At 39.1% G+C, this 72089-nt stretch overlaps 1 protein-coding gene across 1 annotated transcript; it reads right to left on the bottom strand.

Annotated features, from left to right (window-relative positions):
• Positions 1–15055: 15055 nt before the first annotated feature.
• On the bottom strand, positions 15056–42547 carry TNFRSF11B (TNF receptor superfamily member 11b). Its single transcript, XM_039853589.1, has 5 exons — positions 42172–42547; positions 23619–23988; positions 19810–20001; positions 18029–18253; positions 15056–16305 (listed from the first exon to the last, which is right to left on the bottom strand). Exons 1-5 carry the CDS (start codon positions 42199–42201, stop codon positions 15917–15919), a joined length of 1206 nt encoding a protein of 401 aa, XP_039709523.1. The 5' UTR covers positions 42202–42547; the 3' UTR covers positions 15056–15916.
• Positions 42548–72089: the final 29542 nt, after the last annotated feature.

The following is a 72089-nucleotide window of genomic DNA, read 5'->3' as shown; positions in this document are numbered from 1 at the left end:
CAGTATCAACTCCTCGTTAGGGTTGCTGACAGGAGGAGTCTCCACTTTCTTTAAAGAGTCTTTATCCTACTCAGAGGTGTCACCTTAGTGGAATGTAAGCCTATGTCTCTATCTTCTTCCCAATCTTGCTCCAGGATTAACTTGCATTTCTTTGTGTAGAAGATAATTGAACTCGGCTCAATTCACACTCACTTTCTACTCACCTCACTCTTCTAAAAGTCTTTCTAAAATACGCTTTTTATTATTTTGCTTCCTGCTTAAAGCCATGTTGCCTCCCACCCCGACTCCTTCCCCCAACCCCCGCCCCCAGCGGCACTTTGGAGACAAAATTTTTATTAGCCTGAGAGGCTCTTTATATGTGCTGGTCCTTCTTCCTCAGACACCCTTTTCTCCTTTTTTTCTTTTGTTGTCAGAAAGGCCCAGGCAACCTTCATGATCCAGCTCAATTCTGACTTCTTCTCTGGATTCTTTCTAGAGCCTGGCTGGCACCCTATATTCCCATGCATCAGCCAGGCCTCACTCCTGCAGGCCCCATGACTCTCTGGGTATTACTGCCTCACACTGCAGCGCACAACGATTTGCTTCTAGTTCTGCCTCCCACCACGAGAGGGATCTCCACGAGAGCAGGTCATGCAGTGGCCAGTGTGAAATAAACAATGTTTACCTGCATTTTCCCTTTGCTGTTTCCACGTCTTTTTTTTTTTTTTTCCTGATCCTTCCCATAGGCCTTTGAGTTAAGTAGGGCAAGTATTACACGATCGCTGCTTTACATATGAGAAAGGACGTTCGACAGCTAGGTGACCAGTCCATAGTCACCCCCTCAGCTGAGGTAAGAGAAGAGGGAAGTAAACTCAGGCTGAGTTCTTTGGCCTTTAATTCCAATACCCCCTTTCACTACTCTGCTTCCTTTCGACAGAAACCAAACCCTGGTAGGAAAAGGGTAAAATCTCAAGGAAGACAAGACATGAGGTGAAGGAAGACTGAGAGGAGACGGTGACACACAGAGGGGGCACAGCTGCACCATCGCCAGGACGCGCAGAGGACGCCACCGGGTGTGACGAGAACCTGGGGCTTTCTGTTGACTGCCTTACACGCGAGGAAGAAGCTCGTGGACTAAAATAAGGAGGATGGGAATGGGGGTGGGGAGGAAAAAAAAAACAGATTCCACTTAAAATCTGGTCTCAAGCATCACCTTGCAAAGTGTCATTCCTGTTCAGCAGCCCTCTGGATCGCTCTAAGTGGCGATGGATAATTTCATAAAAGTCTTGAACAGCTGCTAAGAGTCCTTTTTAAAGCTGAAAGCAAAACAAACACGCCATGGAGCTTTACAGAGCTGAGAATAAGCTCCGGAGAGAGTGAGAGCCGCGGAAATAGTTCTGGGATGGAGATGGGAGATCACAATGTACCTTGTTTCAAACCCCACAAGCGTTGTCACCTCACCCACTTGCAAGTCCCGTGGGCGGTCTGAGCTTGGGAGAGCGGGGGTGTGGGCCGGGGAGATGCCAGGCTGGGAGGCCTCAGAGCTATTTCAGACTCAAGGCCAACATCCACGGAGACCGTGAGTTCCGTCATCGAAACTGTCTGGACTTTAAGGCCCTGTATGCCAAATGCGGTTTCCAGAAAAAGGATCTGTCGCCTTTTTGGAAGCCCATCAACCAGAAGTTGTCTCGTCACTTTCACGCATGAGATCTTTTCGTTCGTGAAGGGTGTATTATTTTGCTTAATTATGGGCTCTGAGGGGATGGCACAGAGTGGCGGAAAAAGCTTGAGCTCGGAGTCAGAGAGACCTGGGTCTGAATCATGGCTCTGCCCCTGCCCCCAGCTGTGAGACACTGGCCTGGTGGGCCTTTGTGACCAAGAATTACCCTACAATATTTACCTATAGTGTAGGGTAGTTGTTAGGGTTAGATTGTTCATTCACTTCACAAATCTTGCATCGTCCTTCTATGCAGATATTTAGTAATCAGTAGCTAGTATTAATTGTCTGGCTCTATTACATTAACATTTGGCAAATGAGATTTTGTTTTCACTCTAAAAGTTGGGTATGTGTACTGGTGTGTTTATATGTATATATGCCTATTAATGTATATGTCATATATTTTCCTTTTGCTTGTAAAAGCTACTGTTTATATTAAATTTCCATTTTCCAGTGGAACTTGCCATGATTTGGTATGAAAATACCTCCCTAAACTCACCTTTCTTAGGAAGTTTTCTTAAATGGGGCCTTAAGGTGCCCTACAGAGGCTGATTTTCATCACCTGGACAATTTGTTGTTTTTAAACACGTATAGTTTCTTTTGTAATCATCTATGCAGTGATTCATTCTACTTTTCTAAAGGAAGGAGTGATTCAGAAAATTGATAAGATCAGAATCCTTTTTCTCCATCACTTACTCACTCACTGAGACTTGACTCTTCATCCCAAGATTGGGGATAACGTTGGACCGATGTACCTTACAAAGTTTTTTTCCCTGGGGAAAAAAAAATCAGATAAGATCATAAGTGGGAAAGGATTTTATAAATTATAAAAGACATGTACGTGCAAGGCATGATGTGACTTTTGCTATAGATCCTTTAACAGCAGTTAGGAAAATTCTTTGTGCCATGACCACCTGCCTAACGCTGTTGACTGGCTGGTGTTTGATGCCTGGGAGTCACCTCGAGGTTGCTGAGAGCCTCTCTCCACGACCGGATGTCAGGAGGTTGGGCAGCTTCCCTGAGTAATTGTCTCCTCTGACTCATGTTCCTTGCAGTCCCCATAATGACCTGTGCGCTACCCAGGGTGAGCAAGGAATTTCCTCTTGGGGGTTGTTTAAGGAATAACCCCAAACATTCAGCTTAGTCTTTTTTTACACCCCTTCCAATAATACTACCTACCTGAGTAGCCACAGAACAAATCTGTGCTGCTGCGGATTCAAGTTTGCTGAAATGTATTTTGAGCGGACACTCTGGGAAGGGCACAATATCTCCACTTTTCTAATCAGACTGTCTTTGAGGATACTTATGTCTCCTTAAAGACCTAGTTGGGATGGAAGAACATAATATATACAGTGAGTGCCAACAGATGGTCAGGGGATACTTTTTAGCTGTATGTGACTATATCTCTGTTTCTGGCTTCTCTTTTTTCACCTTTTTTCCTCACTTTCTCTTTACTATACTCTCTTCCAATAAATAGACCTGTCATGGCATTCCCATGCATACGCTATTAACTTTATGAGAAGTATTAGTTGTAGACATGTAGTCTAGAGCTGAGATTTTCATCCCTTGCTGTTTATTGTAATTACCTGAGACCTAAAGGGTACCGATGCTTGGGCCTCAATAGAATTGATACCTGAGAGGCGTGGGCCTTGGGCCTGATGCTTTCCAAAATTTCTAAAATGATTCTGATGTGCATCCAGGGTATACTAGTTGAAGATACTTGGGAAGTGAAGATATGACAAAACCCTTCTAAAAATAAAATAAGATTTATGGCTCAAAGAGCTGCAATCATGTGGTTTGGCCACACTTGCTTGTTATCTACCCATCAAATAACATTTTTTTGAGAACCACAGAAAGGGGTTGGTGATGCCTAGGAAAAGCTTCTAGGTAAGTTTTAAAGATAAGATGAATGACCACAAAACACCATTAGAGCTAGTACTGTCTGGGAGCATATTCTGAGCCATGTGCTACACTAAACACTTTTATGTACATTATGTCACTTAGTCTTCCCAACAACTCTACAAGGCATTATTATTATTCTTAAATTACAAATGAAGAGACAGAGGCACCGAGTGATTGCTTAATAAATAGCTCAAGAACTGACTGCTAGTTAGATGTGTACCCAAGAGATTCGAATACAGGTGGTTGGACTGCAGTCTTCCTTTTAATCATCATATGATATCTCTTCTCTGCATTGACAGATAAGATGAAAAGATGGAAATTTACTGGAGCAGTGATTGTCAATCTTGTCTACTTACCAAAATTATTGGGGCATCTTTGTAAAATGTTCTTTGCTCAGATCACGCCTTAGGCCAATTTAATCTACATCTCTCAAGAACGGGACCCAGACATCAATAGTTTTTAAAGTGCTCTAGGTGACGCCAATGTACAGACAAGATTGAAGACTGCTAGGTTAGAGGAAGGAGAAAACACAGACGAGAATTATCAGGGAAAGCTTTATAGGTAATACGTTACCTGAACTTGACATGAGACAGAATAATGTCCCCTCCCTGCCAAAGATGTTTGTGTCTCAATCTTTGGGACCTCTGAGTATATGGCATTGTATGGCAAGGGGGAAATAGGTGTGCACATGGGATTAAGACTGTTAAATCAGCTGACGTTAAAATGGGGAATTAGCTTGGATGGTCCAGGTGGACCTAATGTCATCACATGGGCCCTTAATTCTGAAAGAAGGAGGCAGAAGAAAGAGAAACAGAAAGATGGCAGCATGAGTACTCAGCCCGATTTTGCTGGCTTTGAAGATGGAGAAGGGACTTAAGGAATGCAAGTGCCCCAGGGCATCCAGAAAGAACACAGCCCTTGCCAACACCTTGATTTTTAGCCCAGTGAGGCTCATTTTGGACTTCTGACCTCCAGAACTGTAAGAAAATAATGTGTTGTTTCAACCACTGTTTATTATTTTAGCAGCAATAGGAAAATTAATATTGCGCCTTAAAATGCAAGGGCTGAGAGAAATGTATGGTACAAGTGAAAAATACCTATTTAAACAGCAAATTAGATTTTCTGTGTGTGTATAGTTATCTGTGTACTGAGTACCTTACCTCTCTGCCCTCTGCGATGCCTCTACAGTGTAGGCATCTGCAGCTTGAAGTTGAGCCAGGAGTCAAACCTAAGCCTTTTGGACTCTAGAATTAGTGCTCATTCCAATTGGGATACTGTATGCTTTTCTTCAAAACTGTATGGAATTCTGGTGGTTTTTCTGTACTCTCTTGAGCAAAAGACAAGGAAGCGTGATGTCACAGGGGATCTTATGAAACAAAGAGAAAGGATTCCCATACGAGCTGCTTAGAGAAAAAAATTACTGCGAGTTACTTAGATGTTTAAAGAAGATTGATCTGATAGGTGCATGTAAGAAGGATTGGCATAAACGGGATTGGGGGCAGGCAGATCAGTCAAGAAGTTGGACCAACAACTTTGGCTCCTGAGGGTTTGAATTCCGAAGGGCAGTGGTCATGGTGGTAGTGGGAGTGGAGAGAAGAGGATGAATCTAGGAAACCTGGAGAAGAAAATCAACCCAGGGGAAAGTACCCTACTTGAGAAGGGCAAAAAAAGGCAGAGTCAAAGACTCCAGGTTTTCAGGTGTGGCAGGCTTAGAGGGTGGTTGCCGGTGCCTCTGACAGAATTGAGGATGCTAGAAGACGGGAACAAATTTGGGGAGTGGGATGGGGTAGAGTAGTGGCATGTAATCAAGAATCTGATTGGTGTGTGTTCTTGGGAGGGGAACTCTAAATCCTTGGTCTCTCCTGAGTGATAAAAAATGTCTTTTTAAAGTTCGTGTAATGACTCATGGTAGGCTCCTAGAAAATGTTAACATGGGGGCTGGTCTCAAGAGAGACCAACCATGTTAATTAAAGTGCTGGGAATTTGAGCTGTCTTGACTTCTGGGATATGGAAGAGAGCTGGAAATTGAGTTCAATCTATCATACTTACAAAATGAAACCCCAATAAAAACTCCAGACAGTGGGGGCTCCTGGGTGGTAAACAACACATAATTGATGTGCCGGGCGAGTGATGCATCTGATTCCACGTGGAAAGGGCATGGAAGCTCCATATCTGGGACCCTCCCAGATCTTAGCCCTAGGAGTATCCTGTATAATAGAGTAATCTTAAGAATAGTACTTTTTCGAGTTCTGAGAGTCATTCTATCATCAAACCTGAAGGTATTATGAGAACCCCCCTTTTTTGTAGCCAGTCTGTCAAAGTGTGGGTGGCCTAAGGACCCCTAAGACTGTAACTGGTGGCTGATCTCTGAAGAGGATAGTCTTGTGGAGGACTTTGCCCTTCACCTGAGAGGTCTGCGCTAACTCTGGCTAATTAGTGTCAAACTTGAATTTCTGTTCATCCGCTTAGGGCAGAAACAGAATAGGTGGACACTAAAAGAACACAAGTATCTATGGGCAAGACTCAGAATTGTGTGAAACCAGTTTCCCCTCAACACTAAGGCAAAAAGAAAATGCAGAGGACATGAAATACAACTTTTAAAAGCTCGCTCCTTGATCCTCAATTGATCTCTTTTTGACTTCCCCAGTGCCTTTGGGCCAGTGCGATAGAATGAAATAGGGGTTTTAAAGACAAAGTGGAGTTCAAATTCTATCTCTGTTACTTACTTGCTATGAAATGGTAAGCATGTGACTTATTCTCTTTGGGCTATAGCCTTTTATCTTTAAAATGGGAATATTAGGCCCAATTTGTAAAGCCGTTAAGAGAATGAACATTCAGAAGGTAAGATCTTGGCACATGACAGATGCTCAGTGAATGTTATTTTCTGCTGTCCTTTAAGGTTATTTCCAACTGGAATGATTCTTTCTGAGAGATTTTCTTTTATCCAGATTCATCAAAAGGAAGTCAAAGTGATTGATGTGGTTTCCCTGAACACTCAACAAACTCCATAACTCTTGGGGGATATGGTGACTCAGCATCACACATGGCAGTGGCTATTAGAGTTCTGCCTTAGAGAGGGTCTTACCATAATTGAAAATTCACAATCTCTGCTATGCTTGTAAAGGGAGAAAATCTCTACGATGCTTACAACTGCTTGGTGCCACATTTGTCACAAACTATTTGAGCTGCAGTTGCCCCGTGTCCAGACCCTACGTAGCACCATTGTCATATGCATGCCATAAACTTCAGTGACTTGCCCAGGGAGGCCCAGCAAGTCTGGAGCCCAGAATGAAAGCCGGGCCAGCAAGAACCTCCTCCTTTCTTTAATTGCCTTCTCCTGATTCTCTTCTCTTTTATTCTACGGTCAAGTGGTTACAGCTCTGAACAAAATAACCAGCATAGTTTTCTAGAGGAATGCCCTGTTATCATCTCCCTCTAAATGATCGAACGAAATGGCCAGGAACCATCCCTTGTGTAAATTTTTCTTTTGTGAAGGGTTAAGTTTAAAAAACAACACATTACCATGCCAAGTACTGTGGTAAAAGCAAAGGGTATCCAAATAAGCTTGAGGTTTTAGTCAATCGATTGTGCAGGCAGGGAGGCTGAGCCCCAAAGCAATCACGCTATTTGGGAGAAGAGACAGGACTGAAAATCAGGTGTGTCTCACTCCAAAGCCCTTAATCCTTTACTGTAAAGGTTTATTAACCCCCATGGGCCTGCTTCTGAGGAAGACAGCTACTTATTTCTAGGTGGAATCTACCCTTTTCTTTTTATTCCCAGAGCCCATCAAATTTTATATTTTTTAGAAACTTTATTATGACATTTCCTGTTCTTTAAATGTGGCTTACTCAACAGAGCCAATTTTCAAATAATTAGGAAAAGATCTATAGTGCCAGTTATACCCAAGTGTAAGTCTGCTGGCTCTAATTTTTTTTTTAATACCCAGTCCCAAGTTCATGGTTTGAGTTTAAACAGAAATTTATTCTGGAGGCTTTAGCGAAGCTTGTTTCTTTTACCATCTCCTCTTAGTAAGCATATCCTGGATGCTTTCCTTGCCACGAGTGCTTAATGGCAGAGTACATCTTGTCACCATCCAAGGCAGATCCTTTAGAGTGGCATATTCTCCTGGCTGGAGAGAAAAATCTGATCCAGACCCAACAAAAAGCAGATGGAATTTTCCATACAGAACCATTACTCTTGGATTCCTGGCTAGTGGCTTTCCGTTTTTCAGAATTGTGACTCTCTCTCTCTTGACTCTTGCTGTCATTCTATTTCAGGAGTGATGTTTGGCATCTGAAGCTTAAATCCAAAGGTGTAGTAATCGGGATAGATCACTGTAGGATGTATAAGACTTGGGATATCTGTTACTTGATCAGGCAAAAACTGCACCCAGTCTAAGCAGGAGATAATAGTAGAGATCCCCACACAAGAATGGTGGGTATCAGAAGCCAGCTGCAGGGACTGTTAGGTCCTTAGCAAAATGAGGATGATATAATGAGTTGGTCAGGGAGAGTCAGCTCACTGGGTTTTGGGGATCTAATGAGATGATGTCTATCATGGTCTTAAGTGTAGGGCTGTGCTCCCAGCAAGTTCACAGTAAAGGGCATTTTCTGTGAGTGCCAGGATCACTGTAGCAGCAATGGCAAATTTGGAGATGACTCAGTGACCTCCTGGCTTTTGGCTTCATGGAATATTCTTTCCTAAGAACCTAAATGGACCCAGAATCTGGGGCTAACAGGAAAGCATTCAATAAATGATAGTGATGATTATCACTGCTATTGTTATTACCCTTAGCATCAGCATTAAGGGAGACAGGTAAACAGGTGATAAGTACAATAATAGATACGTGCACAGGAAGATTAAATCATCCAAAGAGGGTGAGCAGGTTGTTCCTCATCTTCATTAAGAGCAGCTCAAAGTTGACACGTCTCTGAGCTCTGAGTTCCTCCATCAGTTGTGCAATTTAGTTTCTCACAGCCTCCTTTGTATCCTCAAGGATTAGATATGATATTTCCCAAAACCGCCCAATAAGAATTTTAGCACCTTAGCACCCCACTCCTGACCCATAGACTCAACGGGTCTAGGAATGTGCATTTTGTATAAACATCCCAGGCAATGCTTATGATTACGTAAGTGTGAAAAACACTGGGTTAGAAAATGTATAAAGGCCCACCTGCTCTAAAATTCCAAGTAGGAGTTTATATTAAAGAAACTATTTTTGCCCAGTCTATGTTTCACTGTGAAAGCTTTTAAGTCCTGGAATTGGGTTCCTATTGGCTGTGTGTGTGTGTGTGTGTGTGTGTGTGTGTGTGTGTGTGTGTGTGTCTGGGGTGGGGGGAGAAGGGTTGGGGAATCACTATAAACTTGCTTAAATCCAAGGTCATCACTCTTCAGGATGATTTAGGAATGGCTGGACCAAAGCAGGAGAGACGAACAGATGACCTCATGTTGTCTCTCAGAAACCTATGATTTCATGAGAATGACACAGGTTTTATGCATGATTTGCCCTGTTTACCTCTTCTTGTCTGAAGTCAGTGAGTCACGAAAAACCAAAATTGCTATAGAAATGTCAATTTGGAAGACGTCTTTGTTTTAGTAGAATTTTTGTGGAAATATGACTTAAGCTTGTGTGTCTCAAAAGATGAGGTGGATTTCCCTGGGAAAAGACTCAAGAAAACCCAAGGAAATGAGAGATTTGCTTTGTATTAAATATTTGGAAAAAGACAGGAGTCTTGATCCATTAGTCATAACTCACGCCCAGTAATGGCGCCCTTTCGCCGACGGCTCTTCTGGAAAGATTAATGGTTCTTTAGTGTGACCTTGCCTTTCCACTCTGGGCTCCCACCCCCAGTCCGAGTTGTCTGTTTACCTCATGGCTGAACTGTCAACTCTTCTTAATAGTCAGCTCTTCTGCTTTAATTATCTCTAGCCTCTTTCTGCTCCATTCCTTTCTATATGCTCCTGCCAGAATAATCTTCTTGAAATATTGCTTTGCAAACATCAATACTTTTCTAAAACCTCAATGGCTCTTATTGTGTTTATAGGTAAATACATAAAATTAAAGATTCTCAGGTGGTAGGGACCTCACAATCACCACAGTCAGCTCCTCAAGTCCAAACATCTTTGTCTGGAATTCAAGGACCTCTTATTTATTCCACATGCTAGTCAGGGCTCTTGTCTATGAATGACAGAAAGTGGCTGGAGTGGGAAGAGAAAGTCAATGCTCCACAAAACGGCATAACAGAAAGCAAAGATGTGGCTAGAACCAGGTGCTTGAACATCATCAGGATTCTTTGCCTGTCTCTTTCTAGCTCTCTTTTTCTGTGGTCTCCGGCAGCTTTAGGTACACCCTTTTATAGCTTATCCTTGGACAGGAAAAAAAAGTCCTAAGTAATTCTAAATGCACCGATCCTAAGGCAGACCTCTCAATGAATGCCTTGGGGAAGAGATGGAGAAGGATTGGGGTGAACAAAAAGAGAGGCTAGTAATAATTCCCCGTCGGAATTATGCCATTCAGTTGGAGTAAGGTGAGAGAGCAGTTTTCTAAATAAAGGAGTTGCTCGCCAGATTAAAACGAAGAGTTCTGGGTAGATAAGGCAATTCGATTTTCTATAGCAACCCCAAATGTTTTAGTAATAAATGTCTTCGAGCTTATTTTATACTGCTCTTCAAATTTTTATATAAACTATATGAGTCTAGACAGTGTTTCCTCAACACGTTATGTGCATTTTAGCTTCTATGATTTTTCCAACGCAATTCCTTATGTCTGAAATATTCCACATACTTCTCTCTGCCTAGATGTGTTTACAAGACACAGCTAAAGTTACTGTTTCTTGGCCTGCCCTGGGATTCAGAGATGACATTTGATGACTGTATCTTGTTTACACAATTCAGTTGGCACTAAGTATAAACTGTCTGGTATTAGTACTCTTTCATGTGTATATCCTGTCTCCCCAAATAGATTATAACCATCTTCAAAACAGACGTATTTAAACTCAGTTATAGAGATAATTATTGCAGCCTATTATTACTGTTAAATTCCTGTTTTATAGCTTCCTAGATTTGAGGAGAGAAATATGGAAAACAATAGCAAGAAAGTCAAAGAATTAGAATAGAGCTGTGTTCAATATCGACAGTTATAATTACACTAATTATAGCCACTGTGCCGAATTTTGATTAAGAGAAGAGAATAGTAAAAGTTTATCCTTCAGATTGAGTTTGACATCAGTTTAGGGAACATCTCCAAAGGTGCTAAGTAATTGGAAATAAGTTACTTCCAGGGTTATTGATCTCTGCATTGATAAGAAGAGTATAGGATTCTCTGTTCTTGGAGCTCTCCCTTTCTCTCACACTAATCTCTACACCTGAACGTAAATACCTTTGTGTTTGACAGGGATGGTTTCTCACACACACACACACACACACACACACACACAAAATTAAAATTAAAACAACCTAAGATTATACTGCTGAGAGAAGTAATGGTTTGCCACTGTATCTCTTGCTTAGAGCTGGGTATAAAGTGCTTTGAATTGAGTACTCTGGTTGGGTACTCAGAAGAACTTTTTTTCAATGAATTAACAAATTAGATTTTAAATATATAAATAAAATACTGAAGATAGTCTATTGAATAAGATGCTTACTAAAATAGGTGGAATATAAAAGCATGATTATATAAATAAAAACTGCATAGAATATTTTTTATGACAGTTCTAGAACAGTATTCCAAATTCTTTTTTTAGTCTGAATTCTTTAGTCCATAATACTAATTCATCAAAAAATACTTTACAACTTGTGTAGGTTTCTGGACAGACAAGAAGAGACAGTGGATCTGGACGCATAAGGATAGTTTTAACTCCCATCTATTCTTAGACATCAGGTTATTAAATAACAAAATTAACAGAGTTCTGTCTTCTTCCTGAGTAATGTATAAAGCTGGAGGATGTAAAGAGGTTTGCAACCTCGGATACTTCCCAGGTGAAATCTAAAACTGGCCCTCAAACGCGAAGACCAAGGAGAGACCAAAGAAAGAGCCGGACCACTCCATTTGGTGTATGGCAGTTTTAATAAGCAAGGGAACTTACATACAAGGCTTTTCTTGGCAGCTAAGTCGAGTTCCCTGCACCCGCCTGTCAGAATCTTAAAATTTTATGTAGAAGCTTTAATGAGGTTTAGTCACGTACACAGTCCAAATGATCTCAACAACACCTTACTCTCTCAAGGCTGCATCCTTGAAACAGTTCCCACAGTGGGAACAGTGGGCAGAACATACACTCCAAGGACAGGGGAAGGGTCCTGATTGCCTGGGTCTAGCTTGAGTGTCAACCAATATTCACATCCTCTTGATGACCTCCTCCACCACTGTTGTAGGCTCTTTCTCCATGAACCCCCTATTGAGCACTCACCAAATAGGTCAAAAAGAACCATAAGATATTGAAGGGAGGGCAGAAACCCTGTATGTAGGGAGGGCGAGATATCTCACCCAGAAGAGCAAAAGCATTAATCTGGGTGTGGGGATGTAAAACGGCTGGCTTCAGGATATTGGCGAACATTCCTTGCAGCTGAAGAAAAGGAACAGGAAGGTGAAAAGTCTATTCTCAGAATAAGGGACAGTATTTAGTGCCGAACCCACAAGTTCAGCCATGGAAAGGGCAGAACTGAGAGGGCCACACCCCCCGGGGACACAGGCATGTCCAAGAGTCTTAATCAGAACAACAGAAACTGCACCTCCTTCACCTCATGTAGCTAAGAAGCTTCAAATGAAAAGTAACAGCAAATACTGCTGGAGGAGGCATGGGAGAAGAACAAAATGTACAAAGAGAACCTTTTCGAGGCATAGCTCAAAGGGAAGACCTAAAACTTGGAATCAAATAAGCATTGATCTAATATACATCTACCACCACAGAAACAAGCTGTCTATAAGAATTTGAAACCTCTGATGCACTGAGCATTACAATAGCAAAAACAAAAACAACAACAAAACTAGTTCAGTTACTAACCGGATGAATGCAAACCCTTCCGTGATGATTCTAGCAGAAGGACAGTCATATCCGTATCCAGGTATAAAAACTATATAGCTCCATTTCTGCTGGCCTACATAATATATTCAGCTTTTAACAAAAACTTAGGAAGCAGACCAAAAAAAGCAAGAAAAAACCCAGCATGCTCCCAAGTGACAGAGTAATTATCAGAGATAATTTTAAGATTTCTTATAAAGTGACAGTAATTAAGAGTGTGTGGTATAGATGAAAGAATGAATTTATAAAGAAATGCAACAGAATAGAGATCCCAAAATATACCCACACAAATGTGACCAATTGATCTTTGACAGAGATGCAAAGGCAATTAAATGGAGAAATTCTGGTCTTTTTGGCAAATCCTACTGGAATCAGTAGATGACCATATATTAAAAATGACAGACCTCAATACATATCTCACGTCTTATATAAAAATGAGCTCAGTCATCAAGGTTAATATCAATGGTAATCGGTCATACCGATATCATTTGCCCATGATATGATGTGAGAAGAGCCATCACCTATGGGATAGTCTTCCCTCAAATCCATGCAAAAACATGAGACAAACTGAAATCGGGGTATATTTTACAAAATAGCTCCCTGTAGGTACTTTACAATATTTTTTCAATGATTTTATATATCTAAAATTATTTCAAAATTAAAAGTTAAAAAAAAAGGAAACTGACTTGAACTTGTGGCCTATCTCCCTTGGAGGAGAAGCTTGAGGTAGACTTGACCCAAAAGCACAGCCAGGGAAGCCAGTCGAATTAGCATTTGAATGATTTATACTTGATGCCATTAACTTAAGATCTTTTCTTTAAAACTAGCTGAGGTGTGTAGGCCATTTCTTTATCCGTAAATAGGAACTTCCGTGGAAGAACCAGAGCTTCTGAAGGGGAACTGCAGGCAATTAACTCCTGTCCCCCTACGGAGACACGCAACACTTATTCCCACCATTTTTTCTGCTTCAATATTGCAACACTGGGACTCTGATTCTCCAAGCCTCTTGACTTCCCTTCTGCTTTTTATTTCCCCAGATTTGTGAGTTTGTGTAATATTTTCCTGGATCTACCCTTCTGTCAAAGGGGCTATCACTGATCTAATTTCACAAAGGCAGGGTTGATTTGGGCTAACATTCCAGGGTTGTAAGTCACAGGGAAGTGAGAAAAAGAGAAATGCAGACTGGAAAAGGATGGGGTCCCGTGGATCCTGTTCATAATGACATCCCCTTCTTGGGAATTGCAACTGATAAAGACAGACCCTCGCAGGCCATGTCTTTATACCAATGTCAGAGTCTCTTTCCTGGGAATTTGAAATTTTGAACTGAAAGATGCAGAATCGTAAGACTGGAAGAAAGTATAGGAACTTCTGTCCTTGATGGGCCCAGAGCTATCTTAATTCTGCCATTTCTGAGGCTTGGATATAACCTGTATTAGCTTCCTGTGGCTGTTGTGGCAAATTACCATCATCTAGCTTAAAACAACAGATGTTAATTCTCTCATAGTTCTGGAGGCCATAAGTCCAAGATCAAGATATCAGCCAGGGGAGAATCTTTCCATTGCCTCCTCTGGCTTCTTTGGCTTATGGCTACATCACTCCGATCTCTGCCTCTGTCTTCACATCATCTTCTCCTCTGTCTGTCCCTACCGTGTCTGATAAAGGCACTTGTCATTGGATGTAGGGCCCACCTAGATAATCCAGAATGATTTTATCATCTCAAGATCCTTAATTACATATACAAAGACCCTTTTTCTAGGTCCATTCGCAGTGTCTGAGGATTATAATGTGAACCTATTTGGGGAAAGGGTACCATTCAACCTGATACACCATCCTTCCCATTAACATTTTCTTTTTTAAAATAATTAATTAATTTTTTATGGTAACCGGTTAACGAAATCTAGGGTTTCAGCTGTACACTTTAACAGTAAGGCATATATATGTTTGCACTGTGTGTTCTCCTCTCATAGTTAGATTTCTTTCTGTCACCACATATTTGACCCCCTTTACCCCGTCTACCTCCCCCCTCCCCACACCTCCTACCCTCTGGTAACCACTAGTCTATCGTGCATGACCATAAGTTTCTGTTTCCATTAACATTTTCTTAAACTAAGTAGTGCCAGTTTCTATTGCTTGCAACCAAAATAACTTACATAGTTTGGTCTCTCGATGTTAGCTAGTGTCAGCAGTTATAAGTGGTTTGCACCATTTGCATGCTAAGCTTGACTTCATAAGTTCTCCAGTTTTCATGTAATAAGAATTACTTTGGAACTTGTTTAAAATGCAGGTTTCTGCCCTTTTCCCTAGATTCTGTCAATAAATTGGCCCAGAAATCTGCATTTTTAACAATTCCCAGATGGCCCCGGTGATAAAAGAACAGAGAAAATTGTAAAAGCTCACATCCGTTAGCGTTCCATTTAAATAAAAGCAAGAGGAAAAGCGATGAAAAATAATTAGAAAACTTTAATGATGTTGTTTATATAGTAAAAACATAAAATCTTTTAAATAAGGTACATTCAATTTCTCAGCACATCTAATATTCAGATAATTTATATTTTATACAGTTTCCAACATTAAACAATTGACTAAATAATGCATTTTCTATAAAATGATATTATAGCTTATATAGGTAAAATTATATTACAAAAACATAGGAAGAATGGCAGTACCGATTAGGAAACGCTACAAACTTTGCATTAAAAATATATTTTATCTCTTTCATTTGTCATAATAATAAAACAGAATATATATATTCTTTCTAAAATTAAGTCTTACACAATTTCCCTTTAGGAGATAATATGTACAAACCTTATATCTGAAGGAATATAAATAGCAAATACTGTAATAGTGTTACAGATATATTAGTACTTTTACAGGAAAATAATGGCTTTCTAATAAAAGCCTCTAGACAGCTGAAATCTCAAAGCTATTTAAGTTAGACATTCCCATATTTAGTAAGGCACAATGGAGTCTAGTTTCTTATTTCCAGTTGAATTACTGCAAACAGTAATAAGAGAAAATATAGTCAGTAGATGTTGGACCAGATCTGTTGGTTGGATAAACTATTCGGGGTTTAACGAACTTTTTGGGGAGAAGTTAGTTCTTTCTCCATACCATAGTTTTTTTGTTTGTTTGTTTTTTGCTTTTTGTTGTTGTTGTTGTTGTTTTTTTAATGCCCTGGAGCCAAATCCAGTCTTTGGTGATGAGAAAGAAATCATTTTACCCCCTCAAGTGCCTGAGAAACAGTTTACTCATCCATTGGGTCTGGTCCATTATGAGGAAACAGCCTGATGACCATTTCCGGTTATAAGCAGCTTACTTTTACGGATTGGACCTGGTTCCCTATCATTTCTAAAAATAGCTTCTGATACAATCTGTACATCGTGAAGCTGTGAAGGAACCTGATGGTCTTCTTCAGACTCTGAGTGACAGTTTTGGGAAAGTGGTATGTTTTCAGGTGCTTCAGTGCGTGCATTAGGCCCTTCAGAGTGTCCTGGTCGCCGTTTTTCATTCTCCACAGGCTGAGCAGCTTCAGGACCTGCTCACTTGATTTGCATGTCTTCGTTGTTTTCTCGATGTCTTCTGTTGTAACTTTCTTCCCTGGCAAGCTTTCCATCAAGCTGCGGAGCTGTTCGAAGGTGAGGTTAGTGTGCCCGATGTGTCTCTGCACGCTATTTTCACAGAGGTCAATATCTGCATAGAGCAAAAACATAGACACGTTCACATCACGTACATTCTTCTAATGCCAGCACAAAACTACCCTGAGGCCAAGGTTTTCTAAGTTTCATAACATTAAGGATATCCTTTTCTTTTATTTTTTTTTAATGAGGGCTGAAGTGATGCTAGTTATTTCTAAGAACTGAGATAAATATTACTTTGTGTTATCAAAAGATAATATGCTATATATTCTAGGCATCCAACAAAGCATTGTGAGAAGCCCTAATTTTGAAAATTACCAGTAGAAAATTACAGACACATCATTCTCAGTTTTCAAAAAAAAAAAAATTTGAGAAGTAAAAACTATAACATTTCAGAAAAACAAAGTATTCAAATTAGTTATTTTGTAATATAAACTTTCACTAGTTGATATCTGATAAATGCACTGTTTGAAAAGAGTTAGTTGCTTCAAATAGTCTTTAATAAATGGCACCAGAGGATTACCACCACAGAGAAGATCTAAAAACCCAATAAATTGAGGCCAAAGAATAGGATGATATACACAGCCTAGAGAATATTTCAGTAATGAGCTAGGACATAAACATAAGAGAAAGTAACTAATGTTTCTATTAACGACATGAGTCATTTAATATCTGTGAGCCCTAAGGCAAGTCAATTCATCTTTCTGGGCTGAAATGTCCTCATTTATAAAATAGGAATTTGGTCCCTTCCTATTCTAACAGTCTCTGAACCTCTACTTCCTTTCCTTTTTGCTTCAAGGCTAATTATACTTTCAAAGAATACATTCTGTTTGCCAAAAACAGAAGAAAAGTTTACATTTTTGCACTAGTGAAAGCATTCAGCCGTCAAAGGTGTTAGTCTCCTAACATCTGTTGCCTCAACTGCAGATGGGTGAGGCTTTTACGGTAGCGTAGGACTCTTCAGTCATTTAACTGCAGTGACGAGAAGACTGGATGTCTCACTGACATTGTCTGCATTACAAAAAAGCTCCCTTATTTTTTTTCTGACATGTCCTCCTATTGCTAATCGAAGTCAGAACTCTTTCCCCTGTATAACCTAAAGCTTACGGTCCACACTATATGAAACTCACTTTTCCCTTTGGATTCTCTCCCATCATAGCACATGCACATAGTCTCTAAAGAAGAATCTTTATAAAACTCTAAAACCGGAGAGTACTTGGTTTTAACTAGCCCTTTCCTCCAAGAAGCTCAAACACTTTACAATCCCTATCTCATTAATCCTTACAACATATGCTATTAAAATGGTAATTTTAAAATAGGTTATGTTCTGAAGATTAATGAGAAGTATCTCTAAGACACTTAGAAGCTCTCTGGAGAGCATTACCAAATAAATACAGCATAGCTTCTTGGAAGAAATGCAGAGAAAGATTCAAAGTGGTTAAAGAACTTCTAGGAAGGTCAGTGAGGATGCTAATAAAACTGTTAAGGGATATAGAGGCAGATTTCCTGAGGTCTAGCCCTGCCCTTGACATGGATTGTGTCTTCTTCATACACTTTAAAAAGAAAAGGAGGTGGGATGTGGAGGAGTTGAGAATCAAACCCCGCATGGCTGATCTGGAACAGGGTCTACCCTGTCACATTGTGGAAACTCTTTCAGTCCAACAATAATTCCCAAAGGGAAACATTGCCCACATAACCAAACAGGAAGGCTGTTCCTGCTTTATGAGAAATGGGTGTCTTTGATTTCTGATCGACTTGTTCATTTCCGGTTACCATACCTTGGATAATCTTCTTGACCATATCTTGGTCTTTGTTTTGATGTTTCCATAACTTCAGCAGCTGGAAAGTTTGTTCTTGTGAGTCGTGTCGCCGTTTTATCCTCTCTACGCTCTCTGCATTTACTTTGGTGCCAGGCAGATTTTCTACCAGGACACTGAGCCAGTTAGGGGTAAACTTGGTAGGAATGGCAAATCTGAACAATGCCTCCTCACACAGGGTGACATCTAAAGGAAGATGAGAAAACCAAGAAAATTTACTCAACAATTGGATTCTTGGAAATCTATTGGACAAAAATCAAAATTAAAAAAGCAACACTATTGGATTTTCCAAGACATAATATGCCAGAATGCGAAGTTTGAATAAAATCAACCTTCTGTTGGCTGGTTTTCGTGGCACATTACCAACCTAACTGGGCTGATGTCCTTTTTAATGTTCTTTTAGGGCATTTAGGGGGAGAAAGTTTAATAAATGTTTAATAAGAATTAATATTGCTATAAAATTGCAGCAAAAAATCTGTGATTTAATGTAAATATTAACGTTCTGTTGAGGTTTACCTAGTGCCCGCAAGATACTTCAAAATCAGTATCAAAACAAAACAAATATAATCATTGCTTTCAAAGGAGTTTGAAAGTAATCTGGAATAGTGTATTATCTTCTATACATACACAAACACATAGTTTGCCTTTAGGAATAAGAATATATATAGACGTAGAAGCATATATTAAATGAGAAGAGAGTCACACAAAACAATGGTACAATGGCCTAAGTGTCCAGGTAGGGTCAGGATATTCCATGGATTAAGAATTTGTCTTTGGATTCATCAGGCCTGGGTTTGAATCCTGGCTCTGCCCACATAGCAAAGTACCGGGCATATAGGAAGTGCTCAATGAATTAAATAAAGAGAATTTTTAAGTTAGAAGTCATTCTTCTTACTATTCTTTCCCTTATTCCATTTTTTTTAAGATAAGAAAGCAGAAAGGCTAAATGACTTGTCTAAAATTTCAGTTACACAGTGAAAAAATGTTGGAACTGGATCAAAACTTAAATTTCTCTACCCACTTTCCTATGCTTCATGCACTTCCGTGTCAAATAAATAGATGTTTGGGGACAATCAAGCTAGTTCATGATGTTGTTTGGCTAAAAGCTAAAAGACAGATTATCCTTGGTGTAATGAGTCCTTGGTAGAAAGTGTGAGATTAGTCTAGAGGTAGGGATGACAGAGTAAGGACACTGACCAGATTAGTGTCATCAGCAACATGGTATGCATTCAGATAATTTGCGCTTGGAGCTAGTGACTTTCTGAATAAAGAGTTTAAGACAGTACGAGGAACTTGGAACTTCCATGTAACAAATGCAGCAATACCATAGGTAACAAAGCCGGTTTTACATTTCTAATTTGTCATCATTTTATGTCATCGTGCTTCTTAGTTGCCAATTTATACTTTGGGTAATAATACAGGTATTCTTAAAAGTGATAAAAATGCATAACAAAAAATTCTGCAATTTGGACTCTGATCATGTGGCCTCAGACATAACCTTTACACCACTCTTTTCCCCACGGGTAAGATCTGAGTCAAGTGTGAAAGGAAGAAAGTCGGGGTTTGGAGCATGATCTGTGAGACAATGAGGACTTTTTGAGTTGTGGCTTTAGCAGTGATGCACAGAGAATACCCTTAGCTGGTTACAATTCAGGAAAGGGAAAATATAAGTTTGACTAAGAAGGTGGCCAGAAGATCTTGTAATCAACTCAGAGGTGATGCAGAGGCTGATTTATAATTACCTATTCCACATTTGTGAGTCGACTCACGGTTTCCAGAACATATGTTGTCATGCGTTGCATTTCCTTTCTGACTTAGAAGGAGACCTAAGGCACTGCAGTTTGTGTGTTTTCTGCAGGGTGCTTTAGATGACGTCTCATTCGAGAAGAACCCATCTGGACATCTTTTGCAAACCGTATTTCGCTCTGGGGTTCCTACAGAAAATACCAAACAATTTAGCACATTCTTCTCAAAATACTTTCACAGCAGATACCCTTTTAATAGTTTTGGAAAGACTTTTCACTTGGTTTTTACTACCGTGTTTTACTATTAATGTTGTACAAAACTTTAGGCATTCTTATTTTTCACTTCATTAGACAGAGAGAACAAAACTTCTAGAGTTAGCCCCTTAGGCAGTCTCCCTTCCTTGTAATACGAACACGAGTCTGTTACCCACGAGACACTTGTGAAAAATGAGAGGGAAGGATAGAAGGGTAGGCTGTTCATTAGTCCTTTCTGTGCCTGTCAGTAGGTCTTGTTGTCCACCATATTCTTCACACAATTATCCTGGAAAGTCATGAAGATGACTGTTATGTAACTGCTATAATATTTCTCTTCGAAATCAGTACCCGCTGAATGCATGTCGTTAATTTCCACTCAGTGCCTGCCAAAGTTCTTTCTTTCCTGAATCCTAATTTTGAAGCACTCATAGGTATGCTAACCTTGAGAAGTAAAAATTTACAACATTATAATAAACTTTTGAAGGTGGCAGTAAAGTTGGCTGCTGGCTCAAAAGTGTAACCCTGCAGTTAAGCTGCACAGTAAATGGAAGATGATATACCGTTAACTTAAACTGTTGAGTTTTAAAAGAGTATGGTCGTTAAAGTATCAGGGAAGGGTGACTGCAAGGGCATTTTATTTCATGGTGGAAAGATACTTGACAAATCTGGAGAAATCGTTGGTAGGCAAACTTGAACCAGTCAACAACTAAAGATGTTATTAAAAATAAATACCTTCAAAGCCTTGACTCTATTATTCACGGATAAATCATACATTATAGTGTATTTGCATATGAAAATACCTCCATCTAGTGTAAGCTAGTTGAACAGATTTAGACTTCAATATTCAAATGCAGCTTTTACAGGACAATTCTGGCTAATGAAAGATAACAAATACAAAAAGAACAAATAATGAAAGCTACAAGAAGTTAATAAACTTCAATTATTAAGAATTCAAACCTCCCACTTCACTGTATCAAAACCAGAAGAAAAAAAAAGAGCAAAATGGTTTAGTTCTAGTTTTATCTCCTGCTTCTACTAAAGGGATTAGTGATACATGGACCAGTAAAAATGGTGAAGGGCTGGCAGAAAAAAAGAGGAGGTGGGAAACCACAGCATGAAACCTTTGTATATTAAATACCATGCCCGGTGTTGCAGTGACATCTTAGGAACCAACTTACAGAGAGGTCTATTTTTTAAAAAAGAACTTTCTTATTATACTCCTCTCCTTAAATGGAATCCAACTCCACTCCAGTTCTTATAATGTCATAAGTGAAGGGATTCCATGGTGCTCTTTCATTGCTAATATTCTGGAAATAAGCAGGCTTGGACATCTGGTTCCAAGTCTCCCTTTGCCAACCGCCACGTGTTCTGGAGAGCCAAGTGCACAGAGAAGAATCTTGTCATTCTTCAGATGCATATTGAAGGCTTGGGTCCTCTCATGCGTTCTGATGAGGTCATTGGTGTGAGACATTCTTTCAGGTAGTTTAGCCTTTACAATCTTTTAACAAGAAATCCAAGAATGATAGAACTAAAGTTTCTTAATAATTTGGAGGTTTTAAATAGTGACCTTCCTGAATAGGACTTGCCTCTTTTATAATCGAAAGAACTTTTTATAAAGAAAGACATTCATCTAAGTAGATGATTTTGCCTTATTAATATCAGTGAAAATATAAAAAGTATAATCTTGCAGGCAAAAGGTAAAATATCATAATGATGAGAGGAATTCTGTTTTATAGTTGAAAATTTCACCATGCTAGCCATAAGTAATTACATAGGAGTTACAGGACCAATGAATAGAGTGAAGTAAATCAAATATGGGGAAGAGACAATCCAACTTCAAAACAACAATGAAAAGGAATGGTCATTAAATAATTTTTAAAACAAACTCGCATAGTCCTTCCTTCTCTTTGGGCTAGAAACCTCTTCCATGAGGAACTTGTCTGGGTTTTTAGGGAGAAAGAAGTAAATAAACCCCACAAAATAAAATGTTTATCTTTGTCCTAAGTCCTCTGGCTGCCAGTTACTGCATTCTACAAAGACATTTCCATGCTTATGTGAGAAAAATCCTTGCTATTTCCATTATTTTTCAAAGCTTTCTAGTTTCCAAGCTGCATAGTCCTTTAATTAATTTTTCTACGTATACAACTTACTGAATTAAATTAATTTGTTTTTATTGGATGGGCTTCCCCCCTACCCCGCCCCACACACAACTTGGCTGTGCTTTTGAGTCCCAAAATATCCAATAAGAACTGGGAAGTATCACCAATTTCTCCCTCAAATACTCATGCTAGAGGCATTTTAAGGAACTCATGCAATTTGCACCTTCTGTGATTAGTTTTATAAGGTCCACAACTTAGGAAATAATATATTTCAATTTTTTAATGTTTCCTTTTATAATTTATCATCAATAATTTAGACTCTATATCATAACTTCTGAAAGTTAAAATAGTTACAAATAATCTGCACTTGCTAAACCAATGTTGTCTGCCAGGGGTGATTTTGCCATCAGGGGCAACTGATAATGTCTGGAGACATTTTTGGTTGTCACAACTGGGGGAGGGATGCTATTAGCATCTAGTGGCTAGAGACCAGGGATGCTGCTAAACGCTCCGCAGTGCACAGCACAGCCGCCTCAGAAAAAGAAATATCCAGCCCAAAATGTCAGTGGTGCAGAGGTTGAATAACACTGCTACAAACTGAGTAATCAGAATCTATACCGACTACTACTTTCTCCTCAAAAGTAAGTGAATTACTCTTAATTTTCCCAAGCTATGAGACTATGAGAGGATGCAGACTACACTGAAGCTTCATGAATGTGGCAGAAAAAAAAGTGGGTTGCAGCTCTCAAAGATTCAGTGCACAGTGGCCTTATCCTATGCTGTTCAAAATGCAAAAAGAAAAAGTGCTTGGTTGTAGACAAGTACTTACTCTTAGCTTGACAATCTGTTTTGCCTAAGATAAAGAATAAGCTCACTGATGAGATACCGCTATAGTCTTTATCCTCCCAGACACTCAACTCCCATGCCAAGGGAAGAACTAGCTTCATTTTTTATAATGAAGTGCATTTCCCCTAACCATTCTCATTTTTTGCATAATTAATTATAACTGCTCATTGTTAGCACTCCAGAGCCTCGTTAATATGAGCATAATTACTCTCTTGGTATCAATTAAGATTTCTGATGTTTGTCAAAAAGCACTGCAGTTTGAAGCTGTCCATGCTGAAGTGAAACATAGAGGTACATATCGACCATAAACAGTGCAACTCAGAGTGTGTCTCTTTGAAAAAGCAATCCATCATGTATCTCATTAGAGAGCAATTTGTTGCATTTGAGATTTGTCACTAAATTACCCTGTAGTGGCAGAGGATTCCTCTGAGAAATGGTCCTTTGGCAGCAATCCAGAAACATAGTACATACCTGGCAGGTTCCATTACCTTTGCAATTTGCTATCCTATAATGTCATCAGACAAAAGTGTTCCCTGGAACTTTCCCTACTGTGCGACTTTGTACAATGCTAATTGATTTGGCCGCGAGTTGAAAGCTGACACGTACCGGCTTGCAGCACTCCGGATCCAGGGGGACAGCTCCTGTGCTTCAGGCAGAACTCCACCTCGAGGTAGCGCCCTTCCTCACATGCGCACACGAGGTTCTGGGTGCGGTTGCACTCCCGCTTCACGTACTGCAGCTCCTTGCACACTAAGTTGCAGTACAGACACTCGTCGCTGGTGTGCCAGGTGTCCGTGTAGTACTTGTCGGGACAAGGGGCACACATGGTCTTCCGCCTTGCCGTACAGTGTTGTTTTAGGTAGGTGCCAGGAGGACATTTGTCACACATTAGCTGACGAGAGGTTTCTGGGTCATAATGTAGGTACTTTGGAGGAAATGTTTCCTGGGTGGTCCATTTAATAGAGATGTCCAAGAACTAGAAGAAAGGGAAATAGAGGCATGTTAGCATGGAAATAGGGCGGTTCTTCTGTGCAAAGGCATCATTAGAGTCTTTTACTATCTGAAGCCTCATGACCTTCCTGCCTACTGAGCTGCACCACTAAGTAAGTTCAGGGGCCGTAATTCTTGCCTCTGTTAGCTTAATCTCAAAGACCAAGATAATGATGGCGGCACACCTATCAAGTAAATTCAGCCTATAGATGACAGGGGTAAAAAGCTCATTAGAATAAAACTTACTACAGTTAGATGTACCACTAAATGATCCACGTGATCTCCCTGGACTTCATTTATCTCTAGATGATTGAATTGTGTGAACAAGTGGTTTTCAGAACAACTATATCAGATTCCTTGATAAAAATGTAGATGCCTGGTATCCACATCCCTAAACATTCTGATTTCGCAGGTATGGAATTGGGGCTGGGATTTAAGAAAAACTCTTGCAGTGATTCTGATGTATGGAGTCCATATTCAATAGTTATTCTTTTATTCACTCAACAAATAGTTATTGAGCCTTTATATGTGCCGAGCTCTGTTCTGGGCCATTGGGATAAAGCAGTGAATAAAACAGGCAAGAAACCCTTGATTCTCATAGTTTAAATCCAATTGGGGGAGTAAGAAAATAAGTAACAAACTACAGATAAATTATGTTAGAAGTGGTGTTAAAAAAAAAAAAAGAGGCAGAGAAAGAAATTGGAAACATGGAGGTGAAGGTGGAGAGAGTACAATATTTAAACGGGGAGGACACAGGAGCCATGTTTAGGACTAGATGACATCTCTCTGTTAGTTCAATCATTCTAAGATGTAATGGTTCCAAACACACAGTGAAGCAAAGAGCTGGCGATGTGTGAAGATCGTATGGTTACATCAGCAGTCACCCTGATCCTTCATTCATTTCACAGATGTGTGTTGAATGCTGACCAGGACTATACCAGGGATATGCTGGTGAGTGGGACACAATCCCTGTCCCCATGAGCTTGCAATCCGCTGGAAAGAGTCCTAGAATTTTAAGACCGATGTTTCCTCCCGAACATCAAGTGACCCAGTCTTGACTCTCATAGGTCAACGATGTCTAGAATATTAAATGACCACCTCTCTTCAGGATAACTGGGAAAAACTTCAGGGAGCAGGCAGAGTTTTTGGAGTTTCCACACACATTGCAGGAAGAATTCTATGAAGCAAAAGAAAGAGGGTTTTGCAGGCAAGGGTCCTGCTTGGGTGGGCAACTTAACCTGGGTATTCCATCTCGTATTCTAGATCTCAAAGGGTCTTCTAGGGAGCATTGAAGTAGCTTTTCACACTAATCACAGGAAAGACACACTCAGAAGAAACAGTGTTTTTTGTGTGTGTGCAGGAGGTGGTTTATTTGGTTTTTATTATTTGTTTTTGGTAAAGAGATCAACACTGACTATTTTCAGGCTTCAGAGAGGTGTCAAGCCAAACACAATAAATGTTTCCAAAGTCTGCAGAATTCAGGAAATTTCACAGAAACCCCTTGACCTGGGAAATGCATACCAAGCTAAGGAAACAGCACAGCCTTGGGAATTAGGAGTGACAAAAGTAAAGAATGGCTTTTTTTCAGAAGTACTTGGACATTTTAATCTAAGTAATTTTATTCACTTCTTATTGGAAAACAAATGTCAGGGCTAACTGGGCCTGCTATATGACCTGATGAACCAGAAGAAAATGAACCAAATATCTCACGTAGGGCCCTGGACCTTTTAACCAAGAGCAATTTTCAGAGTGCCACGATGTAAAGGAGTCCTAATCAACAAAACATAGAATACAGTGCTTTGGTGGTCTTTTCAAGACACCCCCATAACCTGAGGATTTCTGGGGGAAATATGTTCTCGTGTCTTCCTGGGGTTTCTTATTGGCTCAGTCAAAGTCGGTTGACATTAGGGGAAGGAAGTGGGCCAGGATTAGGTGAAAGTTCTGTTTTACTCAAGATTTTTCAGAAATAAGTGGAATCTATTCATTCAACATACATTTATCGAGTACCTGCTATAGACCAGGCATCACAGAAGGGACTCAGCATAGAGTGGTGCACAAACAAAGATGGTTCTTTCCTGCAAGGGGCTTACAGTCTAGTGAGGCAACAGGCAGCAGAGAAGCGAAGAAATAAATGATTACAAATAACAATTGGCGTTTTGAAGGAAACATAGCAAGACGAAGTTGCTTCTTGGTCATTTGAATGTATTATGCTACATCATTTAAAGCCCCCTGTGTGGTGGATCTAAATATTTAGAAATATTTAGATAGTTCTAAAATCCTCAATGCTAGGAAATGAAGTTTTCCTGGTGCGACTTGAAAAGACAAGGAAATCAATAAGAAATGCTCTTTTCTCTTGCTGTTCAACTTTGAAGGTTTTGATACCTTCAAGAGGCCTAGCCCAAAGGTCCAGAGGGAAGTCTTTGTCTTGCATGCTACTGCTGAGTGAGCCCCACCCTGTCCATCCCCAGCTCTGCCCGACTTCCCATCATTCCCCCTTTCCCATTTCGCTTTGGTTCAGTTAAGCCTTCTCATTCATCAGTGCTGACTCTCTTCTTCCTTACCAAGAACTGATGCTGATGGGATGGAAAACCCCACAGACGGTGTCTGTGTTCCTGACTAGAAGGAGCCACTCAAATATAAGATCAGACCAAGAATGCTGAATCGATTTGTATTTTTCTAGGCTATTAGACATGGCCATGCTTTAGAACTTTATTGCCGTTTCTTCAAAATACAGAGAAGTTGAGGTAAAAGAAATCCATGGAGGAAAATAAACAGACAAGGTTGGCTTAAAGATTAGAGAGCAGTTATGTTTGTGAAGGTAATTTCTCCAAGGCCACTGCATGGAATTATCGTATATATTTTTAAAAATCAGAAAGCCTTGAGGAACTGCAGACTTGTTTTCAGCAAGTTCCATTGGGCCTCTCTGTTTTATTTGAAAATTTTCCACTTTGGTAAAAGGCAGAACTCCGTGTGGCCAAAACTGGATGTTTAGGTCTCCATCTCTGGTTAGCCCCAATTCCCACATAGAATTTCTGAAACTAGTCATTGTACAGAGGATGGACAAGGTTAATAGAACTCTTCATCGGTCCCCTCTCTTACTTCCTTTGCATTTCCTGGAAAAGCAATGAAAAAGATGCCACGGGGAAACAGGTCATCTTAACGTTGGCTCTATTTCCTTTGCCAGTTGATAATAGTTAAAATCTAATAAGAGTTCAAAAAATTTTTTCCTGTGTAAAATGCATAACCACTGATGAGCATCTGCAAAAGCTAAGATGTGAGCATAGGTGTGTTTGCAGAAGCATGAAGTACTTTTTTGAAGAAGAGGCCACTCTGTTTTTTGGTGTTTCATGCTTGACTTTTAAAAAAATTCGATGGAATTTTCTCTCCATTTTTTCTTTCTTCCTCCTCCCATTCCCTATCTGTTCATCTTTGGTGCAGACTACTTGTGCTAAAGGGAATCCGAACAAACTCCAATCTAGTGCTTCTCACCAGTCCAGGAAGTAGTCCCAAGCCCACCATGCCTCTTATCTTGAAAGGCTCCATCTCCAACAGCTGTGTTCTTCTTCTCACCTTCCATTTTTAATTTGGACAATGTTAAAGAAATTTCGGTTTCAAACCCAAATATCTTTCCTCATCTATCAAAGGTTAGCAGATGATGGTAGTGGGTGAAGGTGGTGGGTAGGTTGAATTTAGTTGTTCTCCAAAGCATTTTCTAGCTCTGGTATTGTCATATGCTGTGGTGTGACAGAGCTTAATTAGCCAATGAACTTGGAAACACACCTTGTTCTAACCCCCTTCCTGCATCTTGCTCTACTGCTTTATTTACGAAACCCCTTTTCACTGCAGAACTCTCTTAACCATTCTCCACTTTTCAGATTCGCCCATGCCTTCCATTTCCTCAGTAAAACTGAGGATGCGCCGGCATCCTGAATTCTCAGCTCTGCCTTCTCCTCTATTATGCCACCTCCTGTCTGCTCTTACCAGTGGAGTCGCATGCTTAACAAAAGTGAGTTGTTTGTCTGGTGCTGAATCTGCTTATGCTCATCGTATATATGTATCTATACATGCTTTAGTTCTATTGTTAGGTAATTTGATTGACTAGTATGTAAACCAATAAGCACGAGTGTGAAAAAAGAATTATTTTTGTATAAAAAGTAAATGGAATGCTCTGGGGATGACTTGGCAAGGATACGCTCCAACAAAAATCTACTGTAAATTTGGAGTAGTTGAGTCAGTTATAAAAACAAAACGAGGTAAACATCTAGAAGGATTACATAATCAATTTGTTTCAGAAATGTCTTTAAGTTCTGAAACCTAAATGAATGGGCAATACATTATAGGTAAGGCTTTTGTAAGAAAGGCAGCATAGGACTCTAGTTAGCAAACACAGATTCCAAGAAAAGCCTGGACCAGATCTCAACACACAGGTGAATAAATGCTTATTTAAATGTTTTCAGTCAAAAGAAAATATTTAAGATGTATGTGTATAATTTTTTATTATTAAAAGCTTTAACTGATTTTTCAGTTGATCACCTAATTCTTAATCTCAACCACATAAAATTTCTAATGAAAATTCTCCATATTTACAAAGTAGGATGACATGATCATGCTATGTGCAGGCAGCAAAAACGGGCAATACGAAGATGGCAATACGAATTTTGTTTCGTGTAGTTCATTGTAACACACACACATTAAATCTCTATACTGTGCAAGGCAGTGAACTAAAATTAATCTGTAGACATTGGCTTGTACATACTTTAGGATGTTTTATTATCATCGTCAAGTCTCTACCAGCTACAAAAACGAGTCTCGGAATGAGTAATTAACCATCCTAGGTCACAATAATTAGTGGAGCAGAATTCAAACCCAGAGCCTGTGCCATAGAATACTGGTTTTTGCGCAAATCCTTCAACATTTACCAAATGCTCTCGCTTATGCCATAGCCTTCATGCAGAGTACAAAAGTAAGCCCTGAAGTGCTAATTTTTCATTCAGACTCAAGAGCATAGAGTTAAAAGATCAGCCAAAGCCTTCCCACAGTCCAGATGAACGGACACTGACTTTTCCTTCTTTTGCTAAGACTAGCTCTTGTCCAAAGCTACTGAGATGGACATTTCTCAGATGACAAGTGATCTGACTATAGCATTCTATTGGCGAAAACTTCTTAGAAGACAAAGGAAGAATACACCTCCTCCAGCGAGTTTATTCTTGCATTAGGCAGTGCAGCCAGTCCCATTCTACTGAGCTTGCTCTTTGGTATGCAGAACGATGAGTGACCCGCTGGGTTTCTGTTTATGGAAAATTCATTAAAAAGAGCCCACACAATGCTTGAAATAACTACTTTGTTTGGGAGTTCCTTTTGTGATCCTTCGTCATGGTCTTTGCCACAGAGAACTATTTGAGGACTATCCAGAGTTAGGTAAACTTCTGGTCAGTTTGGAAGCCATGCCATTTTATAGTTCGTCTTGGCCAAGAAAGGAACATTCAGGACATACATATCATGATGAGTTTTCTTGTAGTATGAATTATAAAGCTTATCAAAAGAATCTATTTTCCCGTGGAGGTTAGTTTGTTTGCTTTTCTTAGTCTTATAGTGTAGTAGCTCCTTTTCATTTTCCTCCATTTCTTAAGTAATTCATCTATTCATTCATTCAGTAAACACTTATTGAAACAGTTACTATGCCCTGGAAACACTGCTAAGCAATGGAATTGAATAAGTTTCATAGGAACATTCATCTAAAAGCCCAGCCTGATGTAAAATACTCATAAATCACCACAAAACAACTGGTCGCAGAAGAGAGGGGAAAGAGAATCAAGAAAAGACAACAGAGAAACAGATCAGAAATGAGAAGGGGCTGAAGTGAGACACTCGTAATGGAGGAGAGAGAGCGATAGATATGATACGTTGGCTGATTGCGTGGGAAGTGGGTATAGAAAGAACAATTGAAGAACATGCCCATGAATTCTAACAATTAGTTACGTGGTGTCGCCATTAATTACTGACAGAAGAAGAGTTATGGAGAAAGGCAATGAATTTAGTTTGGAACATCTTCTATCCATGAGAATCAAACGATGATATCTAGTAAACGATTGGATATATGTAGTGGGAATTCAGGACAGAAATACAGATAAGGATACAGCCATCAGGGTTATAAACACGTAAATGGGTCTAGAAGCAGAGAGATCAGATGGCATTACCCAAGGATACTGTATACACGCAAAAAAAAAAAAAAAAAAAGACACAAATATTAACCCTTGAACCCTTGAGACTCATAAGCATTTGTAAAATGGAATGAAAAAAAGAGAAGGCTAAAAAAAGTAGAGAGATCACAGAGACTTTCAAAATGAATGCTGACTGGATAATGGATAATCAGTTCTAAGAAGTGTACAGCATGGCAATTAATTAGATCGATGAAAATCAACAACAGCACTTTCAGCTGGGAGCCTACATTGAGAATATGCATGCCAGGGGTCCCAGCTCAGGCCACCTGGTTAGTTATCCTGGGCCACTATCTTAACCCTAAAAGGAGAATAATTCTTATTTTACTTTTCCCTGTGCAATTGTTAATTTCAAATGAGTAAAGGGATACAAATAAACTTGGTAAAGAATGAGGTTCCAGGCAAGTAGGAGGCATCGTTACATATGCTAATTACACAGCACATGGGAAATGGGAGACATTTTGAATCAAATTTATTTCTGGAGATATTTTAAAGTTTCTTGTCCAGTAGGATGTAATACGCCTAAAATGTGCCATAAGTTGATGATCAACCCCGTTCTTCATTGTCTCCAGAAAACGTGTCTCTGGCATGTTTGAAAAATCAGTTTCAGTGTCTGCTCAACTAGTATTCATCTCTTGGTCTAGGTCAAATGTATCAAGGAAGTTCCATGGGTTTGTTCAGAGGTCCCAGATAAAAAAAGTAAAAAAAGTATTAGTCTCCATTTTCCTTAAATGGACAGCATAGTATCTTACACATAGCAAGTATTCATTACATCTAATTTAATTTTATTCAGTTCAGATACATATAGCAAATAACTACTGTGTGTAATTAGGATTATTGATGATTATATAGATGCAGATAAATATCCACCATGTAAAGGATAAATTTGCAAGAACAAGCACAAAATCTGCAGTTCTCTCACGTGCAAAATGGTAGTGAAGACAGAATCCGCCTAAAGGAAGTTTTTTTTTTTTAAAGTGTCTTTCATTTCGCATGTACTGTTCCATTTGTATTTAGCTTCCATTTTAAAGGTGAATGTGTGAAAAAAGCAGGTTGCTCACTTGAGAGGTTTATCCGAAGCCTCCAGTTCCCCACCTGCGTGTCGACTGCTGCTTAATAATTTTCACAATAGCCAGTTGTTTGGCTGAAGATTATGTCTTTAGGTAGGAAATGAGAGCAAATGAATTAAATCTGTTCATCTATACCAAAGTGATTTGTTGCCAGTAGCTTTTGCTAGGCAAACGGGGGAAAGAAAACACAAGCAATTATGATTTATTAGATGAATCACTGGGCCAAATTCTACACTATTTTGCTTCCCTTGGGGCTGAAGAACTGTCTCCAAGCAAAACTTAACTTTAAATGTGATTTTTTTTTCCCCTTCAGAATTTTCCTTTAGTTGTTTGAAGGCTTATAAATTAATTAGCAGTAGTTAGTTTATGTTTGGAATCAACCAGAATTGTCAGGACAGATTTGTTTATGATGCTTTTGGTTCTTCAGAGGAGCGTTACAGACAATTAACACTTGACAGATTAATAAATAAAGGGGAAAAAAAAATCTCTCAGAAAAAGAACTTGTAATACAAGTAAACACTTAAAACCTTCCAAGAAAGGTATGTTGAAATCTCATATATTTTGGCTCCTAGATCTTAATATTTCTTCTCTCAGGCTTTTGTTAGTCACCAGATTTGAGATATAACACCAGTTATGAAAATTTCCAACTCAACAGCAGGGATGGTTGCTATTTTCCTTATAATTATGTCCATTTGGGCCCACTTGACAAGCACAAAGGTGATATCATTACTTCAAATTTTTCCGTCTATAGTCCCTGGAATTTTAGGTTCAGAATTGGCAGCACATTTAGTATGTTGATAGTTTTGAACATCAATTTTAAAATTCCATTTTATTTCTATAGTACATTCCTTTGAAGATAGTACATCATCTTATGAATCTCTTTTGGTTGCTAATTACCTGGATTGAAGCCCAGTGAATGTATGGTTAAGGGAAACTGGTGAGAGAAAGTTAAAAAAGGAAAGCTATGGTGGTTATGAAGTGGAATAGAAACTAGGAGTAGAAATGGAATAAAACAGCATCTGAATTAAACATGTAGATATTTACTGTGTGCCTACAACATGTGAAACACCGTATTAGAAGCCCCGGTAGTATGGTAAATAATAATAGCTTGGTATATTATATTATTATATAGGAGGCTTTATTCCAAACCCTTTCTTCACATGCTATTATCATCCATCCCCTCCAACCACCTTTGAGGAGATAGGATAATCCCCATTTTGTAGAAGAATAAACCGATTCTCAGAGGAGCTGAGTGACTTGTCAAAGGCTACATACAGGGCTAGTACACATTCAAGCTGGGATTAAAATCACTCCTGTTTGAATCTGAGCCTTTAACAATTGACTCTTCCCTCCGGAGACTTGCAGTCTCTTGAAGGAGGTAGGCATATAAATAATCAACTACAGCACCTGTAAAATTCAATAGGATCTATTTTTTTGTCTGTCTATCCATCCATCTATCTATCGTGAACAAAAAAGGGGGCTATGTAATAGCCCTGACAAGTTCGGTGGGGGGCACATGTCAGGCCTGACAAACCGAGTGACCAAAAGTAACCACACAGGATGGTCTGATCATAAATTCCTAAGTGAGCAGGCCATGGCGGGTAGTCACGTCCCAGGCCTACAGCTTCCTTAGCAAAAGTCAATCTTTACCTTAAGTGAGCCCTGCCCACTGTTCTTATGCATCTAGGATAACATACTTTTGAAACGTCTCTTTTCTAAATCCCTTGAAGGCACAACTGCAGATACCATAGCATAAGACTACGGAATGCCTCATTGTTATCTTGTTCCCCACATACCATCACTATGTGCCGGAAATGTTAATTAGCTATCCTGTACCCACCAACGTAAAAGATGAGTTTCTCCATTTTGCTTTTTATCCGGTCCTAGAGATCACCCTTCCTCCACTTTGTTTTCTCTCCTGCCTCCACCTCCGTAATCGCCCACCAATGGATTTCATGTATCTTTCTTGTGTTTTCTCCTTTGATTCTTAATGCATAAAAGGAAATGCGAAACTGCCATTTTCTGGAGCATTTTCTCAGTCTTTTGAGATTTTGCTTCCACTGTGACCTCAAAATCTTGGCTCAAATAAACTCTTAGAAAACTTTTCTATAGGCTGGATATTCTTTCATTGTCTGCCTGTCTGTCTGTCTATCATCTGTCAATCTTGATGAATAAATTCTTCTCCCTCTCCTGTCCTAAAATGCCGTTAGTTCATACAACCTCTCTGGAAGAGATCCTGTGAGATTGAACAATCAGCCACCCTTTACACGAAGCAGCAGCTTCTCAGTAATGCACCCCCTTGAATTTCCACTCTTTTTCTGCCTTATTCTTTCCCTCACTCTTGCTTCCCTAGAATTGCACTTTCTAATAAGGTACTAAAAACATAAGCGTTTGTCTCTGCTTTGTTCCTTAAGGCATTTGGGCTTAGAACTCATGACCAATAATGGGGCTCAGGCATCTAAGTTCAAAACAAAACAAACAAACAAAAAATGGTGACCCCCTGGAGCTGAAAAAGGATGATTTGTACAAGGACTTGGCATTCCTGAGTCCCTTCCTGGGGCATTCTTAACCCAATCAGCAAAGAGGACTCTGGGTTGAAGACACCCACACAGGCTTAGCTCTGATTTATGAGTATTTTTCACAGGACTCAGTTACTAGATCTAAGCTCCTATAGGACAGAAAAAAAGTTCTCAGCTATGTAACCTTAGGAAAAATTACTTATCTCAGTATTCTCATCTGTAAAATAGACACTAATCTCTGCATGGTAAGATTTTTGTGAAAATTAAGTGAAATGTTGTGTGTGGCTTTCATATATGATACATATTCTAAGAATAGTGTCTTTCTCTTTCATGGTTTCGTCCCTTTAGCTTAGCTTAAATAGTTAGAAGTTGTTCTGATGAAAGATGAAGATGAGTGAACTTCCACAACAGGTTCAGTTGGAAGAGATAAAAAGAAAAAGCACGGCTCCTGTTTGCTCACTCTCAAGGAACAAGTGTTTGATTTAGAGTTTCCTGTTCAGTGTCTGTTCACCTTCTCATCTGTAGCCCAGCTAATCTCTTAAGTAATCTGTTCCCTAAATTTTGAATTTTCAGCGTCAGAAGAGGTCCGTGCTCATGAATCCTTCTAACAATACCTTTGACGAAAAAAGAGTTTAGGTCAGTATTCTAAAGCCAAAGATTGTAGTCACTTGTGATTTTTAAGTGTTCTTTGCAGTTACTGCCTCTCAGTGATCAGAGATATGACTGGGGTTTGGCTACTCTATCAGTCAGGACTGGCTGGGTTTTATGCTGTACTAACCAACAACTTTAAAATCTCGATGGCTTAAAAATAACAAAGGTTTATTTTTCACCCATGTTACATTCCTAGTGGGTCCACTGAAGGCTGTTAGCATTGTCCTCTCTCCATGACCTAGGATGATACAGCAGCTAATATCTGGACCATAGATGACTTGTTAAACAGGAGGGAAAGAGAAAAAAAATGTCGGTGGTCATATATTGGCAATTAAGTGCTCTAATTTGGAAGCGACTTATTGATCAGAACTATTCTCACCACCCCACCCCTCTTCCTCAGGAGGCTAGGAAGTCCATTCTTACCAAGTTTCTGAAAGAGAAGAGAACTTCAAACAGTTTACAAACAGCTCTAACAACTACGTCATCATTCAATAAACACCATACTTTTTATTTGACATTTCTTTGAGCACTGTCTAGTTGATTTTTCTCTTTTTACTTGGTATTAAAAAGAGAGAAAGGAAACTGTGTGGAGCAGAGGGTTCTGTCTATCACTAGCAGAGTGTTCAAATGAGGTGTTTAATGGTCATGCCGACCTACTCATTGCTGTGCTTATTCCGCCTGAAGCTTTGACATTTATTTGAAAGAGAGGTATGCCGATTGTCAAGCACTTCCTTGTGAATACAAATTCAAAGAAAATTCTGCTCAACGAGAATAAGGAGATTGCTAGTGACCGTGATTATACCTCTTTAGGAAGTCCTGAGATAAGTCCTGGGAAGGTCTTAGACCTGGCCTTTAACGAAATGGAATATAAAACATAGGCATATTAATGACATCTACGCATATTAACTAAAGCTGAGGATTTGTTTCAGAATGGGAAGATAGTTTTTGGTGTAGAAAAAAAAAATCTCTGATCCTAACACAGTTCTCACTACTTAAAAGTAGGTGACGTTTGGAAAGCTGCTTCCTCTTGTGATGTCATTGGCTTAAACAGAATGTTGTTTTTTTTAAAATGGAATTTCTTTTGCGTGAAACCAGTTGGGCAGAAGAAACTTTGACAACTGCAAAAAATAGATTAAAACAAAAAAGCATTTCTCTAGGCCTAAGTAGGTTTGATTTAAATATTTATTCTAAGACTTTAATATTAATATTAAATTTAAATAAATATTTAAACATTTAAATATTTATTTTAAAAGCCTAATTTTTTGCATGTTGGAGTATTAAATAGTATACAGTATGATCGATTTTTTTTTTAAATTTGTTTTTGTAATGACAAAAGCTTAAAATCGAAGCAGACCTTCCTCACGACACCCGGTCTAACGCCCGCCTTTTAGAGATGAGTCAATTAAGACCCAGGTGGCTGGAGTCAATGAATAGACGTTAGAGTCTACGGCAAAACTGACAAATTAGATCTCTGGCCTCATATCTGCTGTTGCAGGGGTCTTATTGTCACTACCTACGTTCCACAACTGAATTCCTGAATCACATTTTATTTTTTGGTGGTGGTGTTGGCGCCAATTGATAGTAGGGTGAACTTTCTAAAGAATAGGGTCCTGATATCTATATTTTCTAAGAATAAAAGAAAGTCTTACAAGATGCATAAGAGCAGTGGACAGGTTCACTTAAGGTAAAGACCGACCTTTGCCAAGGAAGCTACAGGCCTGGGACGTGACTACCCGCCATGGCATGCCCACTTAAGAACAAGAAAGTAACATCACCATGTGGCAAGGGAATTGAGGTTTGGGGATCAAAGACCTGAGAAGAAAATCGATTTACCAGAGGCAGTCACAAAGCTTAGATGAATTACTGTCTTGTTTTAAATCTAAATTCATCTTGACATTTATTCTTCTACTTTAGAGTTGATTATTTAAGAGGGACTTGTAGAAAATGCTTCCAAGGTACAGACTAAATTGAAGTGAAAATCCTGAGGCTGTTGTTTTTATTTTCATAGAGAATGCTTCAAGGAAATTAAACAATGTTTTCACAGTATTAAAACCATAATTTTAGGCAAATATTTTTTTAAATCACAGTAAGAAAGTAATAAATCAATCCCATTAGAAGCACATGATTTTTTTTGGAAGAGCTTCAGGAATGACGTTGCATTTCCTTCCATATCTTCTATCCGTTTATGGACAGGCTGAGCCAGGTGCTTCTGTGAAATTGGGGTGAAAAAAATCTACCCAAGCACCTGGGAAGTTATGTCACCTTGTAGTTGGTAGAAACCATTTTAGTGTGTCTGTAGACTCTTCTGGCCTCTGGAACATTAATTTAGAGAAGCCAGGTAAATGTGAGAGGGAGCGGGTACCACGCAGCTTCTTACCTAATGTGTTGTCACACTATTCTTATCCCTTACAACTGTCTAAAAGAATTCTTTTTTTAGACATTCTATGCTAGTTACCCCAAAATATTCTGTGGTAGTGAGTTCCAAAAACTAATTACATGTCACATAAAAATACTGTCCTTGAATCTATTTCAAGTTGGCCATACCTCACTCTTTCTTCTTGCATAGATAGTTTACAGATGTTGCTAGGATTTCCGATTCACTAGTTCCTGCTATTGTGGGTTGCTAGTTTTATTTTGATTTTTGTTTTCTTTTCTAAACATGGCTGCTATTATTGTTCATATTTGCATTTTGTTTACCAGACTATCGGTATCAGAAATGTGCTTTGCCATGTGAAGTCATCCTTCCCTGTGGCTTCAGAAACCCGCTCTATGCTGATGACCCAGCCCAGGCTTCTCCTGAGCTCCAAACTTTTTTGAATCCCAATGCCAACTGGACATCTCCATTGATACATATTACACAAAGAATGCATCAAACCGAAAATGAACACTTGATGGGAAGGTCAGATGTGCATTCAGCTGGGCTTAGGTAGCACCTCTAAGGGGCAGTACGTGACTCTAGTTCATTGTTGTGGCTTGCTTAAGAATGGAATCATGAACCTCGGAACAAAAATATACAAAAGAATGTGTAAATATTGGTCAAGTGGGTAGGTGTTCTATTTCTTCTTGAAAGAGATCAAAGCCAACGTTAGAATGTTAAATCTCTGGCAGTAAGTTAAGTTCTGTTAGAGCATCCATGGAAATTGCTGGTAGAATTCACAACACGCCAGCAAATCTCGCCATAGCTCCTTTGACTCGGCAAACGTACATTTACCGTCAGGCACTGTGGAGGCTTGGAGGGTACAAATGTGAAGATGATGGAAATCTATATTTACAAAGAGCTCATTTGTTGTTTACCACAGGGGTGATGCTATCCTCTAGAAATTCTGGAAATTTGTGGGGGATTTCTGTTGTCATGATGACAGTGAGCTGCTAGGTATCCTGAATGATCGAGAAGAAGCTCATGGCCCTCACACTTTCAAATGTCAACTGACATAAGTGATCTAAGTAAAAAACTTATCATTATCTGAGCCTAGATTCTAATTCCATTTTATGTAGACGCCAAGTGTTTTTCACATGCTTTTTATACATACTTAATTTTTCAAAATTCAACAACATAAAATTTGATAGAAGGTTGTACTTTGTTTTGTTTAAAACTTTAGTAAGATTTGTTCACCATTTCAGAAAAGCTCAGCACCAAAGCCAACACTGATCATGGTTTTGAGCCCCAATGATGCTTTATTCCTAATACCTGTTTATGGCTATTGTACATAAAGCAGCTATATCACTACTTCGTTATGTCTTCTAGTGAAGCTTATTTTATTATAAATTACTTTCCATTTCTTTCTCTTTCATAGTATAGTTATGCTGAAGTGTTGACGTTTTAAAAGTAAATATATAGGTAAAATATATGCACAGGAAAGTAAGGGAGTTGTTACAAAGGATTTACTTTAAAAGTTCATGGAAGAAGTTTGATTGAGAACTGCTGCCCTACAGGGTAAAACACACAGACGCACTGATAATTTTGGCGTCTCTGCTCTATAGAAGCAACATAAGGGGCGGCCAAGCATCATTAGTTAAGGCCTTGAATAATGCAAACATAAATTTTTATAAGATTACTGTTTCTCTTCAGTCTACTTCCCAGTCCTCTTTTTTTGGGGGAGGGCGGGGGTGGGTGGGAGAGGAGGGGCTGCAAAGGAGAAACTCAAGCTAAAGGAAATGCTACTGGTTTAACAAGGTGCTAATGGGAATAATACTTTTCACAGAAAGCTTACAGAAAAGGGAACATGCAAGCAGAGGAGGTGAGCATTGCTTAGATTAAAACCCAACAGGCAAGTTAGTGGATAGGAGAGCTAGAATGTTTGAGAGTGTGTTTAGTGCTCCTTTGATGGACGCTGCCATAGCTCTCCTTCTAGACCTAAGTGGATAAATATCTGGCACAGAATGCCTTCTTCCCAACCGATGGAATTTGACAACTGTGGTTGAAATGTAAGAAGGAAAATTAAAGACCTGATTGAAATTAGGAATTGTGTACTGAAGGTTGCTAGGCGACAGAGGCCAAGAAGGTTGCTAGGGGCAGGGATCAGGACTGTTTTAGACTGAGTATATGTCAGATTCTCCTAGAAACTTCACAGCGATCATTCCCTTTAAATAAATAAATGAATAAAAAATTAAATAGGCTAGAGAAATACACACATGCAACCACTATGAGTGCGGCAGGGAACCAAAGTAAACAACAACAGGACAACCAAAATCTGAAAGAGTGTTATTTTAAAGGCGAACCAACAGATCCATCAGGCAGTTGTCCTGACAATAAACATCTATTACACCCTACCCCTTCCTCCCGCTTCTCCCCACTGAAGTCCTATCATCATAACAGTAATTCAGAGTTTGGTATTGAGAAACCCAGTGGATGGTTCTGGCACTCTATGATGGAAAGTTTCAGCCAACAGTTATAGACCTAGGCCAGGATGTTCCCAGTGTATCAGGTGGTGGCCTCTGGACAACCATGAAAGAAATGGCTTAGTGATGTCACTACCTCACCTTGCAGAGTGGGTCTCTGATTAATTCCATTCGTGATCATTCCAGAAAGACAAAGACCATGGCATTAGTCTTAATGACCACACCTCCTCAATGCTTGTCTACCCTCTGCTCTCATTAAAGATTCTAGAATTTTGCTTTGCCACAGAATTTCATTTTCTCCCACTTTCTTAGGTTCAGGACACCTTGGTTTTACCTCCAACAACGAAACATTCTAATCCTCCTTCAAAGTAATAGTTTGTGGTCCTCTCTCCCTACTCAGAGCATCGACATTTTGTTTACATAATCCACTTGGTTCTAGATGGTCCTACAGTTACTTGTGAACATAATGCTAGAAGCTGGTGTTAATATGAAGCAGGAAATTTATGTGATCATCTAACATGTGTACTTATCACTATAGAAGAAAAAACTAAAACTCAAAAGACATATAACTTGCTCGTCATCATTTATCAAGTATGTGGTGGTACTGATATTTGAATTTTGGTCCAATGAATAACCACTGCACTGAAGTTTCCCTTATAAAGTCCTAGAGGGCAGGGTCTTTTATATTCCTGAGTCACCCAGTACTTCCCCTTTGTTACTCTCATTATCTATACAATTATGTCTCCAATATCTGGCTTCTCCATTAGGCTGTGAGGTTCATCGGATAGGAGTGGTTCCCACCTTGTTTTCCACCCTGTCCCTGATGCCCAGCAGGCATGCCCTGTACAAAGTATTCAATACCTGTAATGCTTCCAGTTCCTAGAACTGGACCTCAGTATTTACAAAAGGGCATTTAGGCTCTTTATGTGTAAGTACAAAGTGTCAGTTCCCAATCATTTATAATGTAAAGTCAATCTCAGAAACTATAGCAAGGGAAATCTTTCTTATTTAAAGTATTTACTATGTTCAAGACACAAAGTTTTCTCTTTTGATAATGCCGTACCATCTATAGTTAGTATGATCTAAATCTACATACATATCTATCTTCCTATATAGGCCATGTACCAAAACATTTGTCTACTTATTATTTCAGAACACTTGTTATTAGGTACATATATTATTTAGTGGAAATTCTGAAATTTAAAAGTCACTGACAATATGTATATTAAATAAATCTTTGACAAAATACTAAAGACTGGGAAAAATAAAAGTATCCCCATATTAATAACAGGATTATTTATATTAGCCAGAAATTAGATTGATTAAACCAATTGTGATGTGCTCATACAATGGAATACTATACAGCAAGGAAAATGGATGAACTATTTCACATCTAATAATGGAAATAATCTCATGAAGAACTTAAAGTGAAATTATCCAGACACAAAAAAAACGCATAAAATCCATTTATATGATGTTTAAATAGAAGCAAAACTTATCTATGGTATTATAAGTAAGAATATTGATTACTCTGAACATAATAGTGACAGAGAGGAAGCCAAGAAGCTTCTAGGGTGCTGGTAATGTAGTACTGCTTAATCTGGGTACTAGCTCACAAGTGTTCACTTTGAAAAACTCTATTAGATAGTATGATTGTGCAATTCTTTATGTGTGTTATGTTTTAATAAAGGTTTAGTTTTTAAAAATTCTTCATAGTATCCATATTGGTAGAATACATCCCCTCATATATACATATATATATCACTAGATAAAGATTAGCCTTCTTATATGTGAACTCCTGTCCAACCTACCTTTTCTTCAGGGACTTTGCTGTTTATTTATTTACTTACTTACTTACATATGTTCGTATATTCTAGAAATAAATTTCAAGACTTCCTAGCTTTCCATTCACTGTGATTTGAACATGGAAATTCAAGCATTTACTCTAACGTGTTCAAAACAATATATAGTTTAAATATGGGCTTTTATATCCTTTGTGAATGTCTGATTCTCAATCCGATTCTCAAACTCAATCTGTTCCTCACTTTAGTGACATAAAGGAAATAAGTGACTGGTCATAGAATAATCTTTAAATCTCATTAAGTTGATGGCTCAAAAATCTAAATTAAAGAAGAAAAGGAAGTTAAACCAAGTCACAGAGATTTTTCTTTTCAAATAGTGTGTTAAAATAACTTTTAGCCCTATGTAGTGCTGAATTCAATTATTTAAATATATTTTAGAACATAATTTACATTAGCCCACCAATATATTGAAGGTGAGAAGTGGAAAAAGCCATTTTAGTAATAAAATTTTATTAAAATATTAACTTGCACAGTTGCGTGTGTGTGGTGTGTGTGTGTGTGATCTTTTCTCTTGTGCCAGTTATTCATTATTTCTCATAATATTTGTTTAAGTGAGGAAGGAGCCTAAAGCTGCATCCTATCATATCAATGCATCCAAAGTTTATTGTAATTATAAGTTTTAAAAAGACTTGACACCTCCTCCCAACTTACTCTGATTCTAAAAGACTACTTTATTGTTAATAATAATAATGTCCAAGTTAACTAAGCAAAGAACTGCATGAGGGCATTAATAGTCTGAGCTGAGCAAGTCCAAAAAACGGATAAAAATCATTCAAACACTAAAGGTCTAGGGTTCCTCTCTCTTCTGCATAATAACCAGCAGGAGCTTCCAACTGACACACTTGGAGAAATACAGTTAGCTTGAAAGAGGTCTCCAACTTGACCCCAAATCTCTCCTGGGACAGGGAGCGAGCCATTTGAGCTTTGTCCCCGTCAATCCGCGGGAAGGTCCGAGGCCGGGGCCTCCCGGTCGCCCGGGTCGCGCCCCGTCCCCTGGGTCAGGGACTTACCACGAGCGCGCAGCACAGCAACTTGTTCATTGTGGTCCCCGGCAAACCTCAGGCGGCAGGGCCAGCGCTCCGGTGCGTCTCCGCAGCGGGCGCAGTCATCACGTTATATATAGCCTCTGGGCGACAGGAAGTATCGGCTTGGCTTTGATCATTCATTCCCTATCTGAATCAAACTTTGCACCTTTTTTTTTTAGGATCCTTTGGCGGGAGCAGTGGGGGATGCTCTGGGGTTAACACTTTCAGAGCCAGGACAGAAAAAAAAATCGCCTGGAGAGACAGGACGGTGGGGGGTGGAGCAAGGATGTCTGGCTCCTGGGAGGGAAAAAAAGCCTTCGGGCTGTGGAACAAGGCACTCCTGTCTCGGAGAGGCTCTGAGGTTTCCTGGCTCCTTCCCGCCAGCGGGCGGCCACCTGGCAGCGGACCGCGGTGGGAGGGCCGGGCGCACGCTGGGGAGCCGGCTCCTCCACGCTGAGCTGAGCGTCCCATGCAGCCAAGATCCCGGCGCAGCCTGCGGTGCGTCCCAGACACTTTATCCCTCTCTTGACTGGCCCCTTCTCTGCGGGTTCTGAGAGCTCGAATGACAAGGCTCCTCATCTATGCCATGCATTGTCTCAGAGCACTTTGGGGGACTTCGCCATCCTTAATCTCCAAGATTACATAGACGGCGTAGAAGGAATTTCTCTAACTTCTGTCTGTTTGCTTCTAAAGCCTGTGCTTTTCCCGCTCACTTCTTGTTGTCTGGGGTGGTTAGAGGTAGAGAATCAGCAGAGGAAAAGCTTCCGGCCCGTACAGGTTGTGGGATACCTTGGCCACTGTTTTCTTCACCAACAGATTAATCATCAAAGGGCTATTGGTACCTTCGTGTCCTACGTACTGAACTTCTGGAATTGCCTCTTCAGAGTTGTTCCACTGCCCCCAAGCTGTCTAGAGAAGCTTGCTGCATTCATAAAGGGTTCTTGCATTCCCTGTCCACTCCCCAAAGCTGCTTGTCTGAAAGATGGACCCGGCGACTTCTAAATTATAGCCCCATTCCAGGGTTGTGCAGTTCATCAGTTAGTTCTCAGACTGTCACCAGAACTCTGCTTACAGATGCTGAAAATGTCATTGCAGCGCTGGCTGCCTCATCAGGGCCAAGTGTTGCTACATGTCTCTTAAACAGGGCAAGTTCTGCTTTTCAGTGAGTTTAAGGATGGAAGGTGAAGAATCAAGAAAGGGCACAGGTATGGCCAACCTGGGTCAGTGCTTCTGCCCCTTTGAATGGACATGGTTCCACTAGGAGTTCAAAGTGGAGCCATAGCCCAAGGAGAAAATATGAAGAGGAAAAGAATCTCAGCTCCTCTGCTGTGATCATGAATTACAAAAAACAGAGGATCTCAGTCATTGTTCTCTCTCCAATGCCAGAACATAACAGCACCGCTGGTTGCTTAAGCGAGCTAGTGAGTAAATGAAGGTCAGTGACGAAGGATGATGTCGTATGACTCCGGACCTGCCCCTTAATTTTGAACTTCAGCTTTGATGTCTTCAATCTGTCCTACTAACACTTAGACTTACCATGAGACTTGAGTACATTCAAATGTTAGCAATGAAACATATAAATGGTAGTATGATTGTTTTGATTAGGGTAAAGTTTGTTAGAATATTATCTGAAGGCATTTTTCTTGAAATATAATATTGTTGGCATAAGGAATGTCCAAACTTGTAGAGAATTTTTTATGAGCCAAGCCGAGACAGTCACCAGGAAGAAAAATCTCCACAGATCTAGAAAATGCTCTAGAGAATGACAGTTTTGCAGCTTATTTTATACATTAGCATAAAAGAAGGAGACTTAAAGAGGGTTACATGAAATTCGTTGTTGGAGCGTAAGAAAGCAAAGCAGGGAAACCTCTGGGATTGGATAAAAAGTTAAACTGAGAGATTACTACTTCTTTTACAGTGGCGGGTACAGGATAGTTAAAAATTAACATTAAAAAAAAACCATTTACAGACAGAGAGGTGGTGTGTGGCATGCTGGGAACAAGATACCAATGAGAGGTTCTGTGATCTCATGCTCTGGTGCAGCAGTTGTGCCCTGAGGGGTCTGGAAAAAAAGATTATGCTGACATTTCAAAGCTAAGTTATCTTAGATGCAAAAAGACATAGACAGACTCACTTAAGGTAAAGATTGACCTTTGTCAAGAAAACTAAAGGCCTATGACCATACTATCCCCATGACTCGCTTTTATTTAGGATCTTTCGTGTTCAGACCATCCCATGTGGTTACTTCCGGTCTCTGGGTTTGTTGGAGCCGCCATGCAGGCCCCCCCTGAGCTTGTCAGGTTTAGTAAGTAGCCCCTTTTTCATCTACAACATAATACCAATGTGCAGGAATCAAGCTTGGAGAAAACGGATCGACGATTGAATCATCTAACCTTGGAAACATTTCGTGTCTCTCTAAGCCTCAGTTTCCTCATCTGTTAGATAAAAAATAATACTGATATTACAGAAATGAGGGAGAGAGCAAATGAAAGCATTTATAAATGAGGTGATTCACTAATTGTGAGCATTAAATAAAGTAAAATGTGTAAGATAGCAAGCACAGTGCCTGCCCATAGGACATATTTACTAAATTACAGCTGATTGTCGTAGGGGAGTACCTAAAATACTACTGATCTTTGGAGCCAGACACATAAATTTGAACCCCAGGTCCACTACGTCTAGCTCTGTGACCTCAGGCAAGTTTTATCAAAACTATTTGTTTCCGTTGGGTTTCTTCATCTGTGTAATAAAGATCAAAAATCATACCTACCTCAGAGGATTGTGAAGGTTATTATGAGGAATAAATTAGATAGAATATGTAAAGCATTCACAAGAGTATCTGCCACATCCTAAGTACTCATTACCTGCCAGCTGTTATTATTGTTCTTATCTGAAGTTTCTTAGGGACATTTATATGAGCACAAGTTCAGTCTAGACTATATGAACTCCTGAGAGCAGGAATCGGGTATTTTTCTTTGGTATTCCCTGAAGCTTTTAGCTCAGCATCTGGCTTCCTATAACTGCTCCATAAATACTACTAATAATAGTAGTGATGGTGTGTGTGTGTGTGTGTAAGGGTAATTAGTGTAACCTTGAGAAAAGTTGAGCCACCATTCATTTAGAGTTGCAAAACAGACTATATCGACTCTGATTTCAGGGCCTGACTGTGGGCGGATTATTAATCACCCACTGACAGGAAACAGACACTATGAGTTATCGGTCATTTCATTTGTTATATTCCTGGAGCAATCTGGCCCATCCCCCTGGGTCTTCCCATGTGACCCACTGCTGTGGGCAGCTGGCCCTGAGCACTCTGAAGCTAGAGTTCATCTTAAGCTTGAATTGAAATGGACCCGGGGACTTAGGGTTGAACCCATAGGGAACATTTGAACACTAATATGGCAGACTACATTCATCTTCCTGTGACAGATCCCTCATTGGCAGAAGCCATCAGAGACATTAAATAGAGTGTCTTGTAAATGTAACCTTATGTTTCTGGGCACCAGCTATGTGTGATGCTGACTTTCTAGGTGACACCTTATCAGATAATCCTCATCTTCTCTTCCTTGAATTCTTTTGAGTTAGACCTCATGTTGAACACATGTTCACTGCCCGTATTTTCGACTGTCCCAGCCCCCATTTCAGCCACAACTAAGGCTTAAAGAAATCATGCCCAAATATTGGGAACTCCCACAGGGAAACACTTCATCTCATTAGCACAGTGGCAATGCACCTGCGACAGAAGGGCATTTATAATCATCATCATAATAGAAATGCCTTAAACTCAGGACAGAAATTGATTTAGGTCATTTGGGAGACAAAGCATGCAGTGGGCTCTGAAGTGGCTGATCAAGTGTCTAGAACATCTCACATCTAAGCTCCCTTGCCTGAAAACTGGAAATACAAGTTCTGAGGTTATGTATGTGAAAGGTTATTAACTTGAAGAAGAACATATTCCTAGTTATTACATTGTTATTAAAATGAAGCTTTTACTGATTTCATAAAGGAAGAAACAGAACAAGAGGAGAAATATCATGCAACTAGCCTGTTGATTTTCATTTATTGCATTAATGTTGGCCAGTTTCTTTATTAAAAAACAGGATTTCGAGTGTATTAATATTCTAGACAAAAGCTATTTGACTTTTAAGGTGTTACGGACTGTGTTCAGAATGAACATGTACTTGCTTTAAAAAATAATAATAATGTACAGAAAGGAAAGGCACTTTCTGATTAAGTCACCAGCAACTTAAGGCTCTGCTTGAAAGTGTGGGACCGGGGCTCAGTAGATGATAGTTATGGCTCCCCACACAATGGGGAGTGCGACTCTAGCATGGCCACTCATCCATTAAAATAAACCTTTCATCGACTACTGGCATTAATTACACAATCACACAAATGTATAATTATGATCAGGACCGTGTGCTACATGGAAAGAAATAAGGTACAGTAGGAGTACCCGACCCATTGTGGCTTTAAAGCAGACCTCTTCAAACTAGTGATGAGGAAGAAGATAACGTAGGCAGCACAGGCGGGTTTGAAGCATGACAGTGACATGATCATTTTTGCTTCAGTGAGGTAGAAGTTCTCTGACCTTCACCCTGCCAGCCTCTCAGGGTCCTAGGTCTAAACACAGACCCATGAGAAAAATCCCTTAAACTAAGAATCACAGCAAAAATGGAAAAGTATTTTCATCAGCTTAATTAGGTTTAAACATTTTTTTTAATGCTTGTATGTGGTAAAAAACACAGATAGTATTAACATATAATTATGGAGGGTCAGTCTCCGTTGCACGCTATACCTCCACTGCCGCTTTACAGAAGCTAATACTGCTAATGACTGTGGTGAGATCTTTCAGGTGTTATACGAACATGTGTTGCTGGATAGATGTCCTGCTGTTTCATGCCAAAGGGAGTATACAGGTGTTCCGAATGTCATTTTGCCATTTAACAATGTTTGTTTTGTACCAGCGTTGTATCTGGGGACTTGGAAAGAGAGAACTTAATACGTGGAATTGGTTACACGGGTTAGAGAATCGCTGAGAAGTCAAACGGAGGCCACCAAGGGATGAGCAGCAGCGTAAAGCTATGACCTCCCTTAACTTGGAGGGTTAAGGGAAGAATTAGGGATCGGGCTCGCCTGGAGGAAGCTGGAACCACAGATGTTCTGTCCAGTGGGATCTGAGCTTTGAGGAGACAGAGTTGCTGTTCGAAACACTGCCCCTCGAATCTCCTGCCAGAGCCTTCTTTTGGCCGAACACGGACAGGAGGCCAGCAGGCATGGGGGCCTGGTAATGCAGCTTCTGGTGGTGGACTTTCCTGTGATACAGAGAACAGGTGGAATAAGGGGTGATTTGTAGGGACAGACAGGCCAAGGATGGGCACAAACATATATAGAAATGTCTCATTCTTTTTCATTGTAGCACAGTATTCTAAAGTATGAGTGTACCATAACTTATTTAACTACTGCTTTACTGATGGATAATCTGACTGCTTCCAGTATTTTTTCTATTACAAACAATGTGGCGATGAGCAGCCTTATGCATACATCTTTGCACAGTCATGTGAGTGGACTTTTTAAGGATAAATTCTTTGAAATGTAATTGGGACAAAGGTACATGTATTTTACATCTTGATAGGTATTGTCAAATTGTCACCTAAATATTTTATATTCCTAATATTAATCTTACTACTTTTGGGAAAATAGGTTAATACTACTCCCTGTAATTCACGTCACATGACATTGGAAGGCCCACTGCTTTCTTTAGGTGGGAAGTCTGGTCTTTCAAACTGAGATCTATAAAGACAGCTACCTCATTCACAATTCTGGGCTGCCATATCAAAATACCATTGGCTAGATGGTTTAAACAACAGACATTTATTTTCTCATAGTTTTAGAGACTGGAAGTCTGAGATTGGGGTGCCAGCTTCTGGTGAGTCCTCACTTTCTGGCTTGTAGGAAGACACCATCTCACCGTGTGTTCACATGACCTCTTCCTTGTGTGTGTGGAGATCTCTCTCTCTACCTCTTCTTGTAAGGCAACCAATCCTATTGAATGTGGACATTACTCTTATGATCTCATTTAATCTTAATTACATCCTAAAAGCCTTACGTTCAAATATAGTCACATTGGGGTGTTAGGATTTCCGCATATGAATTCAGGGGTGAGGCACAACTCAATTCTTAGGAGCATGTTTCTGCCTTCCTCCTTTAGGACTCATAATCTGATGCTTTATTTTCAAAGGAATGTAGGCTTTTGAAATCCTTGCTATATAATGCTCCATAAACATGTGTACATAATTGTAATGTCACTATTTCCCTCAAATTTTCTCATTCTTCCTCTTCTGGACTCTTTCCTTCTTTGATCTAATAAAATAGTAGTCTCCATAGTTTAGTTACAATTTATACCTACGACACCTTCTAAAATGTCTCACCCACTTACAGATTCTGACTTTTCTGTGTGAGGTTGGCACACTACTAGCAAGGAGGAATTCTTGTTCCTTCTTTTATAATGTCTTTTAATAAAAGAGTTCCGTTATGTTAAATAGCACAGTACACCCTGCCCACCTGAGCAGAGGAACACGTAGGTCAAGCCTTTCTGTACATGTAACACGCATGACGATTTTCTCTTTGAAATTCCCGTCGAAGACAGTGCCAAATTTGTGATACCTCTGGGTGGGAAAGTTGAGAATAGGAAACAACAATCTCCACAGACCCCAACAGATTTTCTGTTGTTCTCTGAAGCCAAAGAAAGAGACACAACTCCTTGCTTATAAACACTTTGACCTTGGCTGCCAATCACTTCAGCCAGGATTTCCTGAAACTCAGATACCCATCTAGTGTCTACTCAGTCCCAAGAAATCGGCTCCCTAATTAAACAGGGATGCATTTCCCAAACAACAACTCCCCCAGGAGGCTCCTGAACAAATAAATGTTTGCATCAGAAGAGTGTTAGGGAATGCTGCCTGCCCTCTTGGTCACTCTTCACAAATCCTTCAGGTAATTTGGTTATCTCTAATGTCAATTCAAAAGTTCTCCTTTTCTCCCAACCCCCAAGCAATTTGTCTACACTTGGCTAATGAAAATATGATAGATAAGAACCCTTAGAACTGTTCTCTTAATAGCTAATTAGGTACTTCTATCTGGGAAACTCCCCTCCTTTAACTAAAACAAACCCTTAGAAACAAAGATTTTGATGAGATAGTTTTCAGAGGAACTAGCCAGCAAGAGAGAAGTGCTTCCTGGAACAAGAGTTTTGCCTATAAAGGGCTTAGCTTAAGAGAGCATCTTTAGGTGAATATTAAGCTAAAAAGGGGAGTGAAGTTAGTTAATATTCAGCTGATGGGACACCATTAACAAAACCAGGAAAGAAATTCTGTTTCAGTACAACTAAGTAATTTATCATTCATTTATTCCAACGAATATTTACTTGGTACCTAGTAGGTGACACACACTGTACCCCTAATAGAGAAAAAAAGTAGTCCCCATACTTATGAAGCTTACAGTCAGGTTGAGGAGAGAGTAATGAAGTAAACCTAGAAATAAACTTTGTGGATGGTGATAAGCCAATTCCAGAGACTGATAAGAAAGTTGAAATCTATAAAACAAGTTATGTGTAATGGCATGTGGCTAAGAAGGGGCGACTTTAGTTGAGCTTCTTAGGAAAGGGCTCTCTGAGGAATTGACTTCTGATCAGATAATAGAAGGATGAGAACATTGCTGATTCCTGAGATGCAGTCAGAGCCTTCCAGGTAGAGGGATGAGTAAGTGTGGTAATCCAGGTGAGAAATGTCAGTGAGGCATGAGCTAAGGGAACAAGGAGGAGATTTAAACCATATATGGCCGGAGAAGTAGGCAAGGCCAGACCATGTAGGTTCTAAAGGGTCGGGTAAGGATTTGGCACTTCAGGTGAAGGACAGTAGGAAGCCATTGTCATGTCTTAAGATGTGAGTGAAGTGACTTGACATTCATGCAAAAGGATCATTTTTGGTGGTGGTAATGTAGCTAGAGCAGACACAGGAAGATCACAGGAAGCAGGAAGGTAATTATCACTAGGACAATCATTGTCATACCTTTAGGTCCTGAGAAGCAGAAGAATGAGTCTCAGCTTCATCGTTTATATGCAAGTGTCTTTGGTTAAGTTACTTAATTTCTCTGAGCCTCCTGAGTTTCATAGTCTGTAAAAGGGGTATTCTAGTTACCCAATGAAGCTATACATACATCATAAGGATACTAGGTGAATCGACAATGTATGTGATGAGTTCATTCATCCTAAAGTTCTGTGTAATAAGGGATATTTCCTTGAATCCTAAGTTTGGTGTTAGTTCTCAACATGTCAGAAGGATACAAGAGAACTAAATGGTAAAATATACCTGCCCCCCGCAAAAAACCCATTTACGCTAAGTGTCCATGAACTTTTACATTTTTTTTTTTAAGTATTTTTTCTAGATACTTGAGGTTTAATTGTTTCTAAAAGTATTGATGATAATAATAACAACAATAACAACATTTTTAATAATAACATTTTTAATAATAACAATAATAACAACATTTTACTGTGCTAAGTGTCTTATATTTATTAACTTCCATGATTTAGAAACTATTATTTTTCCCATTTTACTAAAAAGAGGACTGGGCTCAGAGAGAATAAATAACTTGCACAAGATCAATAGCTAGTAAATGGATTTGAGTCCAATCAGTCTAATTCCAGAGTCTGGGCTTTTAACTACAAGCTCTGCTGCTTATAATAAATTTAAGGGTTTTCTAAAGCTAGAAGTCAATTTTGTCCTACAGAATGATCAGGTATTTGGTATATCTTGGTAGCAGCCCAAAGTTAAAAATGGGTGAGGGTTAGTTTCTCTTCTTAGATCAAAATCTACTATATGTACAGATATTTATTAGCAAGCAGAGTTCAAATGGTCACACAATGTGAACTTATACTTTGATGAAGTCCCAGCTCTCATCAAATTTTTGGTCTTCTGAACACAATTTACGTTATAGACTGACCTGAAACAAATGTGACAATATGCAGTGGCAGGATAAAGAAACACCGCCTCTGTCAGGCAAACAAGTATTCTTAGAATCAGAAGAAGAATATAGGTCGGTTCAGAGGGGTCAAACCTAGGGTACTAAGTATTTTATTGTTTTTGATGCTATTGTAAAGAAGATTGCTTTCTTAATTTCTCTTTTAGATAGTTAATTGTTAGTATATGGCAATGCAATGTATTTTTTTGTGTGTATTGCTTTTGTTTCCTGCAACTTCTAATTTATTAATCCTAATAGATTTTTGGTGGAGTCTTTAGGATTTTCCTTATACAAGATCACTCCATCTGCAGACGGAAACTATTTTTTACTTCTTCCTTTCCAATTTGGATGCCTTTTTTTTTCTCTTGCTTAATTGTCATGGTTAGGACTTTCAGTACTATGTTAATAATAAGTGATGAAAGTGGGCATCCTTGTCTTGTCCTTAATCTTAGAAGAAAGGCTTTTAATTTTTCACTGTTGAGTAGGACAACTGTTAGCACAAAAATTCAAAAAATCATCAAAGGGTACTATGAACAGCTATATGCCAACAAACTGGACAACCTAGAAAAAATGGAAAAATTCTTAGAAACATAAAACCTACCAAGACTAAATAAGGGGGGAAAAAAAATAGAAAATCTGAACAGAGCAATTATTTGTAAAGAAATTGAATCAGTAATCAAACATCTCCTAAGAAATAAAAGCCCAGGACCAGAAAGCTTCACAGGTGACTTCTACCAAACACTTAAAAAATAATTAATACCAATACTTCTTAAACTTTTTCAAAAACCTGAAGGGACAGGAACACTTCTAAACTCATTTTATGAGGCCAGCATTACCCTGATATCAAAGCCAGACCAGGACACTTAAAAGGAAAGAAAATTACAGGCCAATATCTCTGATGAATATAGATGCAAAAAATCCTAAACAAAATACTAACAGACCACAATCAATAGCACATAAAAAGGATCCTAACAAAAATCAAGTGGGATACAAGGATGGTTCAACACACGCACAAATCAATCGATTGGAAACACCAAATTAATAGAATAAAGGATAAAAATTATATGATCACTTCAATAGATGTAGAAAAAGCACCTGACAAAATATAACAGCCTTTCATTATAGAAACTCTCAACAAATAGGTATAGAAGGATTGTACCTCAACATAATAAAGGCCATACGTGACAAGCCCACAGCTAACATCATACATACTCACTGATCCTAAAAATAAAGGATGAAGCATTAGCTACATTCTGTATTCTTACAGAGTACAGAGGGTGTTACTTTAGGCTGCTGTTTCTATACATTTTTTAAATTGTCCCCAAAGGAGAAAATTCTAAGTTAATTTGACTTAATTAAATTAAATATTGAGATATAAGTTTTTTGTTTTTTGTTTTTTTTTAGGTAGGGTTGTTTTTTTGGAGGGCCATAAAGCCCTTGTAGTAGCTCGTATTTTACCACCCCCCAAAAATTTGCCCACTTGCTCACTATATCGCTCCCATTGAGAATGCATACTTCAGCCAGTCTCATGCTTTGAATACTCATAATTTCACCAAGAGAGCCCACTTTACCACAATTATGCTAAGTAACAAAGTCTCTGGTGTTGCTGTGAGATCGGCAGGGCTGAATCCCTGGGATGTGAACCTTCTGATGGGATGCTAATTCGCCTTTTGGGAAGTGGGGATCCTGGCTAAGTCAACTATCTGCCTGTAAAGGATAAATTAACTTGATTCATGTGTTATAAGAACACACTGTACCAAAATATTAAAATTAAATTACCGACATAATAACGGGTTCCAGAGCAAAGAAATGGATAGAGAAAAAGAGTTCGTGCAGGAAATAGCTTAGACTCTAGGGAAAGGATGAGGGAAAGGATGAGGGAAAGGGTGGGGTTTGCTCTGGAGGAATATAAACAATGCACATACGAAAAGCAGCCCAAATTCTGTCATTACGGTTCCTCCTCAGGTGCATGAAATGGCTTTTGAAGTTTCATATTTCTGTAGGTACCACATAGCAGTCAGTGAGAACTGGAGAATAGCCAAGGTCACCTTTTGGGTCCTGGTAGGAAGGACATTGGTTGTGCTGATTTCTTCTCTTAAAAGACACGTTGCGTCGGCTAGGAGTTCCAGTAGAGTCAAAGGTCCACTTGAACTTCTAAACCAGACTAGTTGGGAGGGTTTTGCACAGTGAGACCAAAGGTTGGGCTGAGAAATGATGAATCCACGTTTCTAACTCCAGTCGATGTGCAGCAGGAAAGCTTTCTTGGTGAGAGAAAGCCTCATGGCTGGGGCTGTCAAATTCATGAAAGCTGCAGGTCTTCTACCCCCCAAAATAGATGCAGCCTCACATAAATTCTGCATTCAATTCAGAAGGTTCATGGCCTATGATTCCAGGAAGGAAATGAATTTGAAATATGGTGGAACTTTTTGCTACTCAGTCTTAAAGAGATGTTTGTACTTTGGTCGATAATATTGTTGTATCATCATTTTCCATATTTCAATGTTTATATTTCCTGGGTTCTGGTCCAGGATACTGATCCTGATGTTTCAATGTCATATAAATGAGGACTGTTTTCTCCTCACTCATGGATCATTATACCAATCAAGTCTACAAATGGCCTCGCCCTTTAAAACTGTGTACTCTCAGAATAGCTCAGATCTCAGGGCAGCTGATTCTGCTTGGCAGGTGTGGGATGTGTGATTGAGTCATTCAGAATCTCAAAGAGATATTTGTTAGAGGGAGCAGCAAACAGTGACTGATTCAGTAGCTCCTTGGGTCCTGAACAACGTGGTACTTACCACAGTTTACAATGGAAGGAAGCTCTGCTGCTTCTTTAATGGTTGTTAGATGTGGAAAAGATGAAAGGCTTACAAAAGCAGAAGTCCTAACAGGCCGGCACAATGGGAAGTATGGAAGGGGGGGAGTTTTCTATGGCCTTTTCTTTTTAAACCCATTTAAGATATAGAGCTTAGGTAACATAGGAGGAAGATCCAGCAGTTTAGTAGCCAATGCGGCCAAGTCATTTGGGGCCTTTTTAGACTAAACACAATAGAGCCCAGTATGACCGTGGCTCTGAAGCTGGGCTGCTTACGTTTAAAGCCTGGCCACTTTGCTCTGTGTTCATTCATTTCTTCATGTCTCCGTTTCTCCATCTACACAGTAGAGGAGCTAATAACAGTATTCATTTGTTAGGATTGTTCTGAGGATTAAATGGGAGGATATATGCAAGGCACTCAGAACAATACCTAGCAAGCAGTAAGCTCTCCACAAACATCAGCACCTACCTGTAATCAAATTCAGTGATGTGTTACTTTAAAATGATTGTACCCTATGCTGTGTGGACACAGCAGTCAAGGCCACTGAATGGAGAGATTTTATAGTTTCAAAAAATGTTTGTGCTACAGTTACTACCTATTTAAAAGTATAAACTAGATATTCAAAGCAGAAAACCTCCCAGTATCTGCGGCAGTCAAATCAGCTGGGACCTAAGTGTCCGGGAGTGGCTGCGATGTGTTCAGCCCTGTGCTAAGCATGACAGAAACCTACCTAAGGTGGATGTGCATGTGTCTGTCTTCCTTGCCTTCTGGAAGAGTAGTAACCCATTTCTTAATCAGAGTTTGGCCTATTCTGTTACACAGGCATTTTTAAAAGTTACAAAAAAAGATGTGGTACAGGAATTCAGAAGACAAACTGACGAAGTATAGCATGAAGCCTTCGAGAGTTTAGGGGGATGGAAGGGTGCTTTTGAAATAGGACTGGGGGCGAGAGTAGGGAAGTATCTGGATAGGCTTCCTGAAAGACAGGAGCTTTGAAAAATTAGCAGGCCTTTGAGAGTCATATATGAGAAGGGAATGAATTCTAGGCAGGAAAAAGAAGGCTACTGAAGGCCCGGAGGTTGGATGGGGGTGGAGTGTGTGTTGGTGATGGTGAAGATTGGTTAGGGAAGAATGGGTGCTGTAGGGTGCATGGTTCTAGCAGAGGGAAGGTGAGTAGCGCGTGTGAAAGAGGATCTTGTCATTGGCGCTAAATCTTCAAAAAAGGAGAGAGCTCAAGGAAAAATGTGGACGATTTTGAATGTCAGGTGCCACTGCTGTTTTATGGATAGTGGAGGCTCAAACGGTTTTTGAGCATGATGAGAACTATGCTTGAGGCACCATTTGTAAACCACTTTATTCTTTTTGAACTGCTTTTCATACTTTATTTTATTTTGTCCTTAGAGAAAGATCATGCAATACATAAAGGAGACATTATTTCCCTCATTTTTGTCTGGTATTTGCCTAGCCATGTCACGCACATTGCAAATAAAGCAGAAACATCAAAAGATTGTCATGTTCCCACACAGACGAGGACTGGGAAGGTGCGGTGGGACTACGGACCACCTACGGATCACTCCACGAAGCTGCTTGTTTGGACACAGACTCTGCTTTTGTTCCAAACGGTGTCAAAATGTTCAATAAGAATGATATCCTTATTCCTAAAGTATATCTATATTGCCAGGGTGTCTTTAAATATACCCTATTATTTTATAGCTTAAGCAATAAAATAAAATCCGACCTTCGTACAGTGCTTTTAAATCAACAAAATGTCATTTGATCATTCAATCATTTAAACTTTCTAATAACTGACAGGTAGATGGGTCAAAATATGATTAATATTTCTATGATAAGAAAACTAGCACTCAGAGAGGACCAGTGACCAGTCTAAGATGGCACCGTGAACAAGAGATGGACTGAAAATTAAAGCAAAAGCTTGAACTTTAGATTCTTTCAAAACTTCCGGAGGCCACCAGGTTTTGCTAGCTGCTTCTGCTCACCTCAATTCAAGGCATTATCCGTTATTTGACAGTAAGCTTCTGTAGACTAAAAGGTATTTTTCACTGTTATTAGAATCCTTCCTGGCCTGATTATTTGAGGCTTGTGGGTGGGTGCCAAGGTGGAAGACTACAAGTGACTCATCTGATACAGTGGCTCCCCCCTCTGCTTGGTCTAGAAACTAGTCAAGAGCATCAAGGGACTCTGCCATGACTGAGTGGCTTGGCTATGGGACATGTTGCAGTTTGTTGATTTTTTGGCCTGCCTTCCTCTCTACCCACTTTCCACTCCTCCCCACTCCCAGGCCAGAGTGGCAGGAAGAGTCTGACACTGGAGCTTGACCTTTTCTGGCTGGATAGCCATCTGCGTCAAAGCGGTGATAGCTTTGGCACCCGAAAGGTTGTGGGGGCTGGACTCAAGACCATCCTTGGGCAGTTGAAATGATTTCTTTCTAATGGATCCTTGACCTGTGAAGCCAGAAGAAGGTTATTTTTACCTAGAGAGACCTCAACATATTAATGGGGAGCTTGGCTTTGCACAATTTTTAATGCCCTAGTCAGTTCTTAAGAAATAAAAAGAGCTAGGTCATTTTCAAAGAAATGACTTTGTGGGTTGACATGTCAACCAGTGGGCCTACAGCTGAGGTCCTGCTCTCCAAGGCATACTTGTCTAAATGAGGCAGGGAAGCCAGTCATCCCCCTGTTGTTATGCATTACCTAAGTGCCAGCCCTCCCACGGGGCAGTGGTGGATGTCAATTCTGGCACCCAGATAAAACATTGAGAAACATTTGCAGTCTCTTTAGAACCTCGTAAAGTTGAACAGCTTACCCTGGGTGGGACTGTTGGAGCAGCACATCGAATCAAACTGGGAGCAGTGACTGCCCGTGGTAGAGATTAACTGGTGTGATGGGAAAAGCCCAAGATGAGTACCGACCTGTGAGTTCCATGGGCTGTTCCTGTGTATTCCAAGGAGCAGGAATCTTCTCCTCTGAAACTATTGCCGGTTAGCTCTCAAAAGAAGTGTGGTTGAGTGATCAGTTGAATGCCTAGTGCGTTCCTCACCACGGCTTTAATGAAAACTTTCCCTTTAGCTGGGAGGCCCTTTACCCAACACATCTTTTTCTTACATTCAGTCAGTGCATATTATAGGACACTTCTTGGTGCCAAGCACTGTACTGTGGATATGATGGATGAGACTAAGTCAGGGTCCACATGCTCAAAGAATTTATGATCTGGTAGGGGAGATGGATGTGTTACAAGTTGAAGCTGAAGGCACAAATGACAGAGAGAGTGCTATGGGAGTTCACAGAGTGGGGAAAAAAGCCCAGAACTGGCAAGGTAAGGGTCCAATAGTTAAAACAAACAAACGAACAAACAAACAAACAAACAAACAAACAGGAAATCAGCTGGAATTTAATTCAAGAGTTACTGAATACAATAATACAGGTAACAGAAACTACCATTTTTGAATACCCATTAAATTCAGGGTCTTTTTTAGACACCTCAAATATCACATTTTATAAGACCCATTTTCCAAATTAGGAATCTGAGACTCAGAAATTGCTTAGCCCACTCAACAAATGATTGTCAGGTCTGGGGTTAGGGTACATCTGCCGCTGAAGTTACCAAATACTGTGTGAATGCAAGGCTGGTTCTTGATTAATATAGCAGTTCTTTCTACTACCGACTTCATCTCTCCATACCTAGTTCCAACTCTTTCATTAATTCAGGGAACTTTTTTGACATCTTGCCTACCTTTATTTTTCACTGTAATATTTGTCATCATCTAATATACAATTACTATATTTCATCAAATCTCAGATGCTTATTTATTCATGTTTTTATATCTCTGAAGTTAGGATGCATAGGCAAAGTTTGTGATGTCTTTTTCTTTGTACGTAAAAATAACAGTGTATCTTGAAATTGACGGCACCTGAAAGTTCTGAAATAGGCAGTATTTTGCTTTTCCTACATTGCTTATTTTCTTTCTTCCCTCAGTATAATATAAGCTCCAGGTGAGTAGGATATTTTTTCTGCCTTTTTCATCTTTGTAGCCCCATAAGTTGGGATGTCATTGAATAAATTAATGACTGATGGCATATAGAGTGCCTACTATGTGTCAGTAGCTGTGTAAAGAGTGCTGGATATACACTAAGGAATAGAATAGACATGGGCTTTGCCTTCCTGGACGTGATGCAAATTAAACAAGTCAACAAATAAGCATGTAAATAAATGTGCAAAATTACATGGGAGGTTGGGAGAAGTGAAAATTTTGAAGGTGATATAGAGAGAATAAATGAGGTGGTGCCCAAATTCGGGTCAGAAAAATCAGAAAGGTCCTTTCCAATCTGATACCAGAATGGTGATGTCAATGAATTCAAGAATGTGGACTATTGCACTGCCTGGCACATATAACAGCTAACCTTGACCATACTAGTCCAAAACATTTTCTCCCCTCTTACAAAAATGCATGACACTTATTGTGTCTGCATGTGTATTTGTGCAGATATCCTTCTTGTCCACCTAGATTACAAATCTTCTTGTAGAATAAAAAGACCACTGGATTACAGGACAGGAGACCTCAGCGGTAGTTGTAGCTTTGCCCCGACTTTACAAATCAGAGAAGTTATATAAACTCTGCTGTCCTTAGTACCTTTACCTGTGAAATTAGGAACTTATATTAGAGAATCTCTAATTGGTCATTAACTTTACATTTAAATTCTATAATTATCAGCCCTTTTTAACAAATAATTATTGAAGAACTACTATTTGCTACGCTGCTAAACTTTCTGCAGAGCGCTAGAAGAATTAAGATAAAAGGAAAGGAGACACGATAATATTCATTTAAGGTGTGCATGATATTGAGGAGACTGGTACATAAATGATTTGATTATAATGCAGCACAGAATTTCCTCTGCTTCTGAACTTTCAGTGACAATTATTATCTTTTCTAAGTGTGAACAAAGTCCCCTGCCTGCCACCAACAGATGGGGGCAAGTGGTCACATCAGCTAGACACTGTGCATTGGATTTGAGAGTTAGTGGATGAGGTGGGGTGGAGCGTTGAGAAGCTAAGTTATTTGTAGGAAAATAAGCATCTGCATGCCAGGGTAACATGGGAATTGAAAGTAAGGGTCACTTTGTTCTACCTGGGTGGGCATGAAAATGAGCGTGCCATGGGGCGGGTCAAAGATGCTATTTAGGATGTTGATGTCTCAATTTAATTTTGAAGGAATAAGAAGAATTAAGCAGGTATACTAGTTGGGATGCTTTTGACTGCAAATACAGACTACCCCACTAAAGATAGATATGATAAGAAGCGCAACCATTATTCCACACAATATAAAGAACAGAGGTGGGGAAATTCCAGGTTTAGTTCAACGGCTCAAAATGCCATTGAGGACTCGAGTTCTTTTGACCTTTCTTCTCTTTCTCAGAATACTGGTTTTTGTTCTTAAACTTTACCCCTCAACGATTGCATCATCACTGCCAAATTTCTTGGCATAGTATCTAAACAACTGTACATATACATTTTTTTAAAAAAAAAGGCTGAAAAGGGGCAACTTTTCTCAGAAGTCTTTTGGTCACAGAAAAGAACCGTGTCTTCTTCCTCTGTCTGCCCCGTTCTCAGCCCAGTCTTAGCAAACTTCCCCTTGGTTCCCAGTGGCCACGGCTGGGCCACATGTCGATGCTCTACACACAAGGGAGTCAGGAAAAGTATGTCCCTGGCTTTTACAGTCTCGATATGGGATGACAGATTCTGTCTGCTAGGAGGAAGTATGTTTTCCAAGCGGGTAAGTAGTGAATGGTGTGGCTGTTGGATAAACATCCAACAACCTTCAAAACAGGAAAAGAAGGAGTAGAGAGTTATTAATGGATCTCACCCTCTGGCCCTGGCACAGTCCTTTGCTCTCTGAATTGTAGACATTCAACTGATGTTTGTTGACTGTGTGATCATTGTCATGGAAATGGAAGAATCAATGGCAGGTTAGGCAAGTGAACAGTAAAATCAGTTTATTCTTTCCAGGCCATGACTAGATGAAAAAAAAAATTATTTAGTCACTTGAATGAGTGACTGTTGATATTTCTCTACTGGGTGGCTAAACTGAAATCCTAATTCAACATCAGGAGAGGTAATGGTGGTTTTTAAAAACCATGTCTAATTTGGCAACAGTTATATAATCTAAAAGCAAATCAGGGAAAAATCTGAGTTCAATGGAAAAAGACCAGATCTCAGGAATGAAAGTTTACTGAAAACACTGTGTGGGGTTCTAATGAAAAAAAAAAAAACAACCCCCCCAAAAATAACAGAATGTAAGATGGTCCCAGGGCTATGGGAAAAATTTAGTAGACCCTAATAAAGTGCTCAGTGTCTGCTTATTACACATGGAAACTCAAAACAAGGAAGCAGAAGAGGGTACAACATTAGTCCATTTTTAAAAATCAACTGTATATACGAGAAGACATTAACATTTTTAAAAAAACTTCCTTTGCCTTTCTCACAAGTGCAAACAAAACAGAAAGCCAAAAAGTTAACTTCTGACTAAAACGACAACAACAAAAGGAATATTGCATAGAAACTGAAAGAAGGCACGAGTTATGATGTTGAAGGGTGTGAATTATTTGCAGTAATTCATATGAGGCAATTCAGAGAGTCTTCAAAATCAGTATGAGCATGTCATAGCACACTAATCCTTTGAAATGACTTCTCTCCATATCTTTAAAGTCTGTTAAACCTTTTTTGCAGAATTGTGAGAGTTTGTCTGGAGAACAGAAAGCATAAGAGATGAATGAAAGGTATGGGGTTATTTCCCAGTACTCTTTCTTGAAAGAGATTGTTCCATTTTTAAATAACTGGGGCTACTCAACATCAACGACAACGTATTTTCAGTGTGTGATTTTTTTTTTTTTTCCATCTGGAGTTTTATTCTTTTGTTCTACTCCACCCTACCACTCTTCCCATGAAAGCAAAGGCATGCCATAACACAGGAAAAGGGGCCACAAAGGGCCATAGGCAGTTGACTCATCTTTAAATGTTTCCAGTTTCATAGTGATTGCTATGATGTCTCAGCCAGTTACCACGTTTCTACTGTAAATTGTTCTCCCCATCTAGAAGGGATTCACAATCTTTTTGGAGTTGTAGTATGATCAACATTCTCAAACCACTTAGAATTCCTAGATTCCTCCAAGTCCTTGAAGGTAATAATGCAATTTCTGTACTTCTTTTACTATCTAGTAAGACCTGGTATACAGGTTCTTGCTCAGGAGTCCATGTTAGAGTCACATTGGGAGCTGTCATCTGCACACGGGTATCTACTTGCCTAGGCACATCATTTCAGAATCGCTAGGGTTGGATCTGGCAAACATATTGGGAAACGCTCTTTGAGTTATTCTGATGTACGAGTCTCATTCAAACCATTAGTCTGTTGGAAACCGTAGATTTACTCTCAAAAATAAAAAGAAAAGAAATAGGAAAAAAGCAAACACTGGCAGCTCTTGTATCTGACTACTACGATACCTAACCAGTGTGGTAACACTGGGAACTAGCATAGGATGATGGCTGAAAGATCAGCTCCCCAGATTCAGATTCCTACTTTGCTCTGTGACCTGTATCAAATTGAGTTGCCACACTATGCCTCAGTTTACTCATCTTGTAATGAGTATAATAAAAATGCATGCAGTAAATTGGGGACTAAATCATGTATTACGCATAAGATTAAAACTATACAAAGTATTTACTGAGAGACTGGCATAAAGTCGTTGTTAAAACAATGTCAACCTTTATTATCTCTGATACTGAGAGGCTTCCTTAAATAGTATGTTTGATAAAAAATAAAAATATGAATACTTGCAAATAAAGGCATTTTATTTAATTGATAGAATATTTTAAAATCTAAGATCCATAGCAGTATTTTCTTTTAGGTCCTTAGTATTATAAATGTTTGGTCCATATTTTAATTTAAATAATTATATTAGCATTGAGAATGCCGAAGTCCCTTTTCATGACATTAGTAAAACTTTAAGATACTATAAAATGGTATCTAGAAATTACTGGCTTGGATAATTAAGGATGGTATTCTTGCAGGCCAGGAATATTTGGGGCTGCATTAAGATTAAAATGCATTTAATGCATCAACAAGAAGGCATGAGAAGAAAATGGCAATTCTTAAAATGAAATTATTTGATAAAAATATTTCAAAACAACCATTCGATAATTATCGCAGATAAAATTAGGTATTTGTTGTAGCTCTTTATTTTGTGGTTTAGAGGGTTTTTTGCTTTGTTTTGTTTTGATTACAAATGGGAGAAGGGCACAATAATCTTTTATTTTAGCCCCATCAGACTCATTTTTAACTTGTGACCTCCAGAACCACATGATAATAAATTTGTGAGGTTTTTTTAAGCTTTAAGCTACTGATTTGTGGAAATATATTATAACAACAATAGGCAACTGATACAAACCTCATAGATAATCAGATTCAATCTTCTTGATTTTGCTTGAGTGATATAAAGCCCAGAGAAATTGGTGATTCATTTATTTATTCATTCAACAACAATTTATGGAGCTGCTAACAGCTGCCAGTCACCGTTAGCAGTAAGCATATGATGCGTGTGATACCTTTTTTAACCTTTCTCCCAGGATCCTGGGAATGGATTCTGGACCAGAGAGACTCTCCTCGCCCTCCACCCCAAAAGAAAGATACTCAGAGCTGATGAATTCTGATGGTGCTACCTCTGATTCCCAGAGCTACACTGTTTCAATTTCTTCCAGCTGGTAGAAGCAGTTAACTGAGCCTCCATAGTGCACTTTCTTTTGGTTTTTTGAACTACCAGGTCCTTATGATAAATTTCTTGATTTGTGCAAGCTGGCTAGAGTAGGTTTCTGTGTCTATTTTACCCACTCTAGCAAATGATCTAAATCAATCGATAGTGCCCTCTGATCACTTCGAAGGTTTGTGACAGTGTTATAAACCAACAATTTATTTTTAAAAAGCTCATTTTATTCCACAGAAATAGTCTGCAGGTCATTAGCCAACTGATGTTTTATCCCCAGCAAGCTAAACTCGCATTCTCATCTCAGCATTTGGGAAACATGTTTCTCTGTCTACGTGAAAATGAAATGCGAGCCGCAGACTAAATCTGCAACCCTCTGAAGTCCGAGCTGCTGAAATTTGTTGTGGACAGAATTGTTTTGTTATAAATATGAATTTCATAATAATTTCTACCATCAGCAGATCGAGGGGGCAGATAGAGTCCCTGACTTCTTGGAGCTCATAGTTACACTGGGCCTGCTACTGAGGAAGAAAAGCAATCAGAAAAGTTTCATATCTTCACAGGAGAGGAACGGCTATGAAGCTGGGTGGGCTGAAACTCTTCATACAGGACAGAAGGGCCAAGAATAGTTATCCCTGATGAAGAACCAAAGATCTAATGGGTGCAGTATATGTAACCTGGTCGATGCTGTTCTGGACACACCTACAGGTGTGATTCCTGCCTGGCAATGGCACCGCTGTCGATAACTCTGCTTATTGTTCCCTGAACCGATATGTCACTGCTGCGGCCAACAAAATGGCCCTTTTTTTATGGAACTTATGCCCGTGGTGGGGAGGGGAACATTTCCTTTCTTTCCTTCAGGTCCTTTGGCTGGTCTAATAATTAAAATGACAGAAGAGAGATTAACAGGAAAAAAATATATTTACTTTTGTATGTATGGGAGCCCAGAAAGATATATGTCTTTGAAAGGCTCCCCAACAACCAGGCAATTGAAGGTTATCTGCCATCCTGAGCTAAGGGGAAGTGGGTAGGGACCAGGGGCCTCAAAGGGGATTCACAGGAAGATGGGAATTGTTTGCCCTGCCACACAGATAAGTCATTTTTGTGTTATCTCTGGTAAATCTTTCTTCTTTACAGGTCTTCCATCTAAATTCTTTTAGGAAATTAAGGGGGAGGTAAAAAGCTCTTTTGAGTCTGTTGGCTCTTGACTGTCTTCAGTTTGAAATAATTCACATGCCAAAATAACATATTCTGGGGTGGCCTGCCCTGAAACCCATCACCTAGTTCCCCTATATAAATTCACATTCTGCCTAGTTCCTGCTATCCCACTAGATCAAAATCAAACCAAATGCTTACCCTGATCTAACACCATCAACTCTGGATGTGTGAGACCCACCTGAGTGATAGCCTTAGGACAGCTTTCTGAAGAAACTGAGAAGCAACAAATCAAAGGGCTATTTACTTCACTCCCTTTCTGGAAAGAAATGGCATTCGGTGAAGCATGGCGATGATCCTCTCTGGATTCCTGGCAGGGGGACTGAGCTCTGTGATGTGGGGCCTCGCTCCACTGAGGTAGGAAGACAGAAATCCCTATTACAGTTCTGCCCGCTCTCACATGAGAAGAAGCATTGGAGGTTTAGACTTTGAAAATCAAGGCAGAAAAACCTTTCATATTGCATCCAGCTGTGAGCAACGTGGGCTGGACAGCAATGGCCCAGCCCTGGCTGCTCTCCAGCAGAATGCTTTGGAGCTTTCAGGTTTTCTTCCCAGCACCTCACAGAGAAGGGGAAGGAAAGACTCTGACGGAGTAGGTGATCAGCTTCTTCTTTATGCCCAGGAGAACTCTGAAATGAAATATACAGTTTCTCTGTATTCTTGGTGTGGCGTTAAGCAGGATTGATGATGTAGAAAACAACAAAAAACATAAAATATTGGTTTGGGGTTCACAGTGTTTCAGTATGAATCTTGGCCTTGCTGCTCAGAAGATGTGTCATCTAGAGTGAATTGTTTCATTCTTCTAAGCTTCAGTTTTCTTACCTGTGAAATGGTAATATCTATTTTATAGATGGTGTTCAAAGAATTAAATGAGATAATATATGTTAAGCAGTTAGCAATGTCTGGGGCATTGAGCAGACTTTCAATAAATGTCTCTGCCTTTTCCTTTTTCCTTCTAAAGTAGTTGTGACTCAGTACTGGTTTTTGCTGTCATAGCCCTGGAGGTCATCAGAAAGCATTATGGTCCTTTGCATGTTATAACACCTTTTCACACACATCACATTTTGTCATCCTCCCAATAATTTTATGACTATAATTATGCTTATTTAGAAAGAAACTGAGGCTCAAAGAGATTAAGCAACTTGATCGATGATTGCAAAGGTAGTACTTGTCACAGGTATGACTTGCACTCAATTCATTGGACCCAGTGTCCCTTCTCTTTATAGTTCTCGCTTTATCTTTGAGGTTACCATGGAGCCTGACTTTGTAGTGCCAAAGATCAAGCCAGGTTAGCACTGTCTGTGTCTACTAGTTTTCCTTTTTCCACGGCTATTAGAACTACCCTGACCAACGGTCAACACTAGGCATGTTGAAGCTTCACTGAGGAAGGGGGAGTTGTTTGTTGGGTTGAATGGGGCCCCCTTATTCTGTAGGACTGGGACACCATATTTTAGTCTTCCTAGGCTCTCAGACTAGTGATCAAAAAGAAGATGTTCCTGCTATCTTTCCATCCCTCACCCCCAAAATCCAACCCCCATCTCAGGGATGCTGATCTTCATGGACCCTTCCTTGCTGGGTCACCTCTGGGTGGTTAGCTTCTGAAAGTCACACCTTGTCTTAAGGAATGACTCTTCTTCTGAGTTCCATTACTTATACCATCTTTTCATTTTACGGGGCTGAGGCGTGTAAAAGTCTCAGTGTACTGCACATAAGTGTATAAATAATGCCTTATTAAGCCTTCCTCAATTCAGCTTAATTTCCCGATGGAACCCTGAGTGACACAGTAGGCCTCTCCAGGTGGTGGTAGGAAAATGCTCGCTAGGAAAATAATGCCTGTGAATATCAGTTTCTTTACCCAGCACCTAAACAAAGTCCTCAATTGCACAGCGACCTTTTAGAATGGTTTTTCTCTTTTAAGGTACTCTAAATAGTAATTTTAAGTTGGTTTTTCCTATATATAAGAATTGTTGGGATCTAGGGTGGATATAGTAATTTTTAATAGAGCTTAATCTCAAAAAACAGCCCATCTGAATTTGTCAGGTAATAGAATAAATTGTTTTAGTCAGCTCGGGCTGCTGTAACAAAATACCATAGACCAGATGACTTAAATAACAGAAATGTATTTCTCACAGTAGACCGGATGCTCAAGATCAAGATGTCACCACCATTGGGTTCTGGTGGGGTCTCCCTTCCTGGATTGTAGACAGTCACTTTCTTGCTGTGTCCTCCCATGTGATCCAGAACTAAGATCTCACCTGAAGGTATGACTGGGGAAAGATTTACTTCCCCGCTCCCATGATCGTAGGTGAGGCTCAGTTACTCAAGTCCTGTTGGACAGTGGGACCCAGTCCACTTTGTTGGTTGTTGGACACAGGCCACCTTCATCTATACTTCTTTGCTACATGGACTTCTCCAACATGATTTTTTTGCTTCATCAAAGTGTGCAACTTAAGAAAGCAATAGAGATGGCCAGATGGAAGTTACACTTTTGTACAACCTAATCACAGAAGCAATATCCCATTACCTTCACCATATTCCGTTGGTTAAAACAAGTCACAGATCCTGCCCACACTCAAGCAAAAGGAGTCACATAAGAGCATGAATACCAGGAGGCAGGAATCACTGGATGCCATCTGAGAATTGCCTGCTACATTCGCCTGCAGTTATTTTACATGCTGTCGTCGGGAAGATCCTTCAAGCATGAAGCAAGTCTTGTAGTGATGGTATTCCAAACCTCTCAGCTGTTTCCTATTTAACTCGTAATAGACACCAAATTCTTCACAATGGCCTTGCTCCATCTACGTCTTATCTTAAACGACTCTTCCCGAATTCTCTCTGATCCAGATGTACTGGCCTCCTTCTGGTTCAAACCCAACCAACAATGTCCCATTTCAAGGTTGTTACACTGTAGTTTACTCTGTCCAAAGCCCTCTTGCCCCAGATACATCTGTGGCCTGCCCTTCACTTAATTCAGATGGTACTTTCTGAGAGAGGCCTTTCTGCAGCCTGCTATCAAAAACAGCAATTCCTTCATTGTTCTTTGCCTGCTTACTCTTATCTCTTTCTCAATATTATTTTTAACCACATAAAATATTATCTGCCACATTTAATTGTCTCTTTTTCACCATTAAAATTAATGTTCCATGGAACTAAGATCTTTGTCTCTTTTATTCTTTTATATATATATATATATATATATATATATATATATATATATATTCATTTTGTCCATTTTATATGTGTGTGTATATCTATATCTATATCTATCTATATCTATCTATATCTATATCTATATCTATCTATATCCATATATACATATCTATATCTATATATCTATATCTATATCTATATCTATATCTATATCTATATCTATATATCTCCAGTTGGTAAAATAAAGGGGGAATTTGTTAAGATAAAATGAAAGCACATCAGAAAGAGAAAAAAAAAAGAGTACAGATTACTTCTAATAATTATCCTCTCATTATCCAAAAGCATAGACCAACACACTGTGTTCCATTCATGAGAGACAGGCGTATCAACCTTTAATTAAGATGAAAATTCCTTCGAGGACAGTCAGTCCCTTTGCTGATGTCTCATCAAGCAACTATCTATCACTAACTCCGTTTTCTAATTGCCTTGTTCTTAGGAAAGATCGTGAAAAGAGGGTTATTGTGCACAAGTGCTCTAATCACTGGAAGTTTTTGTTCTCAGGGTTCTCACTGTCTCCCTTAAAAAGTAGTAAAGTATCATTTCTGTTTACAAGATAGCATCAGAGCTGAAATTTAGTAAACTCACAGAATTAAATTTGTGAATCTGGAAAGCCAAGGACTCAGTCCTTCACTATCTTCTCCCTCCAGTGCGTGACGGCCATGATGAAACACATCTGGGAAAGTTATCCGGTCTTACTCATAGCGATCATCCAGTATTCCAGGCACATCCATTTTGAGAATGGTTAGGTTCAAGTTCATATTTGTTTAGATACAGCCATTATGGAGCTTCAAAAGGAACCTAAATGAGCTTAAGGTTTGTAGTTTGTTACTCGGAGAAAAAAGAGACATTTCTGTGGCATCGACCACAAAGTTTACTTTTAAGAAACACATTTTCATTTAGTGAACTGCAGCAAAACAAAACACAAACTCTGCAGATATTTTTCTCTCAGTAGCTGTCTAATAAAGCCTAACCGGGCCAACTTCCATGCCCTTCAGGGCTCCAGAAACACAAACAGGAAGTTAACATTTCCATAGCAATAACTATTCTGTAATAAAAGCTGAGGAGAAACGATAAAAGAGAAGGTCAGGATAAAAACAATTTACATTTTATTAACATCTTAACACTACATCAGGACTGATTTTAAATATTAAAGTGGAGTCAGAGTATAATTAGAAAAAAGCATTTGTAATCAAATGACTTTTTTTTTTTTTTTTTTTAAAGCATGGCTTTGCTCTGGTCTTATAGCAAGGCGCAAATTTATATAGCATTTCTGAATTCCTTCGACTTGTAAATTCTGCTTTGTTATCTCATGGGTAATTTTGGCCAAGCAAGTTTCTCTATTTCTGGTATAAATTTTTTTTTTTCAAAGAAAAGCCATATGATTAATTGTAGTGTTTGTTTGCTCATATTCACTATATTATCATGAGGCAACATACACTCTAATAAATGTAAGAAAGATTGTGATTCAAAGCAAGTCAAATGAATTCTTTCAGACATTCCAACAAGGTGACAGGTTGTCCTCTGGACAAGGACGTGGCGGATAACTGGTGGTTTCCTCATTTTCCCAGTACTTGGACATTTCTTTTCCAAACTAGTAAACATTTCTTTCCTTTAATGATGAAAAATGGAGATGATTTCCTAAGAGAGTGGTAAGATACTTTAACATTGTATAGGAGGATGGACAATGCCAAGGAGAAAGATAAGAGAGTGTTTCGACTCCCAGATTGAGATGGGTGACCAGGAGGTGATGAACCAGTGTTGAGGACAGAAGAGAGAGAAGAGGGCATTTAGTTCTGTAAACCAGGAATTCATTTTCGTAACCTCGGGCTGAGCAAGTCCCCTGACCTTCTGTCCTTGTCAGATGATGGGTTTATAAGGCAGGTAAGGTAGCTAACAATTGGAACACTGATTGAAAGAAATAGGAATTCCTCTTATTATAAAAGAATCTATCTTGTCAATTATTTGTTTTCTTTAAATAATTGTAAATGCCTTAAGAGTAGTTTCTGAGCCTTTTCACTTCTTTAAAAATCTGTTGAGAACCAATAAGATCCAAATAAATTCTCATCCAAGGATAACTTTGTATTTTCCTACTTCACATCTTATTACCGAAATGTGATTTCGACATAGGACATTGACACTGATCTTGAACATTTAGTTACAACTGTATATATTGCAGTTTACACACATCCATAGAAAAATATCTTTTTATAAATCTACATCTTAGCCCTAGAATGTCCCACCTTAGTTGCTTTGACACGTGTGTTTTACTATGTCACAGTACTAATGAAATTGAAGAATAGTCTCCTCAATTTAAATAAATGAAAGCTTGATAGCCAGAGAAGGAGTAACATGACTCACCTTAGCCTCCAGTTGTGATAATTCTATACATTCATACTCAAAAAAAAAAAGTTACTTTTCTTAACACAGTCCTAAGGGGGTTAATATTAGCAAATGCTATGCCAGTCTCAAAGTCCTGTCATTTTAGTGTACTGAACACTGGCAGGAAATTGTGTAAATGGAATGCTGCCCTCTTATGGTTCCACAAATCCTTCTAGGGTCAAACATCAAATCCCAGTACCTATTTAGGGCAATTAATGGAGGAATTTAGGTATTGGAGTGACTTGGAAATGAACCCACACTTTGATTTTAGAAATTACAAAATGGAGTTGCATGGAGGAGACTCATTTCAAGTTCATATATGTAGATAACCTAGATAGATACAAGAATAGAATTCAGTCCATTGCTTTTTCCATTCTAATGCATATTTAAATACAGTTTTAATTTCTGGTTTCATAATTCAGGTGTTTGAAGAGAAATCACAAAACAATGATTTTTATCGAAGGAAGATGTAATAAGGTTCATGCTACTGTGTCAATATAATATCGAAACTCTTCAAATGTGAGAGGACTTGAGCATTTTATCAAAATCAGAACATTTGGAAAGTTCTCAAATATCGAACTCAAAAACTTCTGTTTTTCAGGACATTTTTACTTATATTTTTCCAAGATTATTCTTGCTCTTATTTACCATCCTTGGATTCTCAGAACCATTTTAATACTTATCCAGTATATGACAGTGTTCCAAACATTGGATAAAAGCATTTTTTTTCCCCTAGAAACTTTCCTCTCTTCCAAGATAACCATTTTCATTTTCATTTGTTCCTAGGCTATTATTTTTATTTGAATCAGTTTTATGGAAGTATAATTTACATACAAGAAAATGCATACATTTTATTGTACAGTCAATAGGTTTTGATAATGTCTGCATTCATGTAACCATCATCAGAATCTGATATAGAATATATACATCACCTAAGAAAGTTTCCTTGTGCCTAATCGCAGACAGTCTTTCCACCCTGGCCCCAGGCAATCATTTGTTTTCTGTCTAATCTATAAAGATTAGATTTGCTTTACATAGACCTTTATATATAATAAATTACAAAGTAGGTACTCTTATGTCTGGCTTCTTTTATTCAGCATAATAGTTTTGAGATTCATCACTGTTGTTTTGCTTATCAGTCATGTGCTTCTGTTTATTTCTGAATAGTATTCCATAGTATGCGTGTACTACAATATTTATCTTCTCATGAACTATTGGATATTTGGATTTTTTCTAGTTGTTTGTTTGTTTGTTGATGATTATGGGGGAAAAAAAACACTGCTGTGAAAATTCACGTGCAAGTCATTGTGTGGTCATATGTTTTTATTTCTCTTAAGTAAATATCTAAAAGTACAATTGCTGGGTCATATGATAGGTGTATGTTTAAATTTATAAGACACTGCTAAACTATCTTTCAAAACAGCTGTATGATTTTACATTTCTGCCATAAATGTTTGAGAGTTCTAGTTGCTTCAAATTCTTGCCAGCACTTGATATCATCAATATTTTTAATTTTAGCTATTCTAATGGTTAGTAAAGACTTTCATTTTGATAGGAGTTTTAATTTGCATTTATCTGATAAGTAATGATGTTGAATATTTTTCATGTGCCTTGTAACAATTCAAATATATTTATAACGTGTCTGGCTAAATCTCTTACCTATTTAAAAATTTTGGATTTGCAAATTATAATTTACTTTTAAGCGTTCTCTATATATTCTAGATGCCGATCCTTTGTTAGCTCTATGTATGGTCAATATTTTCTCCTAGGCCATGGCTTGCCTTTTTATTTTCTTAATAATGATTATGAAGCTATAGGTTTAATGTTAATATACCCCCAGTTCACATATTGAAATAGTAACCCCCAAGGTGATGGTATCAAGAGACGGAGCATTCGGGAGGTGATTAAGTCATGACAGTGCAACTTTTATAAGAGATTTGTGACCTTATAAAAGAGGCCTTAGAAAGGTCTCTTGCCTCCTTCCCCATGTGGGACACAGGGAAAAGATGCTATCTATAAGGAGATGGGTCCCTACCTGACACCGAATCTTCCAGCGACTTGACCTTGGACTTCCCAGCCTCCAGACCTATGAGAAATAAATGTTTGTTGTCTATAAGCCACCTAGTTAATGGTATTTTTTATATAGATGCCTGAATGGAAAGACACCATGCTGTTGTTTTCATTAGTATACTGTCCTCTCACTGATCAGTATCCTATTTTAAAGCATCTTTTGGTTATTGAGCCTGTCAAAATGTGGCTCTCATAAATAACCACAATTCTGGTAGATAGTCCTTTCTTTTTAAAAATGTCATAAGTATATTACTTAATTACAGAAAAATGTACATAATACTCAAGAATAGGGACAGACTGTATAGCTTTATGTAATTTGAAAAATGATTTTTTGAAACTATAAGCCTCTCTGAATAAATCTTGTCTTAATATTGAAGAAAAGAGGATGGACCTGAATTTCTCATTCTTCACTGTAAATGAAAGG

The sequence above is a fragment of the Pteropus medius genome, unplaced genomic scaffold, assembly GCF_902729225.1.
Source record: "Pteropus medius unplaced genomic scaffold, Ma_sr-lr_union100, whole genome shotgun sequence".
NCBI lineage: Eukaryota > Metazoa > Chordata > Mammalia > Chiroptera > Pteropodidae > Pteropus > Pteropus medius.
The sequence above is the reverse complement of the archived record's forward strand: the minus strand, read 5'-3'. Positions and strand labels throughout refer to the sequence as shown.

Excerpts from the sequence above, each read along its gene's own strand:
- TNFRSF11B (XM_039853589.1), bottom strand. The coding sequence starts at position 42,201 with ATGAACAAGTTGCTGTGCTGCGCGCTCGTG. Across the intron at positions 20,002-23,618 it reads ATCCGGAGTGCTGCAAGCCG|GAACCCCAGAGCGAAATACG; the intron begins GTACGTGTCAGC and ends TATTTTCTGTAG. Across the intron at positions 18,254-19,809 it reads GACTCACAAATGTGGAATAG|ATGTCACCCTGTGTGAGGAG; the intron begins GTAATTATAAAT and ends ATCTTCCTTTAG.